Source organism: Chinchilla lanigera, unplaced genomic scaffold (genome assembly GCF_000276665.1).
Source record: "Chinchilla lanigera isolate Chin_1 unplaced genomic scaffold, ChiLan1.0 scaffold00085, whole genome shotgun sequence".
Taxonomy (NCBI): domain Eukaryota; kingdom Metazoa; phylum Chordata; class Mammalia; order Rodentia; family Chinchillidae; genus Chinchilla; species Chinchilla lanigera.
In genome coordinates, this window is record NW_004955486.1 from 4,971,765 (window position 1) to 5,041,892 (window position 70,128).

The 70,128-nt window shown below is 49.4% G+C and overlaps 2 protein-coding genes across 8 annotated transcripts; one reads left to right on the top strand and one right to left on the bottom strand.

The window, feature by feature from the left end:
* Positions 1–2,365: 2,365 nt before the first annotated feature.
* On the bottom strand, positions 2,366–14,163 carry Park7 (parkinson protein 7). Of its 4 annotated transcripts, none has more exons than XM_005404063.2 (7): positions 14,066–14,163; positions 13,096–13,208; positions 11,747–11,848; positions 9,195–9,254; positions 8,417–8,486; positions 5,091–5,177; positions 2,366–2,726 (listed from the first exon to the last, which is right to left on the bottom strand). In XM_005404063.2, exons 2-7 carry the CDS (start codon positions 13,183–13,185, stop codon positions 2,566–2,568), a joined length of 570 nt encoding a protein of 189 aa, XP_005404120.1. In that variant the 5' UTR covers positions 13,186–13,208; positions 14,066–14,163; the 3' UTR covers positions 2,366–2,565. The 4 variants fall into 4 exon arrangements, with proteins under 4 accessions (XP_005404120.1, XP_005404119.1, XP_005404121.1 ...); XM_005404062.2 differs by having other exon boundaries at positions 14,017–14,121; XM_005404064.2 differs by lacking the exon at positions 14,066–14,163 and adding an exon at positions 13,805–13,827.
* A 317-nt stretch (positions 14,164–14,480) lies between these two features.
* Tnfrsf9 (tumor necrosis factor receptor superfamily, member 9) lies at positions 14,481–37,673 on the top strand. Of its 4 annotated transcripts, none has more exons than XM_013504321.1 (8): positions 14,481–14,942; positions 26,908–27,090; positions 27,996–28,103; positions 28,493–28,630; positions 29,767–29,833; positions 31,735–31,823; positions 32,299–32,430; positions 36,665–37,673. In XM_013504321.1, the coding sequence occupies exons 2-8, from the start codon at positions 26,976–26,978 to the stop codon at positions 36,751–36,753; spliced, it is 738 nt and encodes a 245-aa protein (XP_013359775.1). In that variant the 5' UTR covers positions 14,481–14,942; positions 26,908–26,975; the 3' UTR covers positions 36,754–37,673. The 4 variants fall into 4 exon arrangements, with proteins under 4 accessions (XP_013359775.1, XP_013359773.1, XP_013359774.1 ...); XM_013504319.1 differs by lacking the exon at positions 14,481–14,942 and adding an exon at positions 17,981–18,804; XM_013504320.1 differs by lacking the exon at positions 14,481–14,942 and adding an exon at positions 17,981–18,569.
* The last annotated feature ends 32,455 nt before the right edge of the window (positions 37,674–70,128 follow it).

The window sequence follows — 70,128 nt, forward strand, 5'->3', positions numbered from 1 at the left end:
CTGGGCGCCCTAGCACCTGGGCAGCGGCACCCCCGGCAGAGTGGCTGCGGTACATCCCCGGAGCCGTCTGTCCTGTAAGGATGTCTATGTGGCCATGGTGGCTGAGCTTGCCCCAGACTGGGCCCTGAGACCCGCTGCCACCTCTCCCAGGGGCTTGGGCGGGCCCAGCCTCCGCCCTGCAGCAGTGCTCTCCAAGGTGAATGACCCTTTGTCAAAAAAGTCAAGAACACAAACAAAAGAATGTATCTGGCAAATGGACTCTGACCTTGGGTAGCCCCGGGCTCAGGAGGACGCAGATGCCACTAGGCCCACCCTACACCCCAAGGCCAAGTCCCTGTGCAAGCCAAGACCGCGGCCCGCTCCGCCAAGCAGCTGCTAGGTGTGTCCAGCACAGGAAGCCTCGGCTCCCGCTCACCACTGGTCAAAGCCAGACATTCCAGTGGCCAGGAGGCCCCGGGGCTTGGTAAGGTGGGTTCCCCGAACTGCCGCTGCGAAGTTAGCACCTCCCAGGATCGGGCACCATAAGCGACTTCATAGAAAGCACTTCCCTCAGCGGGGTCTACAGCAGCTGTGGACCCCAACAGCTCTGGAGCCACTCCAGGCAAGGGCTGAGGGCGGGACGGCTCCGGCCTGACCCGCACGCATTCACCGCTGGGAGGAAATTATTTCCACCGGACCTTCAGGGTCACAGGCCTGTCCTCTTCTCATCCACGGGCACCGTGGACAGCGGATGCATCCACCCGAGCCCCAAACCCACTTCGTCTCCCACGGCAACTCCAGGAGGCTCTGCGTGGCCCTGGGCTGCCCTCGAACCCTCCGCGTCCGTCAGCTGAGTTAGACAGAAGTATCATAGGCAGTCAGACAGGGCTGTGCCCTCAGAGGACCCACTATGGACGACAAGACACCTTGCAACTGCAAGACAGGCACTTCCGCTGTGAGCCCACCTCAAGACAGAAGACCAAACAAACGCATCCACACACCTCCCTAGGGACGGCCATCAGGGACTGATACTCTAAATACGTACCGATCACCTTGAAAAAGCCACGAAGTCACTAACCCAACCCCCGCTCTCAGGAAAAGCCCATTTGGTGTTCATGCCCGCTTGCTACGTGACTCCCTTCCCCATTTGGTCCTGGCTTAATCCATTTTTACAACAATTACACTCTGGCAGCCCACTCAGGTCTCTCTGACAGCTTTCTTTCCCTCTGCTGTTTACCTCTGTTGTTCCTAAAATTCATTCTTTGATTTTTAGAGAACATGATCTCACCCTAGGTATCTTTCAGGTTGGGAGTTTCTTTCCTGTCACCCCTGGGGTCCAGGCCTCTCCCAGGCCAGACCTGGAGCCCTGACCTCCTGGCTCCTGGCAGCTCTCCCTGCCCCAGCCTCCACATCCTGTGACTCAGCCTCAGGGCCTTTGCACTTCCTGTCTCTTCTGCCTTGGTGGCCACCTCTTCCACACTCGTTTCTGCACATCTTCAGGTCCCTTATCGGAAAGGTCCCTGTCACTGCCTTGTCACCCTTCCTGCTAGGGCAAATTTTTAGGTTTGCTCTCCCCTCCACATCAGCTGTGAGGACAGCTGATTCTAGCCAGATGAAGTTCTCACATGCTCCTCCACCGCCCTCAGACCCACACCACAGAAGCAGTCCTGCTTGGCCCTGCACCGTCTGTACTGTCGTTCACACTGCTCACCAGCAGCGGCAGTCACACAGCTACAGCTGCCCTGGCCGCTTGGTTGGAGCTGCTTCTTCCCGGTAACAAGACGGCTGCCAGCACTGCAGCTCGGTGTCTCCTCTCCATCCCACCTGCACATGCATCAGCAGCCGCGGGGGCCCCAGAGGGAGTCCCCCATCTGGCCGGCGTGATGAGGGGTTTCCCCTGTGCACATCTTTCCCACAGGAGCTGTGCGGACGCCAGGAGTGTGGGGCACCCTTGCTGGAGGAAGGGAAGGCGGTGCCGGGCAGCTGTGGGGGTCTGCTATTCCTCCAAGGACTCTGGCACGTGGACAGAGCGGCTGCTTTACAAACACAACCGCCACTGCCTCCTTGACTGGTAGTTTCTGCTGTTTCCTTTTGCAGCACTGGGTTGAACCCAGGGCCTCTGGGCTAACTGCACCCCAGCCCTTTTTACCTCGAGACAAGTTCTAAGTTACCCTGACTGAGCTTGAAGTTGCGATCCTCCTGCCTCAGCCTCCAGAGCACTGGAATTACAAGTGAGCACTGCCGTCCCTAGCTCACTGGTATTTTAAGAGCACATTGTAGCAGCTAAAGCCTGTCCCTGTGCCCCTGACCTCAAGCTGCAGAAGGTGCCCCATCCTCTCCTTCCAGTGGCTCTGGAACCGGATCACATTAAAGACAGGAGACAGAGCAGCAGCCAGGAGCAGCTGCGAGCTGCTTGCTTTATTCAGAAATGTGCAGACACCGGTGCGGGCCGGGAAGGCCAGGAGCGGTCACTTTACAGCTGAAACCCCCACAGTGGGTGCAGGAGCTCTGGGCCTGGCGCCCGCCATGCTGTGTGCAGGGCCCGGACCCTGGTGGCCCTGGCCCACCTTGGCTCCCAGCATGGCGCTAGTCCCGGAGCACAAGCGGCGCCTTCACCTGCTGTGCCACCTCCTTGCCATTGAGCGCCTCCACGATGGCCAGCGCGAACTCGAAGCTGGTGCCCGGCCCGCGGCTGGTGAGCACCTGGCCGTCCCTCTCCACGCGGCTCTCGGAGTAGCTGTAATGATCTGCAGCAGAAAGAAGAGGCCACGTCCTGACGGGCAGCGCCAGTCACTGTTCCAGCACACTACTGCTGTCCCCTCCCTATGTGGCCGGCCCTGAAACCACTCACGGTGGCACGGAGGACTCGGCAGCCCCACACCCAGGCAATGGGGTGGCCATGTGGCCACCCAGCTGCTGGGAGCCCAGGAGCCCCAGGCCGGCGGGGCGGAGCTGCGCGAGCCAGGCCTCACCCTAAGGGCTCTGCAGCCCCTACCCGCTTCGGCAAGGCGGGGTCCTCCCAAGGGCTCCTGCCTCTTCCCCGGATGCCAGGCAGTCACCAGACGCCCAGGGCAAGGCCTGTCCCTGAGGCCTCCGCTCTGGCTCTTCCTCTGCACCAAGGTCCCTGGGCCCCAGCACCGGACGGGCCTCCGCCCCCTGCAGCATACTCCTCACTGCTCGACGCCCTCTGCCAGCCTCTGACTTCGCTGCTATGGCCACTTCCAAGGGCGCTCCTCCCTTAGCCCCGCCTGCCCTAGCCCTAGGGACACTAAGGAGGTGCCCCTGCCGGCGGAGGCGCTTGAGGGGCCCTCGTGACCCAGTCTCTGCCGCACCTCTCCATCGCTGTGGCGGGCTCCCTGGACTACTCCGTCCCCAGCCTGCTCCACGGCCGGGAAGGTAAGCACAGAGCTCCCGCTGCGCTGTGTGGCAAGGGGGCCCTGACTCTACTTCCTGGTATGCAAGATCCCTGGGGTACCCCCCAGACTGCAGGGAAAGGACCCTGTCCAGGGGGAGTGGGGGGTGGCCCGCTGCACAGTTCCGTGCCCCCCACCCCCTACCCCCGTCCCCTCCTGATGGCCAAACTGGGCCAGGACAGGTTCAGTGCTGAGCTAGGAAGGCAGCAGGGGCCGCTGGGGAGCAGGTGAGGGAGGCAAGGAAATCATCAACGGCTCACCTGCAACAGCTCTGCAGGTAACATCATACAGGCAGGGCCAAAGCTCACCAAATAGGTTTAAAATTCTCTTCAGAATCTCAACTGGAAGAGGCTTACCCTTGTCAACCGCTCCACCTAGTGGCAGTGACGAAGAACAGCCACGCAAGGAGAACCCCAAACCCAGCCTCCTGGGACATGTTTCACACCTCACGTGCAAAGCAGTACAAGGCATGGATTTTTTTTTTAAAGCTTCAGGCAAAGATCCCAGGAAATCTCTTCAGAGAAAAAGCCAGTGGGCCAGCGAGGGACACAGGGGTCAGGAACGACAGGCCACTGCCTGGGTTTGTCCATAACGCTTTCCTGGGGTGAAGCCGCAGCACCCTGTTTACGCGGAGCTAGGACAGCTAACAGTGGCCACCCAGGCCTGAAGCCCTGGGAGGCCCGAGACTTGCCACCTGGCCGTGGAGCCACGCCCGCTGTGCCCAAGCACAGCGCTTCTCCGTCTGCCCTTCAGCAGCTCTGAGCCTCCTAACTCCCTAGGGTCACTCCAGACCGTGGACAGGGAGGGCGGTCTTTATCCTGTGTCCTGCACGTAGCCCAGGACGGCCCCTTGTGTTGCAGGCAGGAGCGAGTGCCTGCTTGCCAGGCAGCCTTCAGGGTGCATCACACAGGTTAACCCCCAGAGCGCGGCAACGACCCCCTCAGGACACATGAGGACACTGGGGCTCTGACAGATTAAGGGACCTGCCACAGCCCCACAGCCAGCGGGTAAAACACAGACCTAATAGGAAAGAGCAAGCTGCAGCTTTATGCAGTAGCACATGTCTGTCATCCCAGCTCCCATGAGGCTGAGGCGGGAGGATCCCTTGAACCTAAGAGGTGAAGATCTAGCCTGGGCAACACAGCCAGAAGCCATCTCAAAAACAACAAGAGCAAGCTGTAGACCAATGCACTTAGACCTCATCTGAGTAAAAGTATTAAAAGGAGGTGCAGCAAGTGCAGAGAAAGTTCTCGAGCGCCACGAGACACTTCCCAGGTGTCACTTGTGACAAGAGGAGGGAAGGCGGGGAGGAGCCTGGCCTTTCAGGTCACCTTCTACACAGTTCACAGTCACCACGAACTGAGCGTGCTTTTTACAGAGATAATTCAAGAAATCCGCAAGCTTCCCTGACACGTGTGAGGGCAGCGTGTGTGCAGGGAGAAGGCTGGGCTCGGGCCTTTCCTTTGGACCTCGGGTGAAAGGGCACTTTCTGAACCTGCTGTCGGGGTTGAAAATTTACCCCAGGCTGCTGACAGTGTGTTTGGAAAGAACACTCATTAAACTGGTGTTTCGCGCTCGCCTTCCATGTGCGACAGTCGGGGATGGCCCCCACCCCGCCAGGCTGGGCCCTGCGAAGGGTGCGAAGTCACAGCGCTGCGAGAAGGGCCTTCTGTGCGCGAAAACTAAGCTTGTACTTACTCCCATTCATCATCTTGTCCTTAGCAAGTGGGTGCGTGGTAACTTTGCTTCCAAAGCCTATTTCATGAGCCAGCAGAGCCGTGGGACCTAAAAATAAGATTAATAAAAAGATCTGAGCGCAGATGCAGAGAAACCCAAGCTTTAGAAACTGCAACAGTAAAAGCATTCTTCCAAATCAAGAGGCTCTCATCTAAAAAGAGACATGCTTCTGAAATGGAACGCTGCTTAGAATGAGGACGGTTTTATGAGCCACTTGCTGAGCGCATCTGGCTAAGCTTTGCGCGAACTCAAAATACTACAGCGCCATTTAATCGAAGCTCCCCTTGCTGCCCAAGGGCACGTGAAGGTGCCGCAGCGCCCTGCACGGGAGGCCAAAGACCGGGCACCGGGCGCACCGCCTCTCAGAGAGCACACAGGCAGCTGGCACCCTCTAACTTCTGAACCTTATTTCTCTTTTACAATTTTACCTTCCTAGTTCAAAGTGGAAAACGAACATCCATCCATCGAAATATACCTAGAAGTAGGGAATTAAAAAGAACAGCACACTGCCCAGAAGCAGAAACTTGGGGAATTACGCTACAGCCTGAGAAACAAAGGCACAAGGGACTTTCCTAAAACTACTCAGCAAAGAACCGTGCAGGAAGGTCAGCTTGTGCTGCCTTATTCCCTGCTTCTTAAGATGAAGTCTTTAAAACACCTGAGCACTAACCCAGATTTATAGCCCAGTGTATTCCCTGGAAACGGTCAACCTCAGTGACAGCCACAACAGATACTGTAAACACCAGTCCTCAAAGACTAGAGTCAAAAAGATTGTGGTCATTACTACCTTCAAGCTTTCAAAAGGCTTTCTTTTGCCTTATTTCTCTCAGCTGTGTGTGTAAGTGCTCTGGCCTCACACTGCACCAGGACGAGAACACCTGCTGGCCTGGCCCGTACCTGCCAGGAGACAGCAGTCATGGCACTGAGACTGCGCTCTAGCCCGATCAAGACAAAGCAAGAGCTGGGCGTGGTAGCGCACACCTGTAATCCCAGCACTTGGGAGGCTGAGGCAGGAGGATTGTTGCGAGCTCAAGGCCAGCCTGAACTGCATAGCAAGACCCTGTCTCAAAAAGATAAAAAACAAAAAACAAACAAAAAAAAACAACCAAGAGCACCCAGTACTGAAGCTCTCTGCCTAGTATCAAGTGTCCACCTCAGACCAAGTCTGGGTGTAGCTCTGCAATCAAAAGTTTCTAGACCAGGTGTGGTGGTGCACACTTGTAATTTCAGCACTCAGAAGGCCGAGGCAGGAGGATCGCTGCAAGTTTGAGACCAGCCTGGGCTACAAAGTGAGTTCAAGGCCAGCCTGAGCTGCATAGCGATACTCTGTCTCAAAAAGACAAAAAAAATAAGACTCAAATGAGCCAGGCGTGATGGCGCACACTTGTAATCCCAGCACTCAGGAGGTTGAAGCAGGAGGCTCTCTTTGAGTTTGAGGCCCGAGTGGGCTAAATAGTGAGTTTGAAGCTAGCCCAAACACACAGCGAGACCCTGTCTTAAAAACGAAACAAAACAAAACATCTCAAACAAGCCTCTACTTCTCTTCTACACACAGCACAGCCGCGTACGGCAGTGACTTTTAAGGCACCGCTCAGTGTTTATTGAGGGGACGCACGGTCACCTCTCTAGTTATTAAGATCTGGAGACCTAAGGAATCCACACCACCTTCCTCTCAAGCTGCGCCCCGGGATGACCGTGCAGGGAGGAGCACGGCCACAGTGAGGCAGGAGTGCTCGGGTGCTCCCCTCACGTTGGTAAAATTGCTGCCTACGACATTACTGTGGTAAGCTCGTAACTGCTGCATGCAGTGGCCTGAGAACCCTATTTGGGAAGTCAGATGAGATACGTGGGCTTGCACAGCTTGAGGTTCCCATGTAGGTCCCGGCCTTGCCGCCCTCCGGAGCAGCAGAGAGCCAGCACTGAGGACGGAGCCAGCAGAAACCTCGACCCGCAGCGCCACCCAGTGGACATGGGAGGAAAAGAGCCAACTCCTGGCTCCTGTACATCCCCTTCCCGAAACCTGTCCTGGACCTGGATCCACCAAACTGAAGCTCATGCTATTCTGCTCAGGAAAACCTCGCTTCCGATGTGTCTCTAATTCCCTCAGTGTCAGGGGCTGCCATTCTTTGAAACAGCAAACGGTCAGAAGGCTCAGCCAGCTGGCCACTCTCAATCTCTTCGGTCTGCTCTGTGCCACCCCATCGCCCGCACCCCTCCTCCTGGTCCTCACGCGGAAGCCAGGATGGCAGCTCAGGGTCACCACCGTGTAAAGGTGCTGCAAGCGTCCTCTTTCCTGTCGCTTCAGTTATGGCCAGGCGGGTCCCCAGCATGGCACACAGCTGCCTGGGTGTGGGATGCCACCTTTCGATCTCAGTGACACTGAAGGACAAAGTATCTACAGGGTTTGTTTCAACAGAATTGTAAGGGAGGCGGCCCAGGCAAACCCCTGCTTTCTTCCTTTGGTCAAAGCATCTGGAAGGAGCCCCGTTTCCAAAGGGGACCGTCCACTTTCTCCCCAGAGGGGAGGCGCTGGGGGCCGAACCGAGGCCCTCACAGGTGCTATGCTCACCCTCTACACTAAGCTGTGCCCCGGCCCCCAACTGGCAAGCATGAAACAAGACAGTGCCAGAGCTCGGTGCCCTGCCTAGGTGACAGCTCCAACCCTCTGACATGACAATGTCAAGGACCCGGCACCGGGCGGTGCCCGCTCTGCCGCTCTGGACCTGCTGCCAGGACTCGGTGTTGGTGCTCTGATGCAAAGGGCTGGCCCACAGCTTCTCCTAACAACCCCGCTGTACTGCCACCAAGGCAACAGGACAGACTCGGATGGCACCGGAAAACACACTGACTGAGCTGCGGACCCAGGGACGTCCACGGAGCACCGAGGACCTTACGCTAAACTGCACGGCCCAGGGCCTCTCACACCGACAAGCAGGGACACCAGGGCGAGAGGCGGGCTGTGAGTCCTCAGCCAGGCACAGGGCCACGCGCCGCGCTGGATTCCTGCTGACTCCTGCGCTGGCAGCCAGGCCTCCTGGCAGTGAGATCTGCTGCACCAGCTGTTTACTGAATTCCAGCGGGCCCACTCTCCTCCGAGGCCAGCCATGCTGAGCAGTCGGTTCATGGAATGCAGACCACGGGCTCAGAGCGCAGGGAGAGCAGCACTGCGGGACTCACTGCCAAGACGGCACAACTTCACGTCGCCCAGGCTGAGCCCGCGCACAGACGCCCAAGCTGCCCGCAGGGAGCAGCTTTGGCGAGGGCCCGGTGCAAGCTGGGCGCGTTACCTGCACAGATGGCGGCGATGAGGCCCTTCCTGCCCTCCTGCTCCTTCAGGATCTCCTTTACGGCCGGTGACTGGGCAGAGAAAGCAAAGCACAGCCGGTCACCGCGAGGACACAAGTGGGCCGCTGCTTTTAGCTTAAATGACAACAGCTTCAATCTACTTTTTAAAAAATATCACTAAATCATCAATGTGAAAATTATCAAATTCACAGCACATCTAGACTCTTAATCCCCCAGGCACTGATCCTAAGGCATTTTGAAATGAGAAGAAAAAGTTTCCCCAGGCACATCTGACCCTGTCCGTTCCGTGCTCCAGGGAAAAGACAGGAAGCAAGTGAGGAGGGACCTGTGTCTTCCTGGGCCTGGGGCACAGGAGGATCCGTCCCCAGCGTCCTGTGCCACCCACCCTGCATGGATGCCACCCCTGCTGGGCACACTGGCACCTGCAGCCCTGTGTTCCACACCCCCCCAGCCCCACGGCTCAGCTGTCAACCGACTTCTGATCTAAGCTGACCCATCACAAAATCGTGCCACTCTCCCGCTGCCAGGGACGAAGCACGGCCTCTTACTTTGGACTGCTCTACCAAGTCAGCTGACTCCGGGGGAAATGTTACTGGAACTGGTTTCTGGAACCCATCTGGTTAATTTTAGTTGTTCCTCGTCTGCTTTCAGCCTCCTCCCTGAGCGATCGGGTAATAACCCACTCAGCAGCATATGCACTGATGCTGAGCGCTTCCTTGCTCCTGCCTCTTTGTGATGTGGAACAGAGGGGATTTTTACCTCCGACAAATTCTGAGCGCCCAGGTTGCCTCCGGGAAGAACCACCACGTCATAGGGGCCCTGGCACAGTGGGAACAAATGGAGAACAGTTCATTTCAAACAGACACTGAAATAACAGTCTGACCACTTGCACTTAAATCACAAGCAAAATACAAGAGACAATCCAAGCACCTATCAAAGAACAGTTAGGAAGTGACAGAGTGCATGTTTTAACATCAGGAGGGCCTGGATTGGATTCCCAGAATGAAAACAAAAAACAACAATCAAACTAAAAAAGGTTAAGCAAATATGGTGTCCCAATGATGGAACGTTTTTATAAGTAGCAAAAATTGCAGAAAATCTGGATATAGTAACATGTTGTAAAGCATCACGTGTAATAAAAACCACATTCTTGTAAAAAAACAAAAATACGCAGAGTACAGTGGCTTGTGTCTATAGCCCCATCAACTCAGGAGGCTCAGGCCGGAGGATCTCTTGAGCCCAGGAGTTCATGACCAGCCTAAGCAAGACAGTGAGACCCTATCATACACATAAAAAGACCAAACTATGTATACTGTATGTGCACAGATGTGTGTATGTGCACACAGATTCTCACAGACCAAGGGACATCGGCTGGAATAGTGAGTGTGGGCTTGTAGGGAGGAGAAAGGGACACTGTTTTGGCTTCTGTCTGGACACCCCCCGCAAAGCCTCATGCAGTCATGGCTTCTTCAGAGGGGACCAGATCTAGAGTGTGTGACTGATTCAGGTGCAATGCTGGGGTTCAGGGTATGTAGTTACTAAATCAGTCCACAGATTGTTATGGCATTGCCCTCTTCCCAGTGGCCTAGACAGAGTATCAGTGGGTCAGAAAAGAGCTGCTAAGGTCCCCCGCTTGATGCTTTTACTATCTTCTGCTCACCACGAACTCTTTCTCCTCTGCCATGTCCTTCTGCCAAGCCACTGTGCCTAGGAGCCAGCCAACCATGAAACCTCTACACACCGTGAGCTAAATAAACCTCTACCCCTTTAACTCTGGATGTCAGGTGTTTTCCTCAGCAATGAGAAAAGTAACATATTCATCGTTTTGACTTTACACTTATGTCTATATTGTATGAATTGTCCTGCAACAGGAATAAAGGTAGCAATTTCTAAAACTGAAAGAAAAACAAATTTTAGGTAAAAAGCGTAAGAAAAACACTTTGAACATTAAGAAAAACAGAATTTGGTGAGGGAAGAAAAAAATGACAATATTTCAAGTGACCCAAACACCAGAACATCCCAGATAAATCTAATTTCCAGCTTGCTGAGATCAGAAAATGGAAACTGTCTTAAAGATATTAAAAAATTAGTCATTAAATAAAATTTAAAAAGTGTATAAATTTAGTACATTTACTTTTTAGAACTACTTACAATCACAAACATCTTATGTTTGTTTTAAAACCAAGCAAAACTGAACAAAAAATGTGTGAAGGATGAATTTCTTTCACTCCTTTTAGAATCTGAACTTAACAAATACCTACACAAGGTAACCACTGACCTAAAACACCCAGACACTGCCAGACAAAAACTGAATAAAGGGAATATTTACTTCTACTTTGTGCTTCTACCAGGCTGTTTCGAAGTTTCAAGAATTCAGATGTGAGCATTAATGGTCTAATTCTCCACAGAAAGGAGGAAACCTTCCCCACCTGCAAGGACAGCCCAGCAGAGGAACCTGCTCTGGCTCCAGCGGGACCATCACAGCCCTCAGGAGCCACGTCTGTCCCCAGATGAGACAGCCACCTCCTGTCACCTTGGCCTCTTACACCTGACCCTATGACAGGGTGAGCACAGGGGTCTGAGTGGGCCTGTTGCTGAGGAAAGAGATCCCAGCTTTCCAGAGAGAACCAACAGTCAGTGATTCGTAAAGGAGGCCCATCGTTCTAAACAGAATGACACCGGGACACGCTGTGAGGAGCCTCTCAGCCTTCCCTTGATGTACCCACTAAGCAAGGATGAGCTGTTCCCTATCCAGTGAACCACACACCTACTGAGTCGCTGAAAGCAGAAAAGGTAAAAGGTAGCTGCAGAAACAGGATTAAGGGAGCCAGGCATGTTAGTGCACACCTATAATCCTGGACCTTGGGAGGCTGAGGCAGGACGATTAGATGTCTGAGCCCAGCCTGAGCAACTTAGTGAGACCTCTGTCTCAAAATAAAGTCAAAGACTAGAAACAGGAATAAAAAGTAAAAGAGAAATGGGACAGCTGATTCTTGTATCTTGTAAAAAAACCCATTTTTATCAGAAGCAAGGATGCCTTTGTAAGCCAGAATACCAACGACAGAGCCAGCACCCACCAAACACCCCCCCAGCCACCTGGCACCCGTTTACTGAGTACAATGGGGTGCCCAGCAGTGGCCAAGTTCCCTGGACACAGAAAAGAATGGAAAGTCCTTGGCCTGCCAGCACAGTGGGGAAGACTCCCAAGCAAAGCAAGTTTCTAAATGAGTCTGTGCTAATGACCACCTTCGATGCGCCGGGAACGAATGAAAAACCATATGAAGGGAGAACTTCAAGTATGGAGAACAAACCTCCTTTTTTGCCTCTTCGAGACTTGTGTCAGGGCAAATGACAACATCCCGGCTACACTGTACAGGGTCCTTCCCAGCCAGTCCTGCAACGGTGACCTTAATCTAAAAGAGAGACATGGTGACATTTAGGAATGCAGAAACACAAATTCTGAGTCAACATTTTCATAGCTTGCAGGTGTTTTAAAATAACAGCAGGAAATACTGCAACAAAACCATGTTGAATTTAAGCTACGATGCTAGCTAAATCTGTTCACTAACTAGGTCTGTCCCCACAGCCTTTCGCCCGTAAGAGTTTTGGTTTGGGAGATGAATTACACCATCATCCTATTAATAACCCATCCTGTAAGGTCACTGATGCCATTTAAACCTCACCGTGTTTGCCTAAGATAGAAATGCAAGTTAAAACAACAAAATACCACTTTATCTTGCAAATGTCAAAAAAGCTGATGATACCAAGAGGCGATCCGGCAAACAGGAGATTTTCCTACGCTGCTGCTGGAATACAGACTGCTTCACACTGGAAGGCATGTTCACACAATGTAAAACTAAGCAGCCTATCGAAAACGACTTTGATTTCTGAGAACCAGTGAGGTATAAACAGACTGGGGCAGACTGCCTGGGTCTATGTTCTGGCTCTTCTCAAATTATTCAGTAGCTCGGCACCTCCGTTTCCTCAGTATCGAACGCACAGAGTTGTTGTAAGGTCTACAGAAGTGCTTAGAGTGCAGGTGGGTACAGTCAGTGCCATTTAAGTGCTTGCTGCTGTGCTGGACACGGATGCACGGGGCATGCACGATACAGCTAAACACGCAGGAAACCGACAGGCTAACACTGCTGCTCAGGCACGCATGGGTCCACACGCACTCATGTGACGATGGAGGCTGAGCTGAGGGTCAAAGGCCTGGCAAAATTTACAAAGGGGACTTCAAGTGTCTTTCTTTTCTTTTTTCCTAGTACTGGGTGTGTTTCTCTTTAAAGGCTGGGCACAATAGCACATATCTGTAGTCCCAGCTATGGGAGGCTGAGACAGGAGGATCATCTGAGCCCAGGAATTCAGGGCCAACGTGTGCAACAGAGGGAGACACTAGCTCAAGGATGGACAGATGGATGGACAGCAAGGAAGGAAAGCAGAGAAGGGAGGAAGGAGGAAAGCAGGAAAAAACTGGTCTGAAAGGCAAAATGTAAAAAACAAAGAAGGCAAGATGCATTAAACATGGGTGTGAATAAGCAGGTTGTTACTATAAATCACTGTAGTGTTGTATATATTTGAAGTATTCCACCCAGCACTGGGGATGGTGTTTTATTCAATGTGACCTACAAGGAGGGCTAGGAAACAGCAGGGGACTCACCCCCGCACGCCTCATGACATCCACGGGGATGACCGTCTCCATCTCCTCGGCTCCTTTGGCCAGGATGACCAGGGCTCTCTTTGAAGCCATTTTTAGGTTGTACTTTTTAAAGTCTTTATAAAAAAAAAAAAAAAAAAAGGAAAAAAAGAAAAATATTTTAAATTTTCAGTGGAACTGTACAATATCCAAACATTTTTAGTGTTGGGACCTTTTCAAGCAAAGTACCTCCTACGGAAATAGTTCGGATAAACACGGAAAACAGCATTTAAGTCACTACTGCCATACACAGCAGTATCCATGGCTCTAAGACGAGAACCGTAAAGCTGTTAACGCGTGTTAGTACTGTTTGCATTTTCCTTTACGGCATTTTCTTAAATTCAATTTCTAAAATCCTGCTAAATCCGCAGCTCCCTAAAACACACGTCTGTAGATCTTACACGTCACACGGTGCCCTTCACAAAGACTATCTCAAAGCACCGTTTCACAGAAAAGCGGCAAAAACTTAAGTAGCTCTGTCGCCGCGAGCTCGTAAGGGTTCTGGGGCGGTTTCTGCTTTAGTTCTAACGACCACCAGAAACGTGGGTGGAGGGCTGTCGAAGCCCGTTCGCGGGCGGGGAAGACGGAGACCGCCGCACCGAAGCGAGCGCACCAGCTGCTGCGCACGCCCCCCCGCTCCCGCCTGTCCCCCTGGGGCGCTGCCTGCACGCACTCCGGGCTTTACCGAGCCCGTTTCAGGGAGCAGCGCGCTCCGAGCCGCGAGCCACGCCGCACTCCGCAGGCCACTCAGGCCACCGCGCCCGCCGGAGCCGGAACCCTGCCAGGCCCGCGCGCCTGCCCACGCGCACGCGGGGCCGGCCTGCACCCCGCGCCCCTTCCAGCTCTCGCAGCCCTGTGGGGGTCCCGCGGCCGGGGACCACTCACCCCGACACACTTAAGCGGCACGCGCGCGCACCGCCCACCCGGCCCTCACCGTCTCACTACGCAGTCTCGTGCCGCTTCCGGTCACTGTGCGTCACTTCCGGACGAGCTCACCCCAGACTGCGGGGGAAGAAAACCCACGAACTCCTCCCCCCGCGCCGCTCCGAGAATGGCACAGTCCCGCCGGGCAGGCGCGGTGGGTGCGAGCGCTCTCAGCACGGGTGCAGCGGGGGACGTCGCGAGTTGCTCTATGAAATGGATTCATTCCTCCGTGTTCCTCTTGTGCACTCCTGGATCCCTTTGTTCCCCTTTCCTGCACCGTCTTCCGCTTTTACCCCGCTCCAGGTGCTAGGACTCCTCCTGGTCATCCTGGCCCCGGCCCTGCCCCCCACAGTTTGTCACCAGTTACCGGGCGACTCTGTCCAGCACTTACACAGTCATCAAAGGCAGTGCGCGGTGCACGCCTGTGACCCAGCACACCGGGAGGCTGAGGCAGGAGGATCATAGGTTCAAGGCCAGGCCGGGGCAGTTTATTAGTTTAGTGTAAAGGCCTGGGTTCAGCCCCCGGTATAGGCATTCCTCCTTTAATGATCTCTGTTCCTGCGACTTGGTCGTTAAATGAGGAGTCATGTATAGTGTGTACATTACCATGTTCAGAACAAAGAAATGGTCAAAGGAAACTCCAGTTTGTTGACTTTGCTTTTATTTCCGTAACTCTTACATGCAGTAGCGTAATGTATAATAACATAAAACCACGCTACTATATGTACAGTACAATCAGCAAAAACTACACTACTATATAAACAAGATCTACTGTACCAGGAAAAACAGGTTGGTCTGTCTAACGAGGAATATCTGTACCGCCAAGAAAAAGTGCTGCCGTTGCTGCTGCATCTAAGAATTAAAGCAATGCTGAGCTGACAAATCTAGTAAGTACTTAATGGATTCAGTTTATTACGTTACCTAATTTATTTCTTTTAAATTTTTGAATATTAATACTTTGGGTTTTTTTAGTACTGAGGATTGAACTCAGGGCCTTTGCAGTAAGTTATATCCACAGCCCTTATTTTTTTTATTTTGAGTCAGAGTCTTGCTAACTTGCCTAGGCTGAGCTCAAGCTTGGAACTCACCTGCCTCAGCCTCCTAGACTGCTGGGGTTACTGGCATGTGCCACTGCACTCAATGTGAATATTCATACATTTGCCACTTTCGAAACCCAAAATAATTAGTTACACTGAACAGATGTCCATTCCCGTGTCACTGTGTTCCATCTCTGTCTCCTACAGGTACCAATCTTACTTTTTTACACCTCCTTCTAGCACTTCTTTATGCAAATATAGCTATTATTTTCCCGCTTTCTTGAATAAAAATGTAGACTGCACTGGGTGTGGTGGTGAATGCCTGTAATTCCAGTACTCTGGAGGCTGAGGCAGGAGGATCACTGTGAGTTCAAGGCCAGCCTGAACTGCATAGTGAGACACTGTCTCAAAACAAACAAACAAACAAAATGTAGACTCTATACTTTGTTCTGAATCTCACCCCACACCCACACCTGTGTATATTTATCATATGAACATCTTGGAATCTTTCCATATCAGAAAGAATCCCTCTCTGCCGTAGTATGCCCTGTGGGTGGTTTTATAGGTTAGTTACCTGAACTTCACCGATAACGTAGGTTATTTCCAATCATTTTCTGTACAGACACCTCTGAACTGAATAACTTTATAAGTATGACCTACTTGTACAAGTACAATGGAGGGTAAATTCCCAGAAGTGAGAAGTGCATTTGAGCAACCCCATACAAGCTGAACCACTTAGCACTCTCGCCAGCAATGTATGAGAACAAACAGTGCTTTTTATTTATTTAACTTTAAAAGTTGTAAAGTCATGTATGCATTTGCACTTGCATAAATGTTTGAAAATGCTCTTAATCATTTGATAGCCTAAGAAAAAGACATTTTAAGAATTCAATTCCAGAATGACTTCACCCTTGGCTGGGAAGGAAGCAGGCAAAGCCACTCCCTTGAGCTTTGAAGGAGTTTGAGCCCAGCCTGGGCTACATCATGAGTTCGAGGTCAGCCTGAACTACACAGTGAGACCCTGTCTCAAAACAAAAACAAACAGGAAAGATTTAGGTAGATGGAAGGAAAACTAGAGACAAGCTGCTTTGTTCCAGCTCTGGAAGTTAGCTTTTATTTTAAAAGGATGTATGTGTTCACCGTCAAGAACTGAAGCGGATCTGAGTTGGTTTCAACTATTATCAAATTCATACACTACACACAGTTTGGACAACTCAAATATTAGGGTAGATTGAACTACTTTTCAGAAGCACTTGCCCTTTCTCCCTCCATCTGCATGGGTGAGTGGACTTTCTGTCCCTCAGCTTTGGGCTTTGGCCTTGTTTTGGCCAAAAGGATATTAACAGGACTGATCAAAGTCTTGCACTGTATGGACCTGATCATCAGGCCTATGCTTTTACACTTTTGCACCGCCAGAAGAATCTTCCCCAGGGAAATTACCGCTGCCCCAGCAACTTGGGTTTCAGAATGATTGTATGTGGAACAGAGCTGCCCCAGCTACTCTGCACAACAAGTAACCGGAAATAGAATCACCCTGCCCAACAGCAGACTGTAGTAGGCAGGGGCTGCTACGGAGCAGAGCTAACTCGTACGAAAGCATCCCTGGGAGTTTGTTCTTCCTAACGCTCAGTTCTGCTCCCCAGAAGCAAATATTTTCCATTCTGAATTATTTTTTCTTTCCCACCTCTTGGGAGGCTGAGGCAGGAGGATCGCTTTGAGGAGCCTGGGCTACAAAGGGAGTTCAAGGCCAGCCTGAACTGCATAGTGAAACCCTGTCTCAAAAAGACAAAATATAAAAAATAAATTATTTCTTCTGGTAATTATCTTGGTACTTTTAAACAATATGCTAATATTTTCTTTCTCATGCATTGGCTCTAGACATTATATACTTTCTGGAAGGTATTACTATACTTTTCATCTTACAGGTGCAGAGACCAAGGTCCAGAAGACTGAAATGACTATATAAGGTCCTGCAGTCTTGGTCAAATTCAGATATTCTCATACCATATGTCACACTCTACCCACCATTGACTCTATTAGTGTTAATAATGTCAGTGACACTCATGACTCTTTCTTTATAGTTCAGACACATTTCTCATCACACATTTATAGAACACAGCCAAAAAATCCAACCATTTACCAAAAAGCATTGCTCTTGTACTGGCAGTGAAGACACCTCCCAGTTCAGTCTCCTCTTTCCACGCAGAACCACCCCATCCACTACCTTTTTGACTCAACCTTTGACAGTCTTTATGCACTGTGGGAAGTACAGACTCAAAACTTTCCCTGTTTTAAAGACCCTAAGTTTACTGCAGCAGTTGTAACATATAAGGAACAGCTAGCTATTCTTCTGCCTCCTGGAGCTCACGGTTCAGCGATGGACACATGGCATTACCACGATAGCAACTGCCACCCAGGGCCCCTACGCAGAATTATCTCACTCATCCTAGTGAAGAAACTACTAGACTATTTACTATTTACTAATTTTTTTAGGTCACTCTTACGCTGGGCGTCTCATCTTACTAAGTAAACACTCTATGGCTCCCTCCTCTCCTCCATTGATTGCGTTTATCATTAAGTGGTTTCTTGTCTGTTTACGTTTTGCCCGTCTCCCGCGGGTCCTGCGAAGCCAGGAGAGGACTTTCCCATTCTATCTTGGTCAGTTTTGAATCCTCAGCATCTATACCGTCCCGGCCCCCAGCTAGTGCTTGGTAACCACTTGCTGATCCCACCCTGTACTATTCGACCGTTTTCCTTTACTGCTATAGAGGAGTACATTTATGGAACACTGCAGTTCACAACGCGATCACCCAATCTCTTATTCCGATTTTAATAAATTCCTTATTTCTCACATCCAAATTATTTGATGAACTTGAGATGTGAAATTTCACGTGCAGGGGGGAAGCTGCCATCACTTTCACCTGTTTTCTACCTTCCCTGACTTGGAGGAATTTAAACCGAGACACCGGGCCTAAAGAGGTACCTCTGAGGGATCATATAAATGTATTTTTCACCATGCAATAAAGCACGTTCTGAAGAAGTCCAGCAGAATTTCCCCTCTGGAGCCCCCAAAAGGTTAGGTCGCCAAGACCCGGGAAGAGTGGGCGAGCCCTGACATTTGAGGTACCGCTGGCGCCAGGGGGAAATTCTGACGCAGAGGTCTGTGAGGTGCCGGAGCACAACATCGCCTCTGACCCCAACGGTGTGAAAAGACCCCAGCGGGGGCCATCACGCACCACTCCCACACCTCACCGGGCGCCGGAAATAGGGCGGCTCACCCGCAGTGACGTAAGACGTACTTCCGTCGGCTGCGACAGGTCGTTCCCGACGGCGCACAGGATTGGTCGAGCCTGGCCACAGTGGGCGGGACGGGGGCGGGGCGAGAGTGGAGGCTGCACGGGACTCGAGAGTCTGCAACTGCGGGAGTGCGAAGACCTGAGCCGCAGCCGGCGCGACCTCATGGAAACACCACGGAAGGTCACTTCCTCCCTAGTCATGTGTGGGTCTCCGCCTCCCTGGGGTAGCTGTGGCCCAGCGACCGCGTGGACTTCCGGAGAAAGCCTGTAGCCTGTCAGCTGCGAGGCAGCATCGTGGGGCACCTCCTAGTCTTTGGTTCATGCTGGGGACACACTGAATGAGTCGCGGGAGATCGACACCATTAACCTGTGCCCAGGCCCACGGTGAATGTCTTCAGTAATCAGCCCAGGCTCTGGTGTGTTGCTGTTAGTCACCTCGTGGGGGGCTCTTTGGAAAGCATCTGCGAAGACCGGTGTGAGAACAAAACCGGACTCAGGGCGACATTTATTGCTTGTTTTCCACTCAGGTTGTTTATAGAAACCACTGCCGTGCTCGAAAGTGGGGGTCTTTGGTCTAGAAGTGAGAGTAAAATCTGATTGTTTAGGGTTTCAGTAACGTGCGTAGTGGTGCCTGCCCAGAGGTTGGCGAGACCTAGTGAGATCTTAAGTGAAACACGAAGCTCAAAGGAATGGAAATGTTGAGTCCCTTCACATTATTCCCTGTTGTGGTTCTTTGTTTAAGGCTGCTTCCATGATTCAGATTCCAGTATTTTGGAAACATACAACGATCCTGGAGCTGCATCAGCGTTTCTCTCAATGGGCGAAACATCGTGCCCAGCCCAGCAGCGGGCACTTAACCTAGCAAAACTCCTGGCTGACTCCCTGCGCTTTGCCGTGTAGGTCCCTTTCTGAGGACCCTTCCTTATCTCGAGGCCGCCTACTCAGGTTTTTCAGCAGTGACTAACCCCAGGGTGAGGGCAGAACGTGTTGGTGATTTTTTGCTGTGGTTCTGTGGTCTGCTGACTGGCTTGACTCCTATCTAGGGAACTGAAATGAGTCGTAGGCTCGCCAGCCTGATTTGAATCCTGCCGCAACGTGGTTCAGACCTCTTTATCTCCCACATTTTTAGCTCCTGCCCTCCTTCATTCCTGGAATATACCCTCTACCTTGCCTTATTCATACTTCTGCAGAAGCAGCCCCCTCCCCGGGTGCCCTCTGCTTTCGACTCAGCGTTTCATCGTGTTCTCCGTCCTGAAAACCTGACTACAGGGTCAGTCCCTCCAGGAAACTGTCGGTGTTCACTTGTCCCTTTGCCCTATGTTGTTGGCATCTTTTAAAGCTGGGTGGCCTGATGTATGTGACCTCTTCGTTCCTCTCAAGGCTGTGAAAATAGACTCAACTTAAGAAGTTTTCATTGAGCTCTGGGCAATGCTCTGAGTGCCAGGGATATAACAGCAAACTAATGATGGAGCTTTGTGGAGCTTTCGTTCAGAAGGGAAGGCAGTTTGATAAATGCACACGGTTAGGTGTAGTCGTGTCATCGGGGCATGATGATAATGACATGTTCTGAGAAATACATCATTGGGTAATTTGGGGAAAGCACACTGGCATGACTATGATATCATCAGTGATAATCTTGGGGGACAGAGGTCCATAATCTGCTTGTCTTTATGCAGCACCCAACCACGCCAGGCTGTCACATGTACTGTGAAGGAAAATAAAGGAGAGAATACTGTGTGTGCGCACCATATGCTTTTAGGGCATGGTCAAAGACTTTTTTCTTGAAGAAATCTAAGGGTGAGGGAAAAAGTCATACAGCAAATGAGCGTTTTACACAAGACAACAGCAAAGTAAAGGTCCTGCAGCTGGGCTGGACCAACTGGTTCATTCTCTGCTGTGTTCATTCTCTGCGGAAGTATGAGGCATATTAAAGAACCAAGGAAGTCACGTTAGAGGGGAGTGGCAGGTGCAAGCAGCTTAGGTCATGTTCAGCAGTGCATGGAAATAGATACTGTGGAATGGAATTCACTGAACTGGTAAAGGAGAGAGAAGAACTCACTCTTTATTTATTTCTATGCTGGGAATTGAGCCCAGGATCTTGGGTGTGCTAGACACCTATTCTACCCTTGAGCTACACTCCCCAGCCCTAAAATAACAATGACAGTGACATGAAACTTGGAAATTGCTTAAGATTGAGTGTGACAGAGCCTGTGGAAATACATACCTATGCACAAGTGCACACATATAGTATTTACCTCTTGCACACAAATAATTAGAACTCTGATTTAGTGTGATATTTAACTAAAAAAATAATGACTCAATGAAAACCAGTGGCTTATGCATTCATTTTAATGAGAACTTGGAAACAGACGTGGAATAAAAACAATGCCTTGTGAGTGGGATTATTTTGTAGAGAATATACCACCATTAAAAAGTTCAAGGGGAGCCTGAGGAAAGAGGATCACAAGTTCGAGGCCAGCCTGGGCAACTTACCAATATTGTGCCTCAAATTCAAAGTAGGGAGGTAGCTCAGTGGTAGAGCACTTGCCTAGCATGTGCAAGGCCCTGGGTTCAATCCTAGTACAACAACAGCAAAAAGTTCAGAGGAAACAAATGCTTTTTTTCTGGCATCTTGCTTTTTACTTGGAGGAAGAGTACTTGAATGTGGGTTGGCAGTAATTGACTGTGAAACCAGCAGATAAACTGGGATATTAATTAGGCTAAGGTGAGTGCTAGTGATACTATCGGCCCCCTAAGTGGCCCCCTGCAGGCCGAAGCTGGCCTTCAGCAGAGTCCCATTACTCCAGGATGTTGCTTTTGGGGTGGTTTAGCTTTGACTGTGACAATTGCCTCTTGTGGCCCAAAATGTCTTCCCCCTTCGTGGTACTTGGCAGCTGTCCCCACTCTGAATTAAAGGTTCAGAATGCTTGTTGATGTAACATTTTTGGGTAACATGCTCTTAAAATTTCTTCTAAAATTTGTGCTGTGGATTGAACCCAGGGCCCTGTGCGTGGTAAGCACATGCTCTGCCACTGGGCTACGCCCCCAGTTAAAAATACCTTCGTAGGGTTATTCTAATTGCTCCAAAAAGTGACGCCTGTGGGGCTCTCGGTTCTGTTTTCATCACGTTTCACAAAGGTTAAATCGTCCACCCGTTCCGTGGTAGTCGTGTGCGTAGATGAAATCTACTGTGGTTTCTGACTGAGCTCTCAAACCACGGAGCTGACAGCCTTCCTCTCGAGTGCTGAGTCAGCGCGTGTCCGTGTTCATTCACAGGAATGAAGGGTCGTGGTCGCTCGTGACCTTGGCCCAACCCTGAGGTCGCTTTCAAATCTGAAGCCCAGGGTTCCATCCCTGGCTTCTCCCTTCCTGAACCGTGCCGTGGCGTGGTAAGTGGTAAAGCAACCTGGAATCCTTGGGTATTCATTAAATATTAGAAGACATTTGTCATTATGATATTTGTGGTCTGTTTAAACTCAGGGAGGAAGGGACGAAGGCAGAGGAGCAGAGAGCCCGGGAACCGCAGGACTCTCAGCGCCACCACCTTAGTGAGGACGGCGAGAGGTAGAAATGGTGTGGACAGAGTTTTTGCTTTAAAGGGCGGTACTGGAGCTTCACGGAGGGGCTGTAGAGCCCCCAGGGCACGGATAAGATTCAGGGGTCCCTGAGCTTGAGTGGAAATTCCATCTTCATTTTCACTGACCTCTAACAGAAATGGAGAGTTTTATTCAACTTCGAACATAGAAATTCATAGAGCATAGCTGGAGATACCGTAGCCATGACTTTATACCAGTGGACACCAGTATCTTCGTATCACATTACAGTTCTCAGAGATTTCCTATAATACCATTTATACTCATGATTTGCTTGAAATTAGAATGGGCATATGTTAGGGGGAAAGCCCATATATTATTACATCATAGATGGTTTTAAAAATATTTGGTAGGTAAGGCAGGCATGGTACCACACACCAATAAACCCAGCACTTGGGAGGCTGAGGCAGGAGAATCACTGTGAGTTCAAGGCCAGCCTGGGCTACAAAGTGAGTTCAGAGCCAGCCTGAACTGCATAGCGAGACCCTGTCTCAAAAAAAAAAAAAAAAAAAGAAAAGAAAAGAAAGTTCATGGTGGAGTGTAGATTCCACGATGATTCTCTGAGGAAAGAGTGCGGGGTCCAGAAGAGGGAGGCACGCTACAGAGCTGGAGCTCGCACGCAGGCAGCCATTCAGGCTTTCATTCTCTGCTGTGTTCGTTCTCTGTGGAAATGTTTATTGTGCTGGGGACGCAGCTCAGTGGTAGAATTTAACTTGTGCTCACCTTGTACTGGGCCCCAGGTTCAATCCCAACACAGCAAAATTACAGTTCTTATGTGGTGCACCCCACCTGCATGTATTCAGGAGGATGAGCTGTGTGAACTGTTGAACACTGCAGTATTCCGAAATTTCTGTGCAGCTTTTACAAAGCCCGTGACTCACAGGGCCTCCTGCACCTGCAGATGCCCATCAGATGAAGGTGCGGGCACTGGGGACTCCTGGGTGCTGTGCTTCCCGCAGCATTCTTGCCTAAGAGTAGGACCTACAGGAGCCCGCGGCACACTGGCCCATGGGAAGGCTTTGCCTTGTCTGATGTGACCACCGGGGAGGACAGAGGTATTGGAAGGAAGCTCACTTGAGGGACACCCCCTCCCCACTCCTGCTCGCTTGGCTGGTACTTATATCTAACTCACTATCATTGACCGTAGCTTACTGTGGTGATTTTCTCACCCGAACTTGCAGTAATAAAGATAAAGTTGAGCGGAGCCTTCCGTGGAATAATTCTGAAGCGGTTAGTTTGGTTTAACTGCAGGATGATAAAACCAATCGCAAGGATCTTCTAGCTTGGGGAAAGCTCCTGTGTCAGTGGTGTAAAAGCTCCAGAGAGTGAGCTGATTGGTGTGCTGGAAGGAAGGGTGTCACTTCAGGGAATGTCCTGTGTCCTCTGTCCACAGATGACCCCAAAGCTAGCAAAGAATCGAGCCTCACCTCGTTAAATGTCACACTGTGATGTTCAACATAGAGTGCGCATGTAAATGAGGGCTTGGTTAGGCCTGATTTTCAAAGGGTTAGGAGGTGATCAGCACCCTGGTTTGTATGGTATGTTGCTCCTACATGCAGCCAGTTCTGCCAGAGTCAGGTCAGGGTGAGCTCACAAATGTCGCTGGCCTCCCAGGCCGGTGATGATCACACTTTGTAGATCTCATGAACTTTTTTCCTTCTCCGTGACTGCTTGCCCTGTGGTTGCTTTACTGATGATTAGCGTGGGAGGCTGGGGAAGGAGAATTTCAAAACAATGTCTCACAATAGTCATTCTTGTCTTTTTTCATACTGGCTATTTTTTTTTAATTTTAATTTTTTAATTTTTCATACTGGCTATTGAACCCAGTCCTTTTTATTTTTTATTTTGAGACAAGGTAGTGCTAAACCATCAAATTTCTCAGGCTGGGTTTGAGCCTGTGATCCTCCTGCCTCAGCTTCCCAGAGTGCTGGGATTATAGGTGCGCACAGCTAGTTGCTATTTTCCTGAGAGTTCCATGCAGGGCATTGAGTTAAGCACATCATGGTTTCGTTCGATCCTCACTAAAGGAAGAGAATGTGTAGAATTACTATTTACTCTCCGCATCTGGATACTCAAGGAGGGTGAGAAATCTGCCCGAGTTTGCACACCGGTAAGTGATAGAGCCTTGATTCAATCCAGGCTGGGTGGCAGCAGAGCGTAGGCTCCTGCCCACCACGCTGCACTCCGGTGCTCCCTGGTCCTGAGGCGGGTGCGTGATGACACCGTGCGAAGAGAGACACATCAAAACCGCACCGAGACCCCTCCTCACACTCAGAGGATGACGATGGTGGGTTTTTTTTAATGGAGAAATTGTAAGCATAAGTGGGGAAACTGAAGCTGCCATTCATTGCTGGTGGGCATGGGAAGAGCTGCAGCGGCTGTGGAAAGTAAACTGACAGCTGCCCCAAAAGTCAAACATCGGGCCGGGGATACAGCCCAGCAGCCCAGTGCCTGCCTGGCAAGCGCAAGGTGGTGAGTTTGACACCGGAAAAAAAAAGTCAGACATGACTACTGCGAGGTGTGGCTTTCCTGCTAAGCGCAGCCAAGAAAACCCAAATCACAGATCCACACAGAAAACTTACACACTGGTCCGGTGTCCATAACAGCGCTATTCACAACAGCCCCAAAGCAGAAGCAGCCCAGGAGGCCGTTAACTGGTGAATTGGAGAAGAAGATGTGCTGCAGCCATGCAATGGAATATTACTGAGGCTTGAAAAGGAAGGAAGTACCGATTGATGCCACAACCTGAACAGACCCGGGAAAGAGGAGGCCAGGTGGAAGATGCCACTCATGGACCGCACTACTATGATCGATGTGATTGCGTTTTTTTTTTTTTTTTTTTTTTTTGGTTTTTCTCCGGTACCGGGAACCGAACTCACGACCTTGCGCTTGCCAGGCAGGCGCTTTGCCGCTGAGCTAAATCCCCAGCCCCGTGATTGCGTTTTTACTACATGTCTGGAGCAGGCAAATTCACAGAGACAGAACAGCTGCGAGGGTGCCTGGGGCTGGCGTGGTGACATCATGGGTATGGGATTTCTTTTTGACCCATGGGTACCTTCTGTGATTAGGTCATGGTGATGGTGGCATAGTGTAGTGAATATACTAAAACTCACTGAATTGTACGCTTTAAAGCAGACTCTTAATTTTTTGAAAAGGCAACCTTAGGGTCAGCTCTAGGGGAGTCCTCAAGTCCTGGACTGCATGGTCCAGGTTTTACGGTGGGCAGCAGGGAGCCACTGAAGTTTCTAAGGAGGATAGTGGCCCAGCTGGGCTCGTGTGATCTGCAAAGCGCTCAGTGTAGCAGACATGCTGATAAATCCCGGCTCTCTTTCCGCTCCCTCTGTCACCCTCCCTCCGGGGCACAGGACTATCGTTCCTTCCTGTTTAGGTCCCAGTGAAACCAGGTCTGCCAAAGTCCAGCCACTCTCGCTATGATCTCCCCCTCCCAGGATTCCCCTGGCTATCTGCTGGGGTGCCTAGACCCTCGGGGAGGGGCAGGCTCCTCTTAGAGCCACCACACCACCCGCCTCCTTTCTGTCTTTTTTCTCCTCCTCGTCAGCTTCCTTTCCCTCCTCCTACAGCACCTTGCTCTCCTCTTCCTTTTCTTCCTTTTTTTTCTTTCCCTTCTTTTAAATCTAAGATCTTGGTTTTCTCAGGTCCCACTCGGGTCCCCGCTTTGCCCGCCAGTGTCACACAGTGCCACGTGAGTGCTCTGGTGCCCGCTTCTTCCTTCACCAGCCCCACCACCAGGAGCACAGAAAAGCGGAGTGAGGCTGTCCGGGGCTCCAGCCTGGGTCCCTGTCCTGCCAGTCAGGGACAGCCGCTAGTGTGCGCCTGTGGAAAGCGCAGAAAGGCCAACTCCTGGGAGGCTCTGGAGGGCCACAGGTGGCTCACTAAGGGATGAGAGTCCGGTGCCTGGTGCACCAGCTGTGCCCATGAAATGCCAGCTGCAGCATCTGGGAGCTTATGGAGTTAGGGGACAGCACGTAGCAAAAGCTTCAGTCTTCATTAGGAAGTGATTTCATCCCTGGAATCTCAAATATTTTAAGGACACCCTAAAAGCTTTGACACGGAGACCTGCTAAAGGCGCACATCCTTTCCCAACAGGAGAGAGCTGTTTCCAAGAAGCAGTTGGAAGTGCCACTATCAATGGGACAGGGACTCTGGGGATTTTGAGGTCAGCAGCTCAATGCGACTCTTGCCGCGGTCGGGGTGGGGACTTCCCACGAAGCCCCACCCCGCCTGAGTCACAGCCCCAGGGCTGACCTGCAGCGCTCACTCGGGCTCAGAGCTCGCTGTGAGCAGCAGCAGAAAGCTCTCTGCGGCTCTGAGATTGCAAGGTTGGTGCCTTGGGGACCTGAGCTTGGGGGACGGGGACTGGAAATCTTTGGTCTCATCACAGCTTTCTAGACTTTCTGCCCTTCTGATCTGTGATAACTTCTCTTCAATAACCAGTTGTATACAGATTTCTTTAAAAAATGAAGTGTTTAAACATCTTTCAAATCTCAAAATAGGTGAGTCCTTGTACAGGTTGGTGCAGTGTTAGCAGTTCCGCGCAGCCCCGGGGGAGGAGTGGCCTCTGGAAGGACTCTGTTTCCCAGGCAGCGAGGGCCTGGCCTTATTGCAATCTGGATGCTGATGCTGAGTGTGTGTGAAAGTCCCCAAAAGTTCTTCCTATTGTTAGTTTTGCAGGGTTTTTTTTTTGCAGAACAACGTTGGACCTGTCACTCTTGGACTTTAGCAAACACACACAGGGCTGCGTGTGTAGTCACACCTCCCTTGTCCTAGAGGTTTCTGTGAATGTGCTAGTTTCCCATGGTATTCCATTGTTCCTTCTGCCCGAAAATGCTCCTGTGGGATGGTATCAGTAATGACTGAAAGGTAGGTCATTCTGGAAGAAGCCTGGGGAACGTCTACATTTTGCAGGGTGACGTTTCTGAGGCCGCGCGTGTGGTTGCCGTTCTCCTGGGATCCTCTGTGGTAGTGTCCGAGCCATGCAAGGTCTGGTCATGGGAAGTGGCTTCCGCGGCACGGTGGTGGCTGTGCTGTTGCTCGCCAATTTCGAGAGGACAAGTTGCATGCTGGATTCCTGTGGCAAATGTCCTGCTGGTAAGTACCAACGTGACATGTTCAGTGACCTCTCTTAGGTTTCGCTCCTTCTTATTTTGTTTTGTTTTTGTTACTGGGGATTGAACCCAGGACCTTTGCACTGAGCTGCATCCCCAGCCCTTTTATTTTTATTTTTAGCAATGTAAGTTGCTAAATTACCCAGGTTGGACTCCAATTTGGGAACCCCCTGCCTCAGCCTCCCAGAATGCTGGGGTTATAGGCGTGTGTTGCCGCCCCTGTCTGCTAGCCCCCTTTTCAGGTCTTTTATTCATTCACCTACAGATGTTTGGTGGCCGCCACAAACTAGCTGTGTAAACACAGCCCAGGCATTTGACCTCTGGGCCTTGACTTTGTCAATGGGATAATCAGTGAACCTGTCTCATATAATTTACATTGGCAGGGAGGAGCCTATGGCAGGCTTAGATCAGTGCGCAGCACCTGGCAAGACCTCAGGAAAATGCTAGAGTTGTTTTCAAAGCCCTCCGTTAAGCCTGGGGTGCCGCAGGGTGTAAACGGGTGGGAGCCCGTTTAATTCAGTAGGGAAGGTCAGACACATACAAGCTCCAGTGCACCAGAGAAGGGGACCGGTCTTCTCCCTGATGTGTCCTATCACCCTCCAGGACCCACCCGGAGAAACTGTTCTTATGCACAGATAAAGGAAAGTGTCTTCTTCCTCTTGGTTTCTTTGTTATAATACTTGCATTTTGCTATTTCTAATCCCGTGATTATGTTAAGGGCAGTCTTGCAAATGTATAACTTTAAAAAGTCAATCAACGAAATAATGTCTGTCATTGTGGCATCTAGAAAACAGACCATGCTTTTGTTTTAATTTTCTTACAAACATCACAATGCTTTGCGTGATGAGTGGTCGTCAAATGTGTATGCCTATTATCTGCCTCTCTTAGGTACTTTCTGTGCAAAAAATAAGGATCAGCCCTGTACTCCTTGCCCCGTAAATAGTTACTCCAGCACAGGCGGACAAACAGCGTGTAACATCTGCAGAAAATGCGAAGGTATGGTTTCAAAGATGTGCCCTTTCCTTGGAAGGCTTTGGGAAGATGGGCTTTTATTCCCTCCTTACTAATTGTTCTCTACTGACAGTCTTAGGCATCAAGTATAGTAGCTCCTCTGTCCATGGTCAAGCCTAGTAAAATCATCTAACATAATAGCAGCTACTGGTGGTGAAGCTTTTTAAATAGTGGAGGACACATTCACTTAAGAAGACAGGGCGTATGAGTGAGCAGTGTGAAAATGTCTGTATGGAGATTTCAAGTTAAGCGTTGGACTCTGAGGTCATTATGGATACACGGAGAGCGTAATTTTCACTGCTGAGCGTAAACTTGCTTCCTGGGTGTGGAGGTGAAGTGTGATCTCACACACGATGTCACTGGGGGCTTTACAGGTCCCTTCAGGATGAAGAAGCCGTGCTCCCCGACCAGCAATGCCGAGTGCGAGTGTCCCCCAGGGTACAGCTGCTTGGGGCCAGACTGCGCCAGGTGTCACCCACATTGTGAGCCAGGCCAAGAATTCACAGAAGAGGGTGGGTCTGCTCCCTGCTCCTCCCCCGTCTGGTCCCATGTGTTGTGTAGATCTGTCCTGTGACTTGTAGAACCTTAAAGCAATAAGTAACTAACCAGTGTCAAATATGGCATTAATGCCATACTTTATTTTTTTTATTTTTTATTTTTCGTCTTTGTGAGACAGGGTCTTGCTATGCAGTTCAGGATGTCCTTGATCTCACTTTGTAGTCCAGGCTAATCTCAAACTTGCAACGATCATCCTGCCTCAGCCTCCCGAGTGCTGGGATTACAGGCGCATGCCACCATGCCTGGCCCTAATGCCATATTTTAATACATAGTAGATTTTAATTAATAGGATAATATTTCCATTATTTTTCCATAAATGGAAATAAATTTGAAATCAAGGACATTCATTAATAGTCAGAACAGTGCATTTTTCTTATTATCTATTTTTTATTTTGCTCTTTAAGTTTTAGATTTCTTTTCTTTTCTTTTTTTTTTTTTTTTTGTCTTTTTGAGACAGGGTCTCACTATGCAGTTCAGGCTGGCCTTGAACTCATTGTGTAGCCCAGGCTGACCTCAAACTTGCAACAGTCCTCCTGCCTCAGCCTCCCAAGTGCTGGGATTACAGGTGTGCTCCACCATGCCCGGTTTGGGTTTCTCATATAAGAGAAACCATGTGATATTTAAACTTGAGTGTCTGACTTACTGCACTTAACATTATAGTTTCAAGGTGCACCAATTTTCCTAGAAATGACTGAGTTCATCCTTCTTTAAGGCAGAGTAGTACTCCATTGAGTGTAATACCACATTTTCTTTATCCATTCATATGTTGATGGACATAAAGTTCACTTCCAAGATTTAGCTGTTATGAATTGTGCTGCTATAAAATGGGTGTGCGTGAGTCACTGAAATATGATGTCTTTCACTCTTTTGGGAAAATATGTACGGGGGAATAGCTGGGTCAAATGGAGAACCAGGCATTTCAATACATTTTAAACATCCCCAATTTGAGTAAAACCTAGCAGCTTAGGGTTTTGTTTCAAGAATTAATTATTTGCCCAACTTGTACTAAGTTAGCAGCTTTATGCTGCTTACCACAAGGAAAGTTATGAGATGATGAAATGTTTATTTTTATCTGTGCTTTTTCTCCAAGGTTGTAAAGACTGTTATTTTGGGACATTTAATGATAAGAAAGGTGGCATCTGTCGACCCTGGACAAAGTAGGTATCATTTCACTTTGCTTACAGAATAAAGCCTCTGGGTTAAACTGTTTGAAACACAAAGAATTCTATCACTGAAGCTTTTTCACACCTGCAGAATGCAGAGTGACAGGCAGTCCCTGCTGACGGGCAGTGCGGGGACACTGGGGGGTCAGACGGATTCATGTCCAAGCCAACATTTCTCTTCAGAAAGAACGTCCCAACACTGAGCTCGGATTTGCAGGCCGGGGTGGGGCATCTGCTGCCCTCTGCACCGTCTGCTCTTCGTTCCCTGCTCCTCTCTGATCTCTGCTCCTTTACCTTCCCTGTCATCGAGGGACAAGGAGCTTTGCTTCCTCCCGCACGTGTCATGTGCACTTGGGCACATGGCTGTCACACGGAGCAAGGAGCTCAGAGCATCTGGCCAAAGGCGTCAGTGGCCGTGAGGTCTGTGCCAGGCTGCATGAACTGTGCCCTGCGCCCGTGCTGGGCCATGCATGCTGTGTGTGTGTCCCGAACCACAGCGGCACAGGGGGGGATGGGACATGTCGGAGACTGACGGCAAGCTGAGGGTCCTGTGGCCAGTGGACGCTGATGACAAATCTCTGGGCTTCATATTGCATATGCCTTTGTCCTTTTTGATTTTGTTACTAGAAGATAATTTTTATTATTTTACAGTTACATTTTTATTCTATTTTATAAATGTTTTGGTTTGGTAACATGAGGGATGGATGGATGGGTGGATGGATGGATGGATGGATGGATGGATGGATGGATGGATGGATTGACTGAGACAGGGTCTCACTGTATCAGCCAGGCTGGCCTCAAACTCCAGGTGATTCTCCTGCCTCAGCCTCTCAAGTTCTAGGATTACTGCTGTGGGCCACCAGGCTAGCTCTAGAATTTTTCTAAAGGTCTTTTCTGTCTCTCTCTGTCTCTGTCTGTTACTCTCTGTGTCTGTCTCTGTCCCTTTCTTGGTCTCTCTGTCTCTCTGTCTCTCTCTGTCTCTCTGTTTCTCTCTGTGCTGGGGATTGAGCCCAGGGCCATGCACATACTAAGCAAGTCCTATACCACTGAGCTACAGTCTGGACACCCACTTCTAAAGTCTTTCAGCACAAACTGACCAGAGTATTCAGTCATGAAGGATTCAGTCATAAATCCTTCTGACCCCCCAGTGTCCCCACACTGCCCGTCAGCAGGGACTGTCTGTCACTCTGCATGTGTGGAAGCTGTGTGGAAGCCTGGTTGGAGCAGGCCTCTAGAGGGTGGGTGGGTTTCGGGTAGGTTAAGGGAAGGGAGAAGGTGTATCGGCAGCGATGCTGGTGGGGGTGATGGTGAGGACAGCCACGGAGTACCATGTGGGACAGACATGAAAGAGTGTGTCCCTGAGACACATCCAGCCCCTTCTCACTACCGCCTGACTTTGCAGAGGAGACCTGAGGCTTAGACAGGCTGTGCAGCTCCCCCAGTGCCACTCTGGGAAGGGCCAGGTGCAGGTCACGCCTTGCTCTGTCTGATGCCCGGGCTGAAGGCTTAACGCTGTTCCATCTTCTGCATGTGCCAGAGAGAGGGGATATGAGCCTGAAGTTGGGGGGCAGGGGCAAGGGACTAACTAGGCCAAACTTCCTGCACCCTGCAGCCACGGAACCAGGGGAGCCCCATATCGCCCCCCAGCCTCAGGGGAAGGGAGGATCTGCTTGGGCAGGTGGAGTAGGAGAGCTGTGGGGACTTTCATAAGCCACGTGCGCGCTGAAGGAAGACGGATGGCGGGAGGCACTCCGTCAAAACATCTCTGTCTGTGAGCCCGGGCCGGCCCAGCCTTGTCACTGGGCTGCTTTGCGGTTGACAGATGTCACAGTTTCTCCTTGGAATCCTCGGTACCTAAATTAACTACTGGACCCTCTCCCCTCGAATTCTCTAAGGTGCTCTTCGAATGGAGAGACGGAACTTGCGAATGGGACAAAGGAGAGGGACGTGGTCTGTGGACCAATTCCAGGTGCCTTCCCGCCAGGTACTGCCTCCACCCCGGGCCCTGCCTGGGAGAGACCAGGGAGTGGCTGTGTGGCCATCAGAGCAAGGTGAATGTCCCGGACCTGTCCCAGCTGGTGTGGAACCTCCTGGGCTCACGACACCCCGAGTCCTCGACCACAGCAGCAGCTCCCTGGTGCCTTCCCTGCTGTCCGCTGCCTGAGGTTCCCACTGGTGGGCAGTGCACAGTGACGGTCGCCCCAACAGCCACTGCGCCACGATGAAGGCCGAGGAAAGGGGGTTACAAGACCCCCCGTGTTCTGTGTGCCAGAAAGGCCCAAGCGGCTTATTTTTTGTGAGCCTTCAGGGCAATTTAAGTTGCTTTGTTTTAGAGTCATCTAACTTTATACTAAGTTAGCAGGTCAGTCCTGAGCTTAGGAGTTTGCAGTGTAAGGAGAAACCCAAGCATAACCGTGTAAACACCTTCCTTCCCGGGTCTCTCCTTGTGCTCTGTGCAGGACCCTCTCCGCAGTTCTTCACCGTCCTTCTGGTGCTGTCAGCTCTGGCTGTGTTCCTGCTGATCTTCTGCTTGTGCCAGTGCTGTGTCATCAAATGGAGCAGGAAGAAGTTCGTGTACATGTTCAAACAACGTAAGACCAATGTAACAGTATTAGATATGAGCACTTATAGGACAAGATTTTACGGTGTGTATTAGGCAGCTTTTCCATTCCTGGGACACAGTGCCCTATGCCTCAAACTTAAAGGAGGAGAACTTTGATTTGGCTTCTGGTTTCAGGAGATTCAGTCCATGGTCAGCTGGCTCCAAGGCGGGAACATCATGGCAGAAGGGTGTGGTGGAGCAAGGCTGTTCAGTTCATGGGGCAGGAAGTAGAGCAGGGGAACAGTGCCAAAGAGGAAGGGGCCAGGGACCAGATGTAGCCCCCAACATCACCCTCCCTGACCAGCCAGGTACCCCCAGAAGTGTGCTTTATTAATCCTCTAGGAAGCTCCCAAGCTAATTAAGTTAACATAATTAAATTGAATCACCCCCAAGTAAAAAGGAAAAGAAGATGTTTTTGAAAGTTATAGAAACAAAGTTAAGGGGATGGGGATTTAGCTCAGTGGCACAGCGCCTGCCTGGTAAGTGCAAGGTTGTGAGTTCGATTCCCGGTACCGGAAAAAAAACAAACAAAAAAAAGAAACAAAGTTAGAAACAGCAGTTATGAAGCAGTGGGCAGTGTCTTCCCCACAGAGACAATGGCAATGTTTGGGGACAGTTGTAGTCACAGCTCGGTGGTGTGAGGTGCTGTTAGCATCTAGTGACGGAAGCAGGGATGCCGCTAAACCACAGTGCATAGGACAGATCCCTGACAGAGATGTGGCCCCCAATTTTAGGCCTGCTGGAACGGAGACAGCATGGCTATGGGACAGCAGATCCCAGGAGTCTAGAAAAATAAGTTTGCTGCAACCTGAGGTGTGTGAATGTGTGCACAGGTACATGGGTCAGTCGACAGTGTGCACACGACAGGGGCAAAGAGGACTCAGAGAGGAGCGTCGCCGCTCCCCGTGCTGACCCCTGCTTGGTGCACAGCCTGGCCTTCCGTTCAGAGCTGCCCAGAGCGGGGCATGGCGTATGAGGAGAGAGTTTAAAGTGCGTTTAATGAGGTGGATTATTGTCACACCAATCTAGATTAAATAGAAACTCTAATCATCAGGGCCCTTCATTAGTTCATTAAACAAGATACCATTTCTTTACATACGGCGTCTGGCAGGGTCAGTACCCACTGACCAAAGCTGATAGTGTTCATAGCAAGTTTGCCATCTGTGCATGGGGGCGGCCTGTTTGGGGGTTTGGTCTTTATGGAAGATGGGATGACAGGCTAGACTTAGCAAGAGGGACTCATGGACAGGAAGAACATTCTGGGGGCAAATGTCACCCCAAACACTCTGCGATTCGACAGTGTCTATTTGGAGGTTGTTGATTAACATTAGTAAGTCCTTAATCTAAACATGCACTACTGTACTTTTGTGAGACTCTTTCACATTGTGAAATATTCAGAGAAACACATACGTGTGCAGCTGAACCCATTGTAAAATAAACTCTACCCGAGTGGAGAAACAGAACGTAACAAGCTCCCCGGAAGCCCACCGTGAACCCCTCCAGACACACACAGGCCTCCCTGCCACAGCTGCTAACCACACTGAGATTTTTATAGCATCCACTTCCTTGCTCTTCGGTGTAGTTTTGCTACGCAACGGCTCAGTTTCGACAATGCAGGCTGCTCAGGAACTTCAACCAGGTGGGGTCCTACTGTTGGGACCCCGTGTCTTGCTACTGTCACCCAGCAGTGTGTCTTTACGATGTGGAGCCCACCTCTAGTGGCTGCGGTCCGCTACTCTGTTCTCTGCTGTCGCTGTGTCTCGTTTATCCATCCTGACCTTTGTGGAATGGGCATGAGAGAAGTGATGCTGGGGTGTCTGACATACTGGGGGACTGACCTCAGGGCCTTTACACTGAACTGCAGCCCTGTCTTTATTTTTATTTTGAGACAGGGTCACGCTAAATCATTAAATTGCCCCGGCTGGTCTCAAAGCTTGCGATCCTCGTGCCACATCCTTCAGAGTGCTGAGATAACAGGTGTGCAGCACTACGCCTGACTGGCTGAATATTTTTGTCCACATATCTCAGACCGCATAAGCGTGTGTTTCTGTTTTGTAGGTTTTTTAGCCTAGGGATAAACTTTCTGGGGTATGAGGAGCACGGATTTTGGTCCTTAGCAGATAAACTGTTTTCAGAACGGCTGGAGCCCCTCTCCAGGGGGAGGGAGAGCCCCTTGACTGTGTCCTTCCTCACACTGGCTATCACCAGGCTATTTTTATCTCTCTGGGGCTGACAGTAGTAGCTCAGTGTGGTTTTACTTTTCATTTCTTGATTTCTGGTCAACTTAGACACCTTTCCATGTTTGATTGCCCATCTGGATTTCCTCCTTTGTGAAGTACCTCATGAATCTTTGGAGCATTTTCCCACAGACTCAGCTGTCCTTTTCTCATTGATTTACAGGTACCCTCCAGTCTGCTGCAGACGTCTTTCCCTACTCTGTGGTTCGTTATTTCCTTCCCTCCGAGCTCACACCTCTCTCGTAAATCTCCAATGTGTCACCTAAACCCGACCCCCAGGCCCACCACCCGCCCCCACCCAGAACACCCAGGGTTCTGGATAAGATGATTCCCAAGTGTTTATGAGTAATTAGTGAGTGGCAATGGAGTTATAAGTCATTTTCTAAAAACTTTAGTCCATTTTAAAAAAGCCCTTTTATTCTGAAATAACTACAGATGCCAGACAAGTACAGAGACAGCGCAATGTCTTTGTACCTGCCACGTGCCCTTCCTGGGATTCTGCCACACAAGGATCAGCCCCCAGCACTCCTCTTTGCCCACACCACTCTCTTCTCTACAATCCTTAACACCCGGCAACTACCAATCTGATTTCCACCTCTCTATCGTCACTTTAGGGGTGCTCTAGAAACGGAATTGTGTAGTGTATGACCGTACAGTAATCCAAGTCACCGTGTTTCAGTAGCTCCTTCTGCTCTTGTTAGTTTTTCGCTTGTTGGAGACCAGGTCTCACTATGTTGTCCAGGCTGGTCTTGAACTCCTGCGTTTAAAAAATCCTTCCACCTCAGCCTCCCAAGTGGTTGGTACTACAGTTGTGTGCCACCTTGTCCAGTTCTATATCTTTGAAGAAAGAAAAATCCTGAAGATGGGCTTGGGTGTGGATCCACAGCTGTTTCTATGTCTTCCTAGAGTGGATGGTCACAGTCGGAGAGCTTTGGTCTTGGTGGCCCGCCCACTTCCTGGTCTTGTGGCTGGAGAGCGCAGGCTTTTCTCGGTCTGTTCTTGTTCCATACCCACGGGCATTTCTAGGTAGCCAGCTCCCCCCGCTTCCGTTCTGGGGTGTCTGCAGCAGAAAGAGAACTCGGAGAGTGCATCGCCACGGTAGTCCTTGGACCCTGAGGTTTGTTAGCTGGTCTCCCTTCTCCTCTCACCTCCCAGAGACTTTTCCTGTTTTATATGTAACGTCCACAGTTTTCAGCAGTCCTCAGCGGCCAGAATGCGCCCAAGAATGACAGCTCCACCTCCCAAGGCAGGTCTCCCTTTTTCAGTTAATCTTCGGTGTAATTTCAAAAGGTGTCCCACTGATATTTCTGAAAGTCTTGACCATTTGTTGCAAGTTCTTAGGGTGGGTAAGAGCGTTTGGTCGTGTTGTTGTTCATAGTAATAAGTCTGTGGAACTGGGATAAGGTGCTTTACCTGTCAGCCTATAGGGAAATGTCTGCGTAGTTGCTCAGCAATAATACAAATACTGCATCCTGACATGCAAAAGAAAACCAGGAAGTGGAAGCAGAAATCAGTTCTTTGCTTACTGACATGGAAATATCATATCTCTAAACGTGGTGCCATAGAATTTTCAAAAGAGACTGTTCAATCTCTAAGTACCCTGAGATTAAAATATATCTTAGTGACTTGAAAATACTGCTATGCTTAGGCTATTTGATGCTATAGTAACTCTTGCTTAATACTTTTATAGTCACTGCAGAAGATCAAGAAGATTCTTTTTACATAAAGAAATGTTTTTTAAAATAAGTTTTTAAGTTTTAAAAAATAAGTTTTTAAAGACCGATGGAATATTTGGTAAGAGGATAAAAATCTTAAGCCTTAGAAAAAGCTCATACATGTTTTTACCTCTCCTGTGGATAAGTTGGTGAGTTAAAGTGAAGAGTGTTTGCGGCTTACAGCTGTCCTGCAGTGTGGTTCACGGAATGCGGATGTTACAGGTTTAACACGGACAACAAACTCTTAAGTGTCTTTCACATTATTTTCTAGCGTTTATGAAACCAGTACAAACGGCCCAAATGGAGGATGCCTGCAGTTGCCGATTTCCACAAGAAGAAGAGGGGGAGTGTGAACTGTGAGCAGAGGCGTTGGCGCTCTCTTTACAGGAAATGGGAATTGGAGGATCCCACGCTCCTGTCCCTCTGAGATGTGAAACACCGTTATCTCCAGCAATGCTTTCGAATGCTAATGAACTGGCCTTTTAAAAGGCCCACTTCTAGCTGGGTGTGGTGGCGCACGCCTGTAATCCCAGCACTTGGGAGGCTGAGACAGGAGGACTCCAGTGAGTTTGAGGCCAGCCTAAATTATATAGCAAGACCTTATCTCAAAACAACAACAACAACAACAACCACTTTACCGCTTTGAACAGAGCTGGCAGTGAGAGAATGTTTTCTAGACGTGACTTAATAGGTTTGGACATTTTCTTTGAAACCCAAAGAAAATGATGGTGCCAATTCAGTCATGTTGGCCAAGGGTCTAGCTGAAGTCATCACCATCAACGCAGGTGTGTGTGTGTGTGTGTGTTAATGTGACATATGACAGCAAGCGTCAAGATGCAGTGTACTTTCCACTGGGTCTGTCATGTAGCACAACGACCTTTAGCACAACGACCTTCTCCACTGTCAGGAGGAAAATGATGACGTCCCAAGTTTGGGTCAAGAACAAGACATCTCAGACCCTGAGAAAGCATTTCAGAAAGAAGGCGGGTATCTTTGCCAAGCTCCTGGTCCTCTCCATCCCCACCCCGTCTGCCTCTGTCCTTCCGACCCACGTCATGTGGATGAGTGGGAGACCCATGAACAGTATCAAGCAGTCAGAACATTAGTACCGTAGCCTCCTCGCAGCCCAACCAAAGTGTGAGAGCCGGGCCACCAAACTCCCGTGGCCAAGTCCAACCACCATTGGCCTCGTGTGGCTCAGTAGTCTTTGCTTTTTTCTTCTATGTGTGTGTTTTTGAGACAGGGTCTCACTATGCAGTTCAGGCTGGCCTTGAACTCACTTACGTAGCCCAGGCTGGCCTCGACCTGGCTTTACATTTTTAAGTGGTAAAAAATATCAAAAGAAGAATATTTCATGGGACATAAAATTGTACAAGACTCAACTTTTAGTCTGTAAGTGAGGTGTGCGGGAAACGCGGGCACGTTTACGTATTTAGTGGCTGCCTCTGCACGACGGCGACAGAGCTGAGGTCTTGTGTGAGGACTGTACAGCCCTAAGATATTCACCATCTGATCCTCTCTAGGGCCAAAGTCAAGGTTAGAGCACCCATCCGTATGACACTTCCCTTCCTCATCTTCGGCCAACCCTGGGCAACCTCTCTTGGGAATTTTGAGCCTATCCCTTTTTCAAGAAAAAGCGTCTGTTACATAATTATGTACCTTAAAACTATATTATTCAGTTTGGCTTATTTTTGAGCCTTATGAATATTATAAGAAGGTATGATTTTTCTGTATGGAGACTTCTGTGATTGCTGTAATCATTGAAAATTATATTTATAAGCCTGTCCATGCTGTGCTTGAGTGCATTCATTTCCCCCAGACCTCGCACCATCATGTACCAATCCTTGTTTACCACGCGCCCCTGCAGCTCTGTTCAGGCTCCTTGTCATCAGCAGCAGTGTGGCGGCGGCTGCCCTTTTACGTGTCTTCTGCATAGCAGCGCCTCTGGGGAGCCTTCCCAACAGCGGAGCTGCTGGATGTCAGGGGGTGCGAATGCTCAACTTTATGAGCAAGTGACTACACCAGTGGGGTGTGCTCAGTTACATAGACCTAACAAGTGCCCCTCCAGTCTTCATGGGTTACGGCAGAACAGCAGAGGCACATTCTAGCCCTCTAGCCATGGCTCTGTCCTCGCTGTTTCACTCTGGGATTTAGAGGGAGGAGCCACTTCTACCTGGAACATTGGCCATCTTCCGGGGAAGGAGAGTTGTCATTTCTGCTCAGAGTCGGTTAGATGCAGACTTTCGGAGCCGGTCGTGCAGCTTGGGCAGGTGTGGTGGAGCAGAAAAAGCTCACCGTTGCACGTACAGGGGCAGCAAGTGTTTCTCCATAGCATCCCGGTGCTACACAGCTGTTCGGAGAGTTTCTTCTTGTTTATGCTGCTCCTGTCATGTCACCTGCCTGTTCCAGGGGGCCACATCTTTGCTGCCCTCTGTCCTTGTCACACTAATCAATTTTGCCAATTTAGTGGGGATAGAATGGTATTTCGGTGGGATCTTATTCTGCATTTCCTTGATTACCGAGATTATCCGTCACATGTTCACATGCTGTGTTTCTTTTCCATGAAATGCTTGCTCATGCCTTTCATTTTTAAAAACTTGATTGCTTGTCCTTTGCAACTCATAGAATTTCTTTAGTAGTCTAGATAATAGTATTTTTTCACTTATATCTTTTTAGAGGCATCTTTCTTCTCTTTCTAGTAATCAGCAAAAAAAAGTCCTTCACTGAACTGAGCTAAACTTATTTTTTTTTTCTTAAGGTTGACCTTTTTTGTTGCCTGATGTAGGCAATCCTTTTCTGCATGATATGCTAAAAATATTTGCTCACATTTCACAAAAGTTTGAAGTTTCATCTTGCATATTTAAGTCTAACCTACAGGAACTGATTGTACGGGAAGGAAATGACTGGATTTATGCATGTTCACTTGATAGTGGTTGAACCACCAGTCCCCACCCTGGATATTGCAGGGCTCTGTGGGTCTCCAGCGTTACTTCCCTTACCCGCCAGGCTTCCCCAAAGCCATTTCCATATTACATTTCATGGTTGATTCCTATCCACGCGTCTTTGTTGCAATAGCCTTGTAGCCCTTGATATCTACTATGGCCCTCTGCCTTCCAGCTCTACTTCAGTGAGGCCTTGGCTACTCTCGGCTATTCATTCTTCTATATAAATTTTAGAATCTAATTCCAAAAGATTTTCATTGAAAAAATTCTTTTCTTCTTTCTTTCTTCCTTTCATTTTCTCTCCTTTTCTCCCTCCCTCCCTCCCCCCTCTCTCACTCTTTCTATCTCTCTGTGCTTTCTTTCTTTCCCTCTCAATGCTAGGGATCAAACTCAGGGCCTCACACATGCCAGGCAAGCACTCTGTCACTGAGCTACACCTTCAACCTTCAATTGAAATTTCACTTGACCTATGTAGATCTAATGTTTAGGGAGAGTTTACATCTGTACCAAGTTAACTTACATAGCAAGTGCTCGGCATATATTGGCTTTCCCCTTCCACAAGGATGACGCTATATTCCTTCACTTAGTGAAGGCTTTGCTTGTGGCCTTCAGTACAGTTTTTTAAAGTTTTTTTTTATTAGGACATGTTTGCAGTACAAACATGCAGTAATCATTTTAGAATCATTTTGAGAGTTGGTATATGTACACAGTGCAGCTTGTTTCTTTTTTAGAAATTTCATTACAGTTTTATAAAATTTCTCCAGAAATAGTTCTTAATCTTTTGTCAGATTCGTTTTTAGGTACTTTGCTTTGTTGTTACATTTAAAATTTTTTTTGTCTGTTGAAAGGTAGAGATGCAGATGATTGGTTTATTTATTTATTTGTTTATTTATTTGGTCTTTTTGAGACAGGGTCTCACTATGCAGTTCAGGCTGGCCTTGAGCTCACGTTGTAGCCCAGGCTGGCCTCAAACTCACAGCGATCCTCCTGCCTCAGCCTCCCGAGTGCTGGGATTACAGGCGGATGATTGGTTTATAGTGCATGGCAGACAGCCTCTTTGTCAGACTTCCCTACTGTTTCTGAGAGCACACAGGCAGGTTCTTTCGGTGTCTTTACTTAGACAATCATGTTATTTACAGTGATAACAATTCCTTCTCTTTATTCCTTATGCTCGACTTACCGCTTGCCTTCTTGCTCATATGATAGTCTGATGACAGTTTTTCTAGGAAATACTTTCAGGTTTTCTTTTTTTTAAAATCAGTGTAATTGATGAGATTGAGACAGGAGAGAAGCACCTGACATTTCCTAAGAATATTTTTCATAAACTTTCTCTTCTGTGGCTGCCCCATATGTCTTCCCTCTGGCTGCGGCTCCAGCGGTCTTCCCGCGGTCTCTCTGGGAGAATGAAGCAAGCCTGGGCCACAGGTCTACCCCAGATGCCTGCGCCCACGGGCCTTCTGGATACAGGGGAAGCCCTTCCCTCCCCGCGACTGAACAGCAAGCCTGACCCAGTGCACACGTGAGCCTGCCTTTTTCCTTTAAAAAACCAGCTTCCCCCCTGCCCTTTCCCCCCTGCTCCCCCAGATGCATCGTAAGGCCTGTCCCACCTGGCATACTTTTGCCCATTCATGATTTCTGTCTGGAAAAGAGAAGGCTGAGCTGCCCACACCAAAGACCACTGGCCCTGAATAGACCAGCAACCAAGGCTGCTGACACTGAGGGCAGCTAGCTCCAGAGAACCGTGGAGAGCAGCACAGACTTGCCAGGAGCTGCCTCTCCGGTGACCGGAAGAGTGCCCAAGTGCCGCAGGCGGCAGCTGGCTCTGGCTGCCCGGGGGGTGGTGAAAGGCTGCGGCGCTAAGAGCTGAAAACTGCCGGCACCCAAAGCTCGGAGCTGTTAACCCTGAAAAGATGCGCATTCTGCCTACTCGTAATTTCTATCTGAATTGAGCCAAAGAACCCTTAGCTGCCTGGTAACATGTTGGTGGCCTACGAAGGGACCTGCGTGTTGGGAGGACCCTGAAGAAGAGGCCTAACGGTGTGACAGCCAGGGCAGACTCTCATGGGTGCGAAGCAGCCGCCTGAACCAAAGCCACCGCAGAGTTTGGCTTTGGGAACAATCCCAGTTCTCTTATCTATTGCCGGTAAATGAATCTTTCTCCACCCTTTTATCACCTCATTGGGCTTCTTCGGCTCTGTACTACCAGATGCAGGCCTATTGCGCCTCATTACAATTTGTCCCTGATGACAAACACAGAAAATTCGCAGCATACTGTGTTTATCTGGAGGCTGTGGTCATTCCATAGGTGATGTGATGTCTTTATCACGGTACATTTGGTAAACTGCGTAAAAGTTACAAGGGAAAATAACATAGGAATTTGGAATATGGGTCATCTCTCCCCCGAGGGACAGTTGGTAAACACAGAAAGAAAATGTAACAGGATAAAACAGCCCCCTTTTGGGTTTAATTTAGGAAACATGATCATTCAGTTTAATAAAAATAAATTTCTATGATTGATACATCAACCTCTTTAGGAACAGACAAGTTGAAAGTAGTTTCAAATGGTTAAAAACAAGCCTGGGTTATTTCTGAAGCAGATTTTGATTTTCTGCTCCGTGGAAGATGGCACTTTGACGGAAACTTTTGATAAGGGGGGCGTCTGGCTGCTACAGTGGGCGTCTTCCTCCTGCGCAGGGCAGATGTTTCCATCGGTGGGTGGGTGCCCCGAGCAGGCGGGGTGTGGTCTTTGTGGTGAGCTGGGAGAGGGCTCGGTACCAGCACTTTTTAGAAAGGACGCTATAGTGAGATGCAAGTCTATCTTAATAGAAAAAAGCCAGACTAAGAACCCCAAGAGCTTGTTTTGCAGAGCTCATAAAGGCCAATAATGAAGTAATGTACCGTTATTTGTCAACAGTGGAAACTTAGACGTTGGTGCCAAGGTATGTGAAGAACTTAGACTCTGAGATTTCTTTAGCCTCAACAATTGACTTACTAGTCTCCTAAAAATGAATGTTGTTTTATGTCGGTACTGATTCAGAGCTGTATTTCAGGTTAATTAAACCATCAGGCCTTTTAAACAACCTGTTTCCAAGTCACGCAAGAGGCTGTTCCTGGATCTGGTGAAGGAGCAGACTATGACATGGAAATGACCTGCCACTGAACTAGTGTCAGCTAAGGCGTCAGCACCCACCTGGGAGCACAGTGGGACACACAGGTACAAAGATGAAGGCACTTTCCACCTGGGAACTGTTGGTCAAGGGGACTGGCAAGGTCAGTCTGACGGCAGCCATGTCAGGATCTGAACAGGTCTCTAAGAGAATTCCTCATTTGACGCCACGTTTACTGAGGAGCTACTGTGTGCCCTGGGATCTCCATGCCTGGGGAGAAGCTGTCAAAGTGGGGACGAGGAGGGGACTACTGGGGACGCTGAGGACACCTGCGGAGAGAGGGGGCTTCCCAGAAGGAGCCCAAGCCCAGGCAAGACTGGGGTGGGGCTGGGGCCTGAGGAGAGTGAAGGAAGCCACAGGTGCGCAGGGACCAGAGCACAGGGCCCTCAGCTACGCTGCGTGAAGCAGCTGCGATGCTAACCTGTGGGCCCTGGCAGCCACAGAAGGGTGGTGATTGGATTCGCATTTTATGAAGCTCTGCTTGACTAGAGCAAGAAAAATGGATTGAACAGAGGTGAGACCAGACTCCGAAGCCAGAAGAGGAGCCGCTGAGGAATCCAGGGGAGAGTCACCGTGTGATCTGGGGGCAGCAGGGAGAAGGCCCCACTGTCTGGCTCAGGCGGCCGGGAAGAGCCCTGCAGGAGGACTGGGGCTGGGTAGGGGACTTGGCCAGGGACAGCGCTGGACTCTGCCACTGCCCAAGGACCCCAGGGACACCACAGCAGCCATACGCCATGTGGGGGACAGGGACCGTGGCGGAGCAGCGGTCCCAGGCCGTCTCTGGGCCCCAGCAGATGAGAATAGTGGACCAGAACCGTGACAACCAATCGCACACTGGGTTTAGCCACAAAGTGTCCCCCTGGTGGCGCTCTGAGAGGTGCTGACCGCCAGAGTCGGACCACAGTGGGCTCAGGAGCCTGGGGAGGGAGCAGAATGTGGATAGCCGGTATCTCCCAATCTTTCGAACAAAAAGACATGGGTGGGAGCAAGGGGGCCACACGGGGTCTCCGGCAGTGTGGTGAGATCCGTGACAGGGCGTCCAGCTAAGTGGGGATTTCCCACAAGCAAGGCCTGGTTTCTCAGTATTGAATATGTGCCAGGCAATATTTGGGACAAGCTCTTATCTGAAATTCAAGTTGAACTGCGTGTCCTGTGTTTTTCTTTGTTAGATGCGGGGAGCCTTTGGTCCCTTTCACTGTAAGGCTTTCTTGAGGCTGAATCAGATAATAAGGGACAGGGCCGGACCCGGGCTAGGAGGCCACAGGATCGCCGGGCTCGGGGAAGGGTGGCTCCAGCTGAAAGGAGCTGGACAGTCGCGGGGGCTGGGCTGGTGGTTGCTGAGACACAAGGATAAGGAACCTGCTGGGGGAGGCTGGCCTCTGGAGGGCACAGCGTCCTCACCCACAGGGCCAGCGCCTAGACCCAGAGCACCTCTGATGTTCCCAGGGGGCTCCGAGAGGCCCCACTGACTGGCGCAGGGCCTGGGGTTTTCCAGGAGGGTGGGGCAGGGAGTCCTGGGACAAAGAAATTGCAGGACAAGGAAATTGGAGGTATTGTCAAGAGGGAAGCAGAAGAACTCTGGGGATTTTTACCCTTTATGTACTCTTACGTACCATTTAAAAAGGCCATTTAAAGACACACTTCCTCTTCTCACGCCGATCACAGGGAGGGGGACTGGGGAGTGCTGATTCCCCCTGCACACAGCCCCGGTTTGGGGGTGAACAGCCCAAGGGGGAAGGGGGGACAATTGCTAGTGTTTGTTTTGTTTTGTTTTGAGACAGGGACTTGCTATATAGCTCAGGCCGGCCTTGAACTTGCAGCAACCCTCCTGCCTCATCCTGCTGAGTGCTTAGATCACAGACACGCCCACCGCCATGCCCTGCCAATGTTGCCAGCATCCGCTGCACCGCATGGAGTGGAAGATGTCAGCGGGAGGGGAAGGTATCAACCGGCAGCACGTCCTTCCTCCCTCACCACTCTCACCTCTGCCTGCATGTGCACCGAGCGTGAAAAGCCACAGGCTGAGCCTTTTGGACCAGAACACAGCCACCAATCAAGACCAGTGTGTGTGTGCCTTACCGGAGCAGTCACCATGCCCAGACGTGACACCACGACCTGACATAACGCTGTATCACCCATTTGCTTGTTTGTTTTGTTTTGTTTTGTTTTTTATTTTTTCTCCGGTACCGGGAACCGAACTCACGACCTTGCGCTTGCCAGGCAGGTGCTTTTGCCGCTGAGCTAAATTCCCAGCCCAAAATTTTAGCCTTACATTGTCTTTTTTGTTTGTTTTTTTTCCTGTACCGGGAATCGAACTCACGACCTTGCGCTTGCCAGGCAGGAGCTGTGCCGCTGAGCTAAATCCCCAGCCCCTGTATCACCCATTTGCTGACTGTCTGCCTCCCGGGTCAGAACAGCACTGTCATTCTGTGCGGGTTTCCATCACCTGGAAAGTGCCAGTAACTGGGGGTGAAAGAATAAATGAATGGGTGAATGAGGTCAGCCGGCCACACGGGGCATACGGAAGTGGAAAGACGACATTTCTGCAGTTCTTTTCACTTCTGAGAGGAAGGTTTTACCACGTTCTACCTATTGCCCGGTGGAGACCAAGGTCGGGTGAGCTGATCACAGTGATCACTGGAGCTTTAAGGTTCACAGTGGTTTATTTACCTCCAGCTGTGACACTAGGACAGGGCTGGGAGGATGGCTGAGCACAGTGGTAGTGCTGTTTTCCTCTCTGGGGTTATTTCAGGGAGGAGGGTCAAGGATTTCATCCTTTGCACACGGAGACTTCTGTTCAGAGTGCCTGAGACTGGGATGAGATTCCAGTTTCCGCTTGCAGGATTGAGGATGTGTCGGGAAGCACAGAGCTAAGGTAACCCGTCACACACAGTAGGGCAGGCATGAAGGTGTGTGACCAGCACACATGGCCATGCTGAAGAAATACCAGGATTCTACCTTTCTCGAGATTCCTGGTTCCTACTACTACGTATTTGTGAGTGTGTAACAAGCCAGAATCCACCGCAACCACTCCTCTGGCCGATAACACTTAAGGCATTTTGAGGTCATGCAACGTTGGGGTTAAGTTCATGGGCTTTGGACCAGTGAGTTTGGAGTTTAATTATTGCCACTACTTTCTTGTAACTGACAGCCCTTACATATTTTCCATAATCCTCTAAACCTTGGTTTCTTTGTCTGTAAAATAACATGGCGTGATAGTAAAGAACACAAACAAGGAATTTAGCCATTAACTCACCCCAGCCAAGTGCCTGAGAAATGTGCTCATCATAGTTTTATTAAGTAAACACGAAACATGAATATAGCACCTTAAACCATGCTTGGAGCAATGACACTTCTGTTAAGTTTTTAAATTTTTCAGATGCAAGAAATGCTTATAACTCAGTGCAATTATACTCACACATCCAGCAGTTGTAGTGTTTCCAGATGTGGAAACCACTGGTCTAGTTATCAGAGGACCCGGAAAATGAATTCTAGCAAACTGTCATCGTCAGGGGTGCTGGCTCAGCCACCGCACAACTTAGGAGTCCAGTAACTGTCACTGCAACGGAATCCTCCGTGTGTGTCACAAAAGCACAAGCTGAGATAAAACTAGCAGGGCTTCCCTAGGGTGCAGAACAGGCGCTCAGCTTTCCAAATGAATTCTGCCTACGTGTTTGATGGCAAAACAGTGTTCTGTTAGATTTAAGGACAAATTTCTGGGTGGTTTGTGTACTGTTCGTGAGGAAGTAAACTCTGCAAGTGAAATTACACCACAAGATGTTCATTTCTGTGCTACAGGAGCACTGTCGAAGGACGTTTCTAAAACTAGAAGCCTCCTTTCCACCTTAAAAAAAATGTAATCACCCTTCAGACAGGAGTACTTATTTACATGCCACTTGGTGCCACAGACCACAGAATCTCTAAACTGGGGAGGAAATAAAAGCTGAGGTCCTGAGCGAGAAAGAGGCCCTCTTTGGCTTGTGTCACATTTGGATGGCACTGAGATCTCCTGGCTTCTTACTGTGGTGCTCTTTTACTACTCCCAACCCTAAAACATAACTACATGTAAATTTGAGGTTTCTGACAATATTCTAGAGACATTCATGTATTTTTTCCTTCCTCCAAGTATACAGTTGCTGAACTAAAGGCCAAAGGGCATCTCAAGCATAAGAATCTCTGACACAGCTCAGAGTCTTGTTGTGTTAGCTGTGCACACTCTCCTGTGGCTCAAATCTTGGAGGAAGCACAGGCTGGAGGTGCTGTTGTGGGGTCAAGAAGCAAGCTGTGCTCCTGAATGCAGATGAAGGTGTGAGGATGTTGGGAGGATGGAGCCAGCATCCCCTATGGCTCTCCAGGTGCAGGTGCAGGTGTACTCCAGGTGCAGGTGTGCCTCCAGGTGCAGGTACAGGTGTATTCTAGGTGCAGGTGTGCCTCCAAGTGTAGGAGCAGGTACTGGTGCAGGTGTGTGTCCAGGAGTGCCTCCAGGTGCAGATGTGCTCTCCCACCTGCATGGCAAACATGATTGTGTTCGCAGTTTGCTTTCTCTTTTTATTTAAGTGCTTAGAGGAGAGTTCTAAAACCTATCCAGCCCGTTAGAACACACTTTCTTCCTGATATATTAGAAAAAAACTTGAGAAAAACATAAAAATGATCTGCTCTCACTTGGGAGGCCCAGTTCTTCCTGTTCTCCTCCATCACCCCTTTTTCCACACTCCCGCAGCTGCTCCCCTCACTGAAGCTCCAGCTCAGCTCTGTACATCTAGGTGGGCCTTGGGGCTACATGATCAGGACTTTGCATCCAGACATAATGCTAGGTTGTAAGTGGTATGATATGTTTGGATATGTCAGACTTTATAGCCATTGCTCTATTTTTATAACTTCTAATTTGTATTAGAGAAAACAATAGATAATTAAATACACACACACACATATAATTACAAACCTTACCCATATAGCTTTGTAGTAGGAGCGTCTGTCAAAGACTATCAACCTATAGTGGTTCAGTTTACAGGAAGCCAGGAAGTCACAGCCTCTATCCCAAGGCTCATCCCAGCTGACAGCGTGGAGCATTGGCTCACACATCCCGCCTCATCCCCAGCTCATGGGAAGAACAGGGGTCCGGGGAAACACACCTGCCGTCTTCAAAGACTACCATCAGCACTTCAGCTAGACCCGTATGCATTGCTTAAGGCCAACTGAAGGGATAAGGAAAGATCCTAGCCCGCTCTGTACATATCAACACATTTAAATAGGGTCAGGCTCAGCCAAAATGGAGGCAATTGCTCTTGTTTTGAGGAGAGTTGCCTAAGTGGTCCTCCACAGAAGATAGATAGATGATAGATAGATAGATAGATAGATAGATAGATAGATAGATAGATAATAGACAGAGAGCTGGATAGGTAGATGCATGAATAGGTAGATAGAAACATAGATGTAGGGATGGCTGGCTGGCTGGAATAAACTTCTCATCCAGTATACAGGAAAATCCTTCCTCTCTGTTAGATTTCAAAGCTGAACTCATTGTCTTATCGCCTAGAACATCCTCCTCCAGGGAGCTGGTTCTTGCTGGCAAAGACTCAGTTCAAAGCCCTCTCCCTCTTTCCCATCCTGGAGTCAGTTTACATTGCAGCTTCTCTGCAGAGGCCCGAGGGTGACCCCGTTGCTTTGCTGCCTGCAGTTGCCCTGTGACAGGGTGAGGTGCCTTGCCCCTGCTCACTGCCCAAGCCTGAGCCAACTCCCCTTCCTCAGATTGCTGGAGGCCCTGGGTGCACACCCTGTTGTCTCAGCCTTGGGGTTCACCAGGGCCTTGTTCCTCTGCTAAGGTCTGAATGTTAGTGTCCCCACCGAAATCCCCAGTTTGCCACCTAATCCCTGTTAGGTAAACAGTGGAGACCCAGCAAAAGAACACAGCCATGCTGCAGATCTTCCCGCCTTTCGAGTTCTCTGAGAGCCACCAGTCCCGCCTGACCTCCTCGCCAGTGTGTCCAACGTCTCTGCCTACCTCATGATTGTCACTGCATATGTGTGAGCCCCTGGACGATCACCTCAGGGCATTTTCCCAAGTTGTGCTAAAAAAACCGACCACCAGACTACCCAGTCAGGCAGGGGAGCGGCTGCAGAGAGGACAGGCCCCACTGCCAGATGCTGGCCTTCGTGCCCACCCACTCCCAGGGACAGACCTCCCTGGGCGGTGGTGCTGCTGCCTTGTATGTCTACACAACGCTGTCGCCCAGGACATGCCCCCGACTGTGGGGCTCACAGACACCTTGGGGCTGGGTTTCTCTCTTTTGAGAAAAGGAGTAGGGCAGTGGAATTCATTTTTCTTTTTAAGAAAACAGGACTGCCTTTGCACTGCATGAGTGACTTGGACTTTTACACAGTGAAAACAGGCTCTGATGCTCTGACAGATGTCTTGGTGTGTGTGATCATGTCACAGATGCTAATGCAGGACTCGGAACTTCTGCTGAAAACTCGGGGTCAAGGGATAGGTCACTGTTTTTTTTTTTTTTGCTCCACCTCCTCTTCCTTGCTCATTGGATGTGTCACTTCTGACTCCTGCCACCACCACCTTTGACTCACCCGGATGTAGTTTTCAGTGGAACAGGAGCAAATATGTGATTTCATTCCTTGGCGGGATATGCAGAACTTGGGATGTGTGTCTATGGAAATATATAATGTATATAAATATATATAATACTGACTTTAAAAAAAAAGAACACAGCCAGTCTGGATTTGCAGACTCCAAGCAAGATCTCCCAGAGTAATTACAAAGGAGCATCTGAGTCAAGTTCATCGAGGTGGGTTTTTAGGGTGGGGTTGGGGCCACCGGAGAGCAAGGGGTCAGCGAGGCGGGGATGGCTGAGCTCCCCGGCAACAGCTAACGTGCTGCTGTGGGCGCGCTGTGTGACCTTTGTGTCATTTCCCGGCAGACCAGGCCCTGTTCCCAGGCGCGGGCAGCTGGAATGGCCATTCTAGGAACCCAGGCCGCTGGGGTAGGGTCACTGGGGTCAGAGCTATCGATCCACAAGGTGATGGCGTTAGAAGGTGTGGTCATGTGAGTGGAGCCTTCACGAGTGGAATTTGTGTCCTTGTAAGGGGCTGAAGGGACGAGAGCCTGCCCTTCACCGCGTGAGGACCCAGCCAGGAGTCATCGATGAACCCGAAAGCAAGCTCTCACCCAACCTGGCGTCTGCCGTGCCCTGCTCTTGGACTTCCAGCCTCTGCAACTGAGAAAGGCAGCTCTCTTGCTTGCAAGCTGCTCCGTTTGCAGTATGTTTTTAAGAGCCGCTCAAACCGACTAAGGTGCTGCCCTTGTCCACGTAACAAGAGCTGGCTCTCCCTTAAACGCTGCGGAAGGGGATGTGACAGTCCCCGACCCTCCTGCTGTGCCTCCCACGGTCTACACAGTTCTCTGTCCCTCTTCCTTCCATGACCGTCTCACCCTCAAAACAGTAGCCACAGCTCACTTACTCCTGGCACACAGGGGGCATCTCATAACTGCTTCCGGATACCCCAAGCAGCTCCTTTAAAATGGAGACAACAGCCTTATGTTTTACCTTAGGGAACACTACCCAAAAAACGTGTATTTTCCAGTGTAGACTTCTGGTTGTTTTTGGAAGTTGCCAGGGCGTAAGCACATTGCTGGCTGTTGGCATAAAGAATGGGGTGGCGACCTGAGAAGCCAAGCGATTTATACTGGAATTATATCTGAGCCAGGGGTGGATTTGGTTACGGCTCTAAGCAGATTTGCTTTTCTAGTGACATTCTTTTATCCTGTAACATTCTGCATGGATTCTCTAGCGCAGTTACAGAGGAAAGAAAAAAGTACAAGTTGGCGTGAGATTCATCGGGCCTCCTACAGTCCACATGGACGGCTTAGAGTTGGCAGACAGTTCAGAGGTTTAACTTCTAGGCCTTAAGAATATCGCAGTGACAACATTTTCAACCTAACCCATAGAAGTCTCTTCCACATGACTGCCTCCCTGCTGGATGACAGACTTGAATTTGGTCCCTGTTTGGACAGGGCTCACTCAGCTCCAAATTCTGTCTAGGACCCTGCATCCTGCCTGCCTCGGGCACTCTGATTTCCTAGGATTGTATACTACGTGCGTTTTACTTTCTGTGATGTCCCAGTACCCAGAAGACAAACCTCCGCTTCCTTGTCAGCATCATCCACAAAGCCTAAGTCATGAGCAGGCAGGACTCCTGGTGGTCCTCATGGGCACCCGACACGAGCACACCTTGACCAGCGAGTCCTGTGAGCTCCAGGGTACCCTGCATCAGCTGGTATCCTATATTGTGAGCATTTTCCCTGGACGTTTCTCCTCTTGCCCATGTTCAGGGTGATACTGGGTTGGCATTGGTACCAACATTAACAGCTTAAGGGTGCTGTTGTTGAGTCCAGGTGTTGGTATCTGGTTGGTGTTGAGTTCAGAGTACAGGGTTGACATAGGTGTTGATGTTGGTGCTGGATTCAGGGTGTTGCTGCTACTCCACAGCTTTCTGTCCAATCTGTGCTCAGGGCAGGGTTGAAGAGTTTCTACACACAAGTGCAAATTTCACAGGGATGGTAGAAGGGAAAGTCAAGAAAGAAACTCCAGGACGAGCTTACAAATATTTTTTTTAAGCTGCATCCTGAAGTGAGATGGACAGGTGCGAGTCCCTGGCTCTTGTCCCAGGGGCCTATGTCCGCGGGGGTGGGAACAGGTGTGCGCTGAGCTTTGGGTGCAGGTAGAACAAGCATCTTCACAGGAATACGGAAAGGTCTGTTTTAAAGAGCTGGCGATGCCTTTTTAAAAAACATTTTCTCTAACCTCTCAATTTATCATGAAATGCTTCAGTCTTACTTTCTTATTGCTGAGATACCCACACCTGTAAGGAGGAAAGGTGTTTTGAGACAAGGTCTTGCTATGTAGTTCAGGCTGGCCTTGAACTCACTATGTACCCCAAGCTGGTCTCGAACTTGCAGCGATCCTCCTGCCTTGGCCTTCCAAGTGCTGGGATTACAGATGTGCACCGCCAGGCCCAGACTGCAAAGGTTTATTTTAGCTCACAGTTTGTAGAAGTTTCAGTCCATAGTCAGCTGGCTCCAAGGCAGGGCAGCACCGGAGAAGCAGCTCATGACAGAGGGGCAGGAAGCAGAGAGAGATCAAGGAAGAGGAGAGAGAGAGACCCTCTAGGCCCCGCCCCCAACAACCACCTCCTCCATACCGGCACCGCCTCCCAACATCACCTTTAGCTATAAGACCCTCAGCGGCCCAATCCACATCCCCTTCATCCAATCACCTTCCAAAAGCCCCTCAGTGGGCGTATGAGGCTTTAGGCAGACATCTAGATCCAAGCTATAACAGCTTCCTCACAAATTTAATGAAAGCAGGAAGTGCCTCTACTGAATAAAACCCACGGAGCCGCTACGATTCCGTGACTTCTCTGGGGGTTGGTGGTGGGGGGGGAGTAACTGTGGGCAAATCAGAAACCTGACGGTGAAAGGGGAGCAGGATGCCCCAGAGTGGAGTCTCGTGGGCTTCTGATAGGACCTCGCCTCCAGCTCTGTCCCCGTGTCTCCTGCCCACCCTCCCCAGGGCACTCTCCACGGGCCTAGGCCAGCCCTGCATCCCTGCCAACCTTCGCGGCACCAGTAAATGAGAGGAAGGTCACTAAGGAGAGCCATGGCACACGTGTCCTGGTCCTTAAACACGGGAGCAAGGTTCTTGGGTGAGGCCCACCTAGTGCACGGCAGTCTGCTTCACTCAGTATCAATCTTAAGTTAAAAACACCTCGAGCAGCGTCTAGACCGGTGTGGACCAAAAACTGGGTACTGAAGCTTAGTGATGTAAAATGAACCACGACATCAGCGTTTAACTGCGTTGACCATGCTTACTTTCTAACCTGGTGGCGGATATGCAGGTATTCATCAAATTATTATTTTTTTAAATTTAGCTTTGCAATCCCGGGGACCTCGCATGAACTTGTGCTTGTTAGGCAATTGCTCTGATACTGAGCTACACCCCAGACCATCAGATTACTCTTGAAAGCCTTGTGCAGTGTAATATACAACTACATAGTGTAACATGCAATAACAGGAACTGGGGCTGGGGATTTAGCTCAGTGGCACAGCACCTGCCTGGCAAATGCAAGGTCGTGAGTTCGATTCCTGGTACTGGAAAAAAACCAAAAAAAACCCCAACCCATACAATAACATACAATACTGCATGATACATAAGTACTTAAGAGACATCAATAAGGAGCAATAATTAAAATATATTCCAAAGCCAAAATACTTTGGTAAAACCAGATTTTGACAGCATATCTTTGCTTCCTACGTTAGACACATTCCTTAAAAGCCAGGTGTAAAATAAAAGTTTATATCAGAGCCACAGAAAAATAGTAATAAAATCAATGAAAAGTAGATTGTAATACACAGTTAGAAAATTTTCCATTTCAAGACCTGAATTTTAACGATCACATTTTCACCCCCATCCTCACCTCAGCAGTCGTCAACAAGAGACTTACTCTGCTCAATCCTGGTGTGGAAAGTACATCCGATGGGTAAAGAAATGCAGGAAGGTCTTCTCTAAAATCCTTATTCGGGCTCCTCAGCAAATAGAAACAAGGCATCCATGTGTTTGGGGTCCTTTTGATTTTTGGATATCAGAAATTAAACCAACTCAGACTGTAGAGGGCTGTGGCTCTTTCTTCCTTTCTCTCTCTTTCTCTCTCTCTTTTTCTCTTTCTTTCTTTCTTTCTTTCTTTCTTTCTTTCTTTCTTCTTTCTTTCTTTCTTTCTTTTCTTCTTCCTTCCTTCCTTCCTTCTTTCTTCCTTCTTTCCTTTCCTTTCCTTTCCTTTCCTTTCTTTCCTTCTCCCTGCCTGCCTGCTTTCTTTCCTTCCTTCCCCTTTTCCTCATGTCCTTTCTTTCTCTCTCTTTCTTCTTCCTGTCACTAAGCATGGCGCCCAAATATAAGGGCGTGACTGACAGCCATGTGCAGACATTTACTTAGGCAACTCTTGTGCTTTTAGATTAACCGGGAGTTTTTGCTAGACAATAAGCAGCAAAGAGTAAACCCTCTCTCCACCACAAGAGGGCAGTAAATGCCACCACAGCAGTGCCAGACAATGAGTGCCGGGCAGTCAGGAAGGGAACCCGGAAATCATAATTTGGGCAGGGAGATGACCAAGAGGGACCTGCAGTCACGATGCTAGTGGGAAGAGTTTGTCAGCCTCAAAGGTTGACATGCTCCTGAGTTAAAGAGAGTGAACTAGATGGTACCTTATGCGGGACGCCTTGGGCAAGAATTTAGTCACCTAAGCGTGGCGTGCAGCTCACCAGAAGGATGAAGCCGCGTGACCACAGGCAGAAGGAAAGAATTACGAGGAGCAGCAGTGACCACGAAGGCTACTTTAAAGCACGTGGAGCGTAAAGTTAATGCAAATAAACTCCGCGGTCTTTACCGACACGGTAGAATTGTCATCGCGTAACCTCTGCTCCCGGACAGCTGGGTGGTTTCTACCGCCCGCAGGAGGACGCGGGCGGAGGCGACGGTGGCTCTCCCAGGGCAGCGCGGCGCGGGAAGGGTCGGGTCCTTGTCCCCCCGCGCGGCCGGCATCGGCGAGGCCCTGAGGCCAAAGGCTCTGCCCGGTCCCAGACGCTGCTGGAGACCAGAGGCTGCAGCCCGCTTTCCACCGCCCCGTCCACCCAGGGACTGCGCCCCACTGCCTTCACCCCAACCCGGTGTCGCCATCGCAACATCCAACTCTGCACTCAGCGGGGACCGCCCCCTGCCCGCCTCATCCAGCACCCTCCCCACATCCGCCAAATTTCCGTCTGTCCCTAGAGTCCAGGAAAGCCGTTCCTGCCAAAGGATATTTGAATTTGTCTCCTTCTTCCTGGCACCCCCCCTCCCCCAAATTTCCGACACCCACGGCTCTGATTCGTGCATCAGTGATCTGCTGGCCGGTCTACTTGCGTCCTCGTAGACGTCTCAAGGTTAAGACGGTTGGAACTGGTCAAGAGTTTTTGCTTTTGATTTGATGGTACTGGCTTCAACCCAGCGCCAACCACCTTCATGTCTCCAAGTCTGTTCCTCCATTTGTAAAATGAACATGACAGCATCTACACCACAGGCTTCTTGTGGGGAGTAAATGGAAAATCTCTCTCTATCATCACAGTGCCTGATCTAGGACAGCTCAGCTTCCTCCAGGAAATGGACTGCAGCATTCTGCGAGATCTTGAGTCCCAAATGGTAAAGCAGCTCCTCCCACTTCCTCCTCCAGGACAGGAAATGGATTCCTATCTTTAGACTTTGCCTTCTTTTTTACCACTAATATTCAACCAGTCAACAAATCCCAGTGGGCATTTCTAGAACCCAGTCCATTCTTCCTTACCCCCACTATCTTAATTCATTACCTCTTGCCAGGATAATTACAGCATTCCAACATCCCACTTCAAATCCAAGTTCGGCTAAAAGTAACCTGTGTAGGATGAAAGATGATCTTATAATAATAGACTGCTATGAATAGGGCTTTTTGCTAATAAATTTGAAAAGTCAGACAAAATGACCAACGGTCTAGGAAAATCATAATTTACAAAAACTGACATAAGAAGAAAGGAAACGTACAGTCATAAAATTGTTAGGAAATTGAAACAGATGTGAAAATCTTTGTCAAATTAAACGTGAGACCCAGAAGACTTTACAGGTGATTCTTCTAAACTATAATGGAACAGATCATTCCTGCACATATGTCCAGAGGACAGAAAAAAGGGATGATTCTCCCCCATGCGTTTATGAAGCAAGTGTAACTTTAATACCAAAACCAGGCAGGAATTTGTAAAAGAAGGTAAAATTAGAGACCAATCTCACTCATGAACATAGAGTAAAAATACTGAACAAAACATTAATGTGTATTTGAAAAATGTGTCTACAAGGGTGCAGGTATCTCACAGTAGTAGAACATACCCAAGGCCCTAAGTTCAATCCTCACCACCATCACAAAAATTATCTGTTTGTATACACACATCTCTGTCCACTTTCTACATTGAAGGATTAGAGCTAAATCTCCCTTTCCTTGAGCGTGGAGTGGAATTAGTGACTTTTTTCTGACGCTACTGGGTTATAAAAAGACTGCGGCTTCCCTTTTGAATGGGTTCTCCTGACCTCTCTTGAGTGGCTCACTCTGGAGGAAGCAGCTGCCATACTTGAGGAAATCTACGGACAGGTTCACATGGTGACAGTCAGGTGGATGGAAGGTACACAGAGGCAGATCTTTCCCCACTGAAGCCTTGAGATAACTTCCGCCCTGGCCAACAAACAAACTACAGTGTTGAGACACTTACCCGGACCTACTTGGTTGAGCCACTACTGCATTCCTGAGAAAACGTGAGATAGAAAATGCTTGCTCTTTTAAACCACAAATTTTAGGATTAATTTCTTACATATATACACACTATATGTGGTGATACATGCAGTCTGAGAGGTTGAGGCAGGAGGATTGCAAGCTTTAAGGGTTTCCTCAGAGACCGTCTTGGTTACTTTGCTCTCATTGCTGAGACAAAATACCTGATGCCCAGAATTAAGGAAGGAAAGGTTTATTTAGCGCACAGTTTGTGGAGGCTTCAGTTCGTACTCTGCTGGCTCCAAGCAGAGTGGCACCTGGCACAGGGCAGCACTTCATGGTGGCTGAAAACAGCAAAAGCAGCAAGAGCAAAAGGCAGGAACAGCAAGTAGCCTCTTTCCTGCCCTTATACTGTGTGCAGGCTCCCTGCCCCAGGGCGGGTGTAGCTCTAATACCCATAATCCCAACATTGGACCATGAATGAATCATAAACTCTAGAACCCTGTATGAGGCTTTGGGGAGGACATGTAGACACAAACCAGAACAGAGACATTTTCTTTTTTATTCTGTGTTTGATCTACACTTCTTTCTTTGATTGAACTTACAGTACAGTACTATAATCTTAAGCATCTAATCTACTAGCAATAGCATAATCTTTTAAACATATCTTTTTATTTTTATTTATTTATTTATTTATTTTTATTTATTTATTTTTTTTTTTGGTTTTTTTCTCTGGTACCGGGAACCGAACTCACGACCTTGTGCTTGCCAGGCAGGCGCTTTTGCCACTGAGCTAAATCCCCAGCCCCATATCTTTTTATTTTTAATTGACACATAGTAATTGAACATATTTAGGGGCTACGGTGTGACATTTTGATACATGCATATATTGTGTAATATATATATATCAGGGCAGGGTAATTTTCATGTTTGTGATATTGATTGTGGTTAATTTGTGATAATTATTTATGTTTTCTTTGCTCAGAAACATTTTCTATGAAGAATAACACACACATAGACATGCATGAGTTAAAAATGTACTTCAAGGCTGTAACTCATGGTATGACTAAAAAAACGGCTAGCTCTAAGAACGTGTGGTAGAAGTCACCTGTGAAGCCATCTGGGGTAGGGGTTACCTCGATGAAATTTTTACCTCTGTTTCAATTAATCCATCTGAAACTAAGCTTTATGTTTGGTGTGAGGTAGGGATCCCATTTCATTTTTTGATGGATGGTCATCCTTTCCCCACTTAACCTCAATGCTGTGTTTGAAATCTCAAGTATCTCATTATAGATGAAGGGAAAACATAGTTTCTGAGCTTAATTAGCAGATTAAAGTTCAAATAACCCCAAAGGGAAAAAAATCTACTCAGTACTTATAGAAACCATTTGCAGAACAAACAGAAGTGAGAAAGTTTGCCCCCTCCACCCCTCTCCCCTGTCTGGGTGAGAGGAACACAGAATGTCACCGCCTCATCTCCAGCACTTATAAAAATTCATGCTGCTCTTGAGGCTTAACACATGCCACGCTGGCTCTTTTACTGTGGTTACAAAGTGTAACTCCAGAAATAACTGGAGTGACTATTCTTCATTCCTTCTATTCATCCTCATCTTTTGTCAGTGATGGATCAGACAAACCCAGTCCACACTCCCTATCCTCTGTCCTCCTTCCTATCTCTGCTCTACAACCCTCAGGAGGACCCAACTGCATCCTGGTATTGCCATGGTGACGCCCAGTCAGAGGTACCTGTAGTCTGTCTGTGTGCATGCTGGTGGAACCTGCTGGGTTCCATTTGAGTTCTCCTCTTCAGCTCTGTTTCCTGGTTCATGAGCTGAGGAGTTTGCCCCCAGCACACTCCTGCCCTGAGGCGCTCCTTGTAGAAGCTCAGAGGACAGAGCCACCCAGTCATGACTGGACCCTCCAAACCATGAACCAAAATAAACCTTGTACATTAATTTTCTCAGATGTTTGGTTATAGCAGTGAGAAGATGACTAACATGAGGTCAGATCTTGCTTAACACGCTTCCCTAAAGATGTTTAAAAGGAAAGCAAAAATTTAGAGACCTTGTCCTGAACACCACTTTCTGATTAAACCATTGTTTACAAGAAGTCATGCAGACTGCTTGCGTCTGTGTGCATTGACAGGACTTCCTCTGCACAGGGCCGGTCCCTCTACCTGAACACCCTTCCCTTCAGCCCACCCTGTGCTGGTGACCAGGTCTGAGGTTCTCTGGGTTTATCCCTAGCGCAGGGCAGAGGGGTTGGCCTCAACGAAATGCAAACCCACGGAGGCTGAGGGAGGGTTCAGATGTTGCAGTACATCTTGGCTGGCCCCAGAGGTGACTAAGCACCACGGAAGGAGGGCAAGGAGCTGCACCACCGGCTGCAAAGAGCTTGGCGTGGAGCTGGATCCGGATTACGTCCAGTGCTGTCTGACTCATGCTGTGTTTTGTAGGCAAACAAGGACCCAGCCTTTCACCTCTGCAGCACGGGGAGCTGAAGGGTGGATTTTCCCTTGCGCACGCGGGGACGGATGACAGACTGCCTGTATCCTGTGGGCCGTAAGTTAACATGGAAAACAGCACATACACTTCCACTCAAGGAGTCGGCGTGTGTGTCCGCATGGAGGCAGCCTGGGCCCAGAATCCGGTTCTGCGCCCTCCAGAGCACATCCAATCAGGACAAAGACGGTCGAGTGAGGCCGTATTGCGCCCACGTCCTTGGGCCCTTGTGAGGCTTTCCGTTTCCCCACTGGCAGTACCCGGGGGACCCCCGCTGCGTCACTGATCTTGGTGTTTTTGCATGTGTTGAACTCCTTAGCTTTTTTTTCCCCTAGGATCATTGCCTCATCTTCAAGACCGGCACAATTCTGACAGAGCGTAAAGAAAAAGTGGTCCGGTAGCCACAGCACGGGTCTCACTTGCTGGTCAGTTTATTCAGCCCACACACGTTCACCGAGTCCTGTGTGCTAGGAGGCAGGAGCAGGAGGAGCGGAGCATGACCTCTGCTCTGAACCCTCCCAAAGGAGGTGCTGACCCAGCACTGCTGGGGTGCTGGTCCCCAAACATGTCCATGCCTCAAGGCCAGAGCTATAAACACCTTCCGTGCAAAAGAGACCTCACAGATGTGATTAAGGAGGACCCTGAGATGAGGAGATTTGCCTGGGTTGTGTGGCGGGCCTGGTGTCATCACTGGGGCTTAAAAGTGACAGGTTTTCCTGGATCAGTGTTAAGCCTGGGAGATGTGGAGGTGCTGCTGCGCTGGCCCCGAAGGAGGAGGCAGCGAAACAATCCACACCTAGGCTTCCTCCTGGGGGCTCTGCCGGGCCACGAAGATCCCCTGGCTCACACCGGCTTCCCGCGTTTAAAGAGAGGGAGTGACTTCCCCTTGTTTTGAGCTGCCGGGCTTGTGTGATGTGTTACCATGACAACAGGAAGTCCAGACACCATAGCGCCCAGTGACCAGGGCTCTGCTGGAAGGTGCTCCAGGTACAGAGAGGCGTGAGGAGCCACCGCTATCGCAGAGGGAGGCAGGGGCTGGGCGGCTCTGCGGAGGTCACCCGGAGGGGCCACAAGACCCGAACCTTGAGCAGTGCGTGGGCGTTGCGCACGCAGCCAGCCAGCCCGCGTGTGCGCATGTGCACGCGGGAAGGCGCCCCTCCACCAAGACAGCGCGCGTACCCACCCCCAGCTTTCCTTGTGCCCCCCTGTAGCTCAGCATCGCCACCCCCTCCAGGCAAGCATGGAGCCCCTGCAGTCACTGCAGATTAGCTGGAATTTTCTAGAAGTGTACATGCAGGAAAGAATGCAGTACGCGCTTTGTGGGCAGAGGTCTGGCCCCGTCTTAAGATTTACAACTATTAGTTTTAGTTGATAAAAAGTGGGTAGAGTGCATTTATGATGTGCAACAGGACGTTTGGAAATGTATGTATTATGGCATGGCCAGATCAAGCTAATCAGCCTATGCATGACCTCACATAGCCCCTGTGTGTGTGTGTGTGTGTGTGTGTGTGTGTGTGTGTGTGGTGAGAACACTTAAAATCTACTCTTAGCAACTTGCAAGTTTTTGACGTGTTGTCCTTAGTTATGGTCACTATGTTGTAGAATAGACTTTGACCCTCTTCCTTCTGTCTGATACTTTGTATCCTTGGACCAACATCTCCCCAGTCTCTCCTCCCAGCCCAGTCCCTGAAATCATCTTCCAATTTATGCATCCATGAATTATTTGTCTGCCTGATGTCACTCATCTTAATGACTTAGAGATTCATCTATGTTGTTGCATCTATCAAAAGCCTGTTTCTTTTCATGGTGAGTAATATTCCACCATGTGGTTATACCACCATATGTGTCTTCACTTGTTAGTGGGCTTGTGGATTATTTCCAGCTTGGGGCTATTACAAATAAAGCTGGTGCAAGCATGTGTGTGTAAATCTTTGTAGATTTGTTTTCTTTACTATTGGGTAAATAACTAGGAGTAGAAAGTTTAGATTATATGGTAGGTACAGTAAATTTGTAACTTTTTGAGGACTATGTAATTGGATATTTTTCTTATATAATCTGTCCTTTCTTAATAATATATTGAAAGCATTTTTCTATGCCAGTATTCATTTCCTGCATCATTTAACACTGTAAGAGATACCTTTGGAGCTATATTCTTGCATAGCTCCTGATCATCTCTTCTCAGGTATATTCGGGTATATTCTTTGAACCAGATGGGCCACCTCAAAGGGAATCAACATTTAAAGACTTTTGAGCGACGTTCCAGAAGAGCCACCTGGCCTGGCATGAACACCCTTCTGTACATGACCTGTGTGGCAGTGCAGGATAACCAGGAGCCCCCCCAGAAGGACACAAGGAACCCAAAAATCAGCCAGTGACAGCATGTAATGAGACGGGTGGAGGGGTGACAGTGCTGAGCTTGGAAAGGATTTGGGGGGACTGTAGAGAATTATCCTGGGGTTGCAGTGGTTGTCAGTTCTGCTGCATCCTTGCGGAAGGGCGGAGCGAGGGGCTGTGTTTCTCAGGAGACTGTTTAGGGGGCCCTTTACAGTCACGGGCAACCGCGTAGCACTGCAGACCGCAGCTCCGAATACACGAGGACGTTCCCATAAAACACAGTGGGGCTGAAGGATTCCTCCACCTCCACCATCACAGCCACTGGAGCACCGCCGCACCACCCCCGCTCGCAGGCCTGTGGGTGCTGCGTGTGCAGGGCTTGGCCCACCAGGAGTGCAGAAGCTCACAGCATTCTGCACGAGCGGCACACCCGACAGCCGCAACAGATATCTGCGTGCCTGGCTTGGGTGCTTTTTGGATTGCTATTCTGGAATGTGCTCCTTATTGAAAACTGAACACTTCCTGGGTAGCAGCGTGCTGCCCTGTGCCTTGTGCATCTTGCTTTTATGTCTCCAGGTCACCTCAGGAGGCCGTGAGGAGCAGCTGGCCCACCCCGCCCCACCATCCACCGTCCCCAGACTGCTGGAGAAGGGACGCACAGCTGGCCAGAGGTGGGGCGGGATGCGCACCCGGAAGCTCTGTCCTGAGCCTCCTGGGCCCGCCCGGGCCCGCAGCAGAGCCTCCACAAGCTCACAAGCAAGTTGTGCTTGACCAGCTCAGTGGTCCTTCGCTCTAAGAGGTGGTTCGGGACCAGCATCTGGACGCAGCTGGATCTGTCAAAGCCATGTGTGATTTTATGCTGCACACGGGGTCTGACGAGCAGAGCGTGGGACTTTAACCTCTTTCGTCTTAGATGTCGGGGTGATGGGACAGCTGAGCATGGTGCATCAGCCGGGCCCGGAGCTGGCTCCTGCAGACGGTGGAGGCTTGGAGTTGAGTCCGCTCTGCGGGGGAAGGAAGGGAAGGCCACGGAGGTCTTCCGGGAAAGTCACACTGCCTCGTGGACGGCGGTGACTCACGGGTGACGCAGATACCCTGCTGAGCCAGAGCCCAGGAGGAGGCAGAGCCAGGCTATGAAGGGGCCAGGACCTGCGCTGCTCAGGGCTCCTGGGATCACTGCGTCTCTGCAGGGACAGAGCCATTTCTTCACCTGTTAGTGGGCTGGTGGATTATTTCCAGCTTCGGGCTATTACAAATAAAGCTGGCGCAAGCATGCGTGTGTACGTCTTTGTAGATTTGTGTTTTCTTTTCTACCGGGTAAATAACTAGGAGTAGAGTTACAGTGCCCAGTGTGTGTGCTCCCTTCCTGGTCCGATCCCCTGCAATCTGTGAGCACCGAGGTGAGGTGAGGCAAGATCACTTCTGCCTGTGAACCTTGCGTTTGATCCAGTACAATGTCAAATTGAATCTGTTTTTTTTTTTTCTTTGCAGTGCTGGGAATTGCTGGGCAAGTGCTCTACCACTGAGTTGCACCCCCAGCCCTGAACTGGTTTCATTTTTTTTTTTTTCCTATACTGGGAATCGAACTCACGACCTTGTGCTTGCAAGGCAGGCACTGTGCCGCTGAGCTAAATCCTCAGCCCCTGGTTTCATTTTTAGCAAAGGATCATGGATGAATATCCCAGGTCCAATTTTAATCTGTTTTAAATCATTTAGATAGATAGATAGATAGATAGATAGATAGATAGATAGATATAGATAGAAAGACAGAGGCAGAGAAAGAAAGAGAGAGAAGGAGGGAGTTTATTACTGAAGACTGAACCGAAGGCCTTCACACTGAGCTGCACTGCCAGTCCATTTTTTATTTTTATTTCAAGGCAGGACCTCTCTAAGTTACCAGGTGGTCCACACTGGGCTCAAACTTGCAATCCTCCTGCCTCAGCCTCCCAGAGTGTTGAGTTATAGGCATGTGCCACCATGCCCAGCTCCAGGTAAACTTTTCAAACATGTTTTGTTGCTGTGGATAAAGATTTGCACCTGATGTTATGTGCAATTATTTTATCATCAGGGAAAAGAATTCCGCCCTCCGCGTCCATGAGCTCTGCTGCTTCTGCTCTAGCTTGGGCCCGGTCTGAGTGTGGCCTGAGGGTTCCTCTGAAGACAGACACGCCTGAGTCTTGGGCTGGAGAGGGCCTGACTTCAGGGGTCCCCAGAGACCAGGCCCCATCTTTGTCCTGAACCAATGGAAAGGAACTGATCTTGCATCGCCGTGCTGGGCTGAGCACGGGACACGTCCTCGGCCCTGTCTCGGGGGTGAGCAGAAGCCCCGGATCACACAGGGATTTAGCTCAGCTGCAATCACCTGCCTGGCAAGCGCAAGGGCCTGAGTTTGATTCCTGGTACCAAATAAAAAGACCCACGGGGAGACCCCTAGAAATCTCCAGCCACTGTCCCCAGCCTGAAGGAACAGCGTCCTGGCAGACATCACCTCAGGATGGCCCCCCAAGCAGGAGCAGTCGCTGCAAGACAGGAAGGGAGACCGTGTACCCTGAGCAGGAGCCCTGGCCTCCCATGGGGGAGCGCACTGTCCCTCGGGCACTAACGACTTCTCCAGGCCCTCTAGGGGCCACACCTGGGGCAGTGCTCGCCCGGCCGCTTGGTGCTGCTCTGAGCTCCCAGTCGCCATCATGCCCTCCCCCTGGCAGGACCTGCCTCCCTGAGCTCATCTATAAGCAGCCCCTTGGCAATGGCTACTGACTTCTGTGTGTTTAGGAAGGCAGGTAATCTGGGTGTGGTGGTGCATACCTGTAAACTCAACAGTCTGGGAGGCTGAGGCAGGAGGATTCCCAGTTCAAGCCCAGTCTTGGTAAGGTAGTGATATCCTGTCTCAGAATGTAAAAGGGCCTGAGTTCAATGCCTAGTATTGAGGGAGAGAGAAAAAGAGAGAGAGAGAGAGAGAGATGAGCTACTGCTTTACTTTCTTTGCAGGAAGAGTGTTCAACAACTGCTCCAGCGCTGTGTCTCCTTGTGCACCAGCCACTCGGATTACAGTTTGGTTTCCTCAGCCTTTAGGCAACAGGGTAGAGACTTTGGAACTCCCAGAAGTGGTGTGGGCTAAAAAAAAGAAAAGAAAAAGAAGGACTGGAAAGAATGCTCTGTCACTTGAGCCAAGTCTAACAGGACTGGAGTTGCCAGCAGCATTTCTTTGGAGCTGCTGCATGTGGAGCACCAGGGTTGCCGTGCATGAGGTTTCTTTGTACATAGAAACCAAACTACTGCAGTTGCTCTATTTTTGGTGATAGTTCTGGGAATTGGAGCCCAGTGCTCTATCTTGGAGCTGTAGCCCAGCTCGGGCACCTTCTCTTCTGCCAACATTGGTGTAAGCACAATGACAGCGTGAAGGAGGGGCGGGGAGAGATAGAGGAGCACTGGGAAAGGAGCCTCTGGACTCCCATTAGAGGCCACGCCGCATGGACCGAACGCTGACCCATGTTCTCGTCCCCAAGGCTGGGTAACAAACAGCCCCCAAAGTTGGTGGTAGGGGCCAAAAGTTGGAAACGCTGCATATTTTGTGGCAAGGAACCTTGTGGTGCTGCTCCACCACTGCTGTGAGCTGGGGAGACTTGGTGGTGAGGAATGAAGACAGCTGGGGGACAGCGGGCCTGGGGGGACCCGGCTGTCAGCTGTGACACCCACCCGGGGCCCCCTCCGGGGCCTGGGATTCCTCCTAACCCGGTGGCTTCGGGGCGGTCCCCTTCCTCACTGGTGGCAACATTGTCTTGCAAGGTGTAGTGTCACCCTTGGCGTGTGAGGAGTGGCCTTAGAGTCTGCCCACACATTCTCCCACATGTCTGCCTCCAAGTGGAGCCTGCCTCTTCCTCCTGGGAAGGCAGCGCCCAGTGAGTGACCTACGTAGAACGAAGGGCACGTGGGCACCGCAACACAAGGTCGGCAGGACCAGGGGCCAAAGGCGTGGCGGTCTCTTTCCCTTTCTCCCCTGCCATGAAGCCAGCTGCCTGTCACACACACATGTGAACAGCGACATGGACAGCTCACGCCGTGGGGCCCGCCTGGTGACAGGCTACAAGGAATCGGGGCTCCACTCAGCCACACGAGCAGCCTACTCGCTCGTCCTAAGAGTCTTCTGGGGTGGCAGCCCACGCTGACATACATTTTAGCTCCTTTCTTCTTTTTCTTTAGTACTGGGGATGGAACCCAGGGTCTTCACACTGACCTACACCCCCAGCCCTTTTTTATTTTGAGTCAAGGTCTCTCCAACTTGCTAAGTTGCCCAGTCTGGGTTCAAACCTGCAATCTTCCTGCCTCAGCTTCCCAGAGTGCTTCTCTCACTTCTCAGTGGGAAAGGTACAAAGAGAACTTAAGGACATTTCTAGAATATGTCCCCGGCTGGGCTGTCGCTCGGTGGGAAAGCACTTGCCCCACATGAGTGCGGCTCTGGGTTCAATCCTCAGCACCACTAAATAAACTTTTAAAATGTCCTAATTCACAAGGGAACAGCAAGCATTACTTTGCTACCCTCTACTCCCCCAACCAAGTGGCTGCTGCCCAGAGGCTGCATAGCCACGCCGCCTCCAGTGTTTGATCTTCTAAAGTCAGTGCTAACAGCGTGGGCTAAGAATCCTGGATCCTGTGATCCTAGCACTCAGGAGGCTGAGGCAGGAGAATTGCTGTGAGTTTGAGGCCAGCTGGAACTGCACTGCACAGTGAAATCTTGTCTCAATAAAAGAATCGGGCAGATTCCCCATGGGCAGAGAGCAGAGGGTTCCTGCTGGGCCTCAGCTATACTACTTATTAAGAGTGTTTTTCTTTTTTTCCACAGCCTATGATTAGGATTGTTAAAAGAGGTAAGATTTAAGGTAATTGTGCCTCTCAAATGAAAAGTTATACTGTATTAATAAATGCCAGGCTTATTTATGAAGCCTTAAGGAAGAAGAAGGAAGATTAAAACAATTGAGTCATTTTGCATAGCGGATTTAGCTCATTATAGGTAAAACATATGCATGACAATACATTTGAAGAATAGTATTCTTTGACAGAAGCTACTAGGAGAGCTGGGTGTGGAGGCTGAGGCACTGGGGAGGCTGAGGCAGGAGGATTTCAGTGAGTTTAAAGCCAGCCTCGGCTACAAAGTGATTTCAAGAACTACATAACAAGACCCTGTCTCAAAAATAAAAATAAAGAAAAGAAAAGAAAGAAAAGAAACTACAATAAGACCTGTTACACCTAGAAACTTATAAGCAATAATGAGAAAAGAAATAATCAGATGCGTCAGCTGGAAGCTGATATTTCTCATTTTCAAACCATTCACTCTGTTTTTCCCCTCTAAAAACTGCCCCCCTCCAAATAACTATAGCTACAGGAGAGGGAGTTGGACCCCAAACCTGACGCTCACAGGCTTGGTCTCCAGCCCACGCTTCGCACAACCCCAGGAGTAGCACTGACGGAAATGGGGGCTCCGGCTGCAGTGGGATCAGATGCTACTGCGGGCGAAACGCTGTTCTCTACGATACAATTCCACTTACGCTAATTAAGTTCTACTGCCCCACATATGCCGGCCAAGAAGATGAGCGTGCAGAACCGGGAGGCTGACCTTGTGCGGCTGAGAGAAGGGCAGCCGTGGCCGCCGGCTGGAATATCTGTGGCTGTTCGCGCCTAAGGAAATCGATTCCTTGAGCTTCCTGCTCCGGGATTCAGTCTGGCCTACCAAGGGCGTGTGTGAGGCGTTCATTTCCGTGCTGAATAAAAATGATACGGTTGGGGGATTTGCCCAAAGTGTGACACTGAGACATCCCCCAAAGGAAAAGGAGGAAGTGATCGGCTTTCAGCCCCAAAAGGAGTCACAGTGAGAGTTTCAGGACTCTCAGGAGCTCTTAACAATCGCCACCTCGCAGGGGAGAACTGGAAGTGCCTCGCAGAGCTCTGAAGGGTAACCACTCGGAAGGGCTGGCCGGGCCGGGCACTGAGCTGCCCTGCGGGGGCGCGGAGGGCAAGTCTGGTCCGGTTTCCTCGTTTCTTTCCTTGCATTTGGCCTGGGCCCAGCCCCAGGGGGAGAACTGTGCAATTCTGTCGCTTTGGCCAGGGAAACAAGAAAAGAGGCCCTCAGAAACCAGAGTATACTTTTCTTTTTCTTTTTTTCTCCCCAGCCTCTGCCTTGAGAACAGCTCCAACAGCAGATCCATAAAGTGGTGGGAAGTGTAGCTAGAACTCTTAAAGATATTTGGGTTTCTGGCCGGAGGGCTGGGAAAGCAGCCTTTGGGAGCCAAAGAGTGTTCAAGGAGTCGCAGAGAGGGGAGAACTGGAAGGAAATGTCCTAATGCTAGAATCAGTGGGTTTGCTCTTCAACTGTGCTTGTGCAGGACAAATCCAAAGCAGGGTAGCAAAGGCTTTGAGAATGGAACTACAAGCATAAACAATGCCCGTACCCCTGGCAGACCTCAAAGTAGCACATGCTGGACCCAAAGATTTTTAAAACTTCAGTGATGTGGAAATGCCACTCATAGAAGACAAGACAGAACTTGTGATGTGAATCTAGTCAGGTGATTGCCTACTAACCAAGAGTAAGTTAATATTGTCCAGAGGATTATACTGGAACACAGTCTTACAACATAACCGTCAAAATATCACAGAAATTAGCTTAGCGTGGTGGCACGCATTTGTAATCCCTGCACTCTGGGAGGCTGAAGCAGGAGAATAGTAAGTTCAAGCCCAGCCTGGCAATTTAGAGAGACCCTGTCACAAAATTAAAACAAACAAACTAACAAATAAACATACAGACAAACAAATAGGCTGGGACATAACTCAATGCAAAGACCCTGGGTTCAATCTCCAGTACTGAGAAAAAAATTCAATATACAAAGGAACCAGGACATTATGAACAATTCTCATGATAAAGAAAACTGACCAAAATGAATGCTAAGTTGACCCAGATGAGGAAACATTCTTTGATAAAAAGAATGTTTAATAAAGGCTTTAGAGTGGCTTTTATAACTTTGCCCCTTAATAAGCAAGGGGTGTAAAATTTAATTGAATGGAAGGATTCTATGTCTCAGCAGAGGAATAGAAATTATAAGAAATGGAAATCAAATGGAAACTCTGGGAGGGAAAAATACAATGTCTGAAACAAAACAGCAGAACAGAGACAAGCAGGAGTGAACTTGAAGACCTAGCAAAAGCAATTGTCCACTTTGAAAAGCAGGGAAGAAAACGACCTGAAACTCTTGGGCAGAGCCTCAGAGATCTCTAGCACAACAGCACAAGGTTTACACATTGGTGGAATTGGAGTTTCAGAAATAGAAGTGAGAGAGACTCGTACAGAGGAATACATGAAGAAATAATGACCAACAGCTTCCCAAATTTGAGGGGAGATGTAACTTTAAGGTTTCAAGAAACTTGGCGAACCATCAAAAAAGACAAATCCAAGGAAAGCCAGGCCCACACACGTATAACAGACTGGTGAACACCGTAGATAGAGCTGCTGAGGGCCACCGGAGAACAGCAGCTCTTGTGAATAACCAGGGATGGTCGAGGATGACGGCAGACTCACATCAGAAACACTGGGGACAGCAGGCAGTGGAACCACGGTCTAGCGACATTCGTTCTTGTTTAGTGGAAACATTTCTTAGGAATGACAACAAAGGCACTGCCAGAGGAAGGAAAAGAAAATTTGTTGCCAGCAGACTTATTCCAAAGAAATGCTAAGTGGAATTTTTCAGGCAGAAGGGAAAAGACAGTGGAAAGCTGGTATTTCAGAAATGGAAACTATCTGACTAAATAGACCAGAGTTTTCTTTTGTATAGAGGAAAAGAAGTTTATTTATGTTGTGTGTTTTATTTTTTATTAGTACATTTGCAGTACATAATGACTATATTTATTTATTTATTTTTGGTACTGGAAATCGAACTCAGGACCTTGTGTTTGCCAGGCAGGCACTTATGCCACTGAGCTATATCCCCAGCCCCTTACAATGACTATATTTATTGTGGGGGTTTGGTACATGTACATAACACAGCTTAGTTTTTTTTTTTTTTAATCCAATAGCTAGAATAGACTGTTTTCTTAAGTTCTTTAAAATATGTTGATCACTTAAAGAAAAAATACATATCATGGTCTGTGAGATCTTAATAAATGTAAATGTTATACATAGGACAGCTATAATATAAAGTGGAAGGTAAAGGGATTTATATGCTTGTTTTATTTTATTTAAGTAATTACTTTTTGGTGTTTTTGAGACAAGGTCATATTATGTACTTCAGGCTGGCCTCCTGCATCAACCTTCCAAGTGCTGGGATTATAGGTCTGCACCACCACACCTGGCTATACAATTATATGTATAATAAACAAAAGATTTGAACAAAATCAATAGTTCAATATTTTATATTTTTAGAAACTTGAGGACTTTTTTTAAACTGGAGGGACTCAGGTAAGTTAAATTCTGATCCTGAACAGGTCTATAAGGACCATAGAGAGAACTTAAAAAAAAATATTAGATCTATTTACTCAATCTGTACAGAATTAAGTTGATAACATCAGATTCATGTGAGTGAAAAATCTCTACAAATATCTCTGAAAAGCAGAACAAGGGTGCCTCTTACAATTCTTACCCTCACGAAAGACACCAGCTATAAAAATCAAGCAACATGTGAAAAAAAAAATCAAGTGGCATGGTTCACACAAACCGGAAGATATTGGGGTCATTTTTCAGTTGCTTCCATCTAGTCTGAAGAGGTAGATTTTTCAACAGCAACTGAGCGTTGAACTGTGGTAGGCAGTTGTAACAAAGGCAGTTGCCATCAGAAAACTTTGGAAATCACTCCTCTTCTGAGGGAAAAGGGGACTCTCTCTCCTGGAAAACCAAGTATCCCCGTGAGTCAGGTATTCAGACGCACTGTGGACACCGTAACTATTTTTTGTGGTGATGTTTGATATGACAGAGAAACATCGAAGTCATAGTTTCCATGTTTGTCTGCTTGAGTGGCCTTAACAAAGTCACACTGACCGGATGTCTTGAGAGGTGTTTCTTCTCAACTCTGGGAGCTGAGGGCCAAGATCAAGATGGTCGCAGGACCAGCTTCTCCCGGGCCGCGCTCCTCGGCTTGGGGGTGGCATCTTTGTCCAGAGTCCCTCAGGGAGGTTCCCTCCGTGTCTGTGTCCTAATCTCTTCTTATGAGAATGCCACTGCTATTGGACTGGGACCCACCGTAATGACACCCTTTAACGTATTACCTCTTTAGAGAGCCTGTCTTTGATACACCCCACCGCCTGAGGTCCTGGGTTAGGACTTCAACGTGTTGGTGTTGGGGCCTGGGACAAACTCAGCCCCTGCCCTTTATTCTACGAGTTAAGGATGGAAAATGGAAATGAAAGTCATTAAACAGAATCACGCAGCTGGCCCAGCACGGATTCTCCTCCCAGCGTCATGATTTGCAGTGACACGGCACTGTC

What these genes read in the sequence shown, in the direction of transcription:
- Park7 (XM_005404063.2), bottom strand. Translation starts at nt 13,185, where the DNA reads ATGGCTTCAAAGAGAGCCCTGGTCATCCTGGCCAAAGGAGCCGAGGAG. An exon ending in TCGAAGAGGCAAAAAAGGAG is followed by an intron (nt 9,255 to 11,746) that starts GTTTGTTCTCCA and finishes CCACTGTGCCAG; the next exon opens with GGCCCCTATGACGTGGTGGT. An exon ending in GGACAAGATGATGAATGGGA is followed by an intron (nt 2,727 to 5,090) that starts GTAAGTACAAGC and finishes TTTCTGCTGCAG; the next exon opens with ATCATTACAGCTACTCCGAG.
- Tnfrsf9 (XM_013504321.1), top strand. Translation starts at nt 26,976, where the DNA reads ATGCAAGGTCTGGTCATGGGAAGTGGCTTCCGCGGCACGGTGGTGGCT. An exon ending in CATCTGCAGAAAATGCGAAG is followed by an intron (nt 28,104 to 28,492) that starts GTATGGTTTCAA and finishes GGGGCTTTACAG; the next exon opens with GTCCCTTCAGGATGAAGAAG. An exon ending in TCCAGGTGCCTTCCCGCCAG is followed by an intron (nt 31,824 to 32,298) that starts GTACTGCCTCCA and finishes TGCTCTGTGCAG; the next exon opens with GACCCTCTCCGCAGTTCTTC.